The 63,779-nt window shown below is 43.5% G+C and overlaps 2 protein-coding genes, 1 pseudogene and 1 gene segment (V, D, J or C); 2 read left to right on the top strand and 2 right to left on the bottom strand.

Moving 5' to 3' along the window:
- Window positions 1-15,604: 15,604 nt before the first annotated feature.
- On the top strand, window positions 15,605-17,725 carry LOC112263869. The segment is given in 3 exon segments: window positions 15,605-15,945; window positions 16,104-16,454; window positions 16,763-17,725. Coding segments are annotated over 3 exon segments (495 nt in total).
- A 5,196-nt stretch (window positions 17,726-22,921) lies between these two features.
- Window positions 22,922-30,171, bottom strand: LOC112263870. Of its 5 annotated transcripts, none has more exons than XM_024440507.2 (6): window positions 29,634-29,861; window positions 29,097-29,149; window positions 26,440-26,742; window positions 26,192-26,251; window positions 25,819-25,875; window positions 22,926-23,235 (listed from the first exon to the last, which is right to left on the bottom strand). In XM_024440507.2, the coding sequence occupies exons 1-6, from the start codon at window positions 29,645-29,647 to the stop codon at window positions 23,072-23,074; spliced, it is 651 nt and encodes a 216-aa protein (XP_024296275.1). In that variant the 5' UTR covers window positions 29,648-29,861; the 3' UTR covers window positions 22,926-23,071. The 5 variants fall into 5 exon arrangements, 3 of the variants coding, with proteins under 3 accessions (XP_024296277.1, XP_024296276.1, XP_024296275.1); XR_006082451.1 differs by lacking the exon at window positions 29,634-29,861 and adding an exon at window positions 30,117-30,171 and having other exon boundaries at window positions 23,153-23,235; XM_024440509.2 differs by lacking the exon at window positions 26,440-26,742 and having other exon boundaries at window positions 22,922-23,235; window positions 29,634-29,859.
- LOC112264277 lies at window positions 25,070-25,271 on the bottom strand (annotated as a pseudogene).
- Window positions 30,172-33,428: 3,257 nt separating the features above from the next.
- LOC112263871 (inositol hexakisphosphate and diphosphoinositol-pentakisphosphate kinase 2-like) lies at window positions 33,429-61,755 on the top strand (the record flags this gene model as incomplete). Of its 2 annotated transcripts, none has more annotated exon segments than XM_042316103.1 (25): window positions 33,429-33,572; window positions 39,552-40,159; window positions 42,054-42,249; window positions 42,716-42,806; window positions 43,299-43,384; window positions 45,701-45,855; window positions 50,438-50,539; window positions 50,670-50,831; window positions 51,414-51,535; window positions 52,493-52,594; window positions 52,867-52,953; window positions 54,561-54,636; window positions 55,562-55,674; window positions 56,204-56,289; window positions 56,928-57,053; window positions 57,131-57,252; window positions 57,339-57,521; window positions 58,472-58,613; window positions 59,129-59,352; window positions 59,761-59,888; window positions 60,140-60,254; window positions 60,360-60,467; window positions 60,550-60,666; window positions 61,174-61,314; window positions 61,662-61,755. In XM_042316103.1, coding segments are annotated over 24 exon segments (3,034 nt in total), but the record flags the coding sequence as incomplete, so codon positions are not given.
- Between the last annotated feature and the right edge of the window lie 2,024 nt (window positions 61,756-63,779).

Raw genomic sequence — 63,779 nt, 5'->3', positions numbered from 1 at the left:
AGGACTGTTCACTCAGCTCATTAGCTGTTAGTAGTGTTGTTGTAAGACTCAGGTCCAGGACTCAGACAGAACTATGACAGACTGGAGTTCTGGGGCCGTATTTAAGAAGCGTATAAGGCTGTGTTTACACAGGCAGCCCATCCTTAATCAGCACTCCTACTCATAGGCTGTGTTTACACAGGCAGCCCAATTCTGATATTTTTTTTCAGATCAGCTCTGAAAAATATTGGATTTGAAAAGATTTGATTTGATTGATCAAAAGACCAATTATTGGAAAAAATATCAGCATTGGGCTGCCTGTGTAAACACAGCCTATGAGTAGGAGTGCTGATTAAGGATGGGCTGTCTGTGTAAACACAGCCTATGAGTAGGAGTGCTGATTAAGGATGGGCTGCCTGTGTAAACACAGCCTATGAGTAGGAGTGCTGATTAAGGATGGGCTGCCTGTGTAAACACAGCCTATGAGTAGGAGTGCTGATTAAGGATGGGCTGCCTGTGTAAACACAGCCTATGAGTAGGAGTGCTGATTAAGGATGGGCTGCCTGTGTAAACACAGCCTATGAGTAGGAGTGCTGATTAAGGATGGGCTGTCTGTGTAAACACAGCCTATGAGTAGGAGTGCTGATTAAGGATGGGCTGCCTGTGTAAACACAGCCTATGAGTAGGAGTGCTGATTAAGGATGGGCTGCCTGTGTAAACACAGCCTATGAGTAGGAGTGCTGATTAAGGATGGGCTGCCTGTGTAAACACAGCCTATGAGTAGGAGTGCTGATTAAGGATGGGCTGTCTGTGTAAACACAGCCTATGAGTAGGAGTGCTGATTAAGCTTTGCCTTTTATATCATAATGAAACGTTTACATGGGCAGGTGGGACCTGATTCTAGATCAGCTCTCCAATTCTGAGACACTTGATACATACTGCTCCTGGTCACTTGGTCATGGACTATAGGGCTGCCAACCCACTCTGTTTGGCCGAGTCTCCCGGGAGATTTTTGAATACATGATGAAATTGATAAAGAGCTCATTTAGGATGTTGAAGGATCTTTATTATTTGCCAGAATACGCTTGGCCTGATTGGACACAAAACTCACTTCCACTGCTGTATATGAAAACGTGAGACTCGAAGCAGACTCAATGTTTGCGCCAAATGATCCAACTTAAATAATACTTGAATCAAGTGATACAAAACAAAAACCATAAACAGTGAGAACTAATGAGTTGCAATGTTCCCTAAGTCTCTGGGGCGTTTGTGTTGTGGGGCTCAGACATGGCTATGCCTAAGTCTATACTGTTTAATGTTGGAGAGCAGAGACCTCTGGTTGGAGACTTCTGGGTTAGGGGATACAGAGGTTTCATGAGATCAGGGGAAAGGGAAAAGCAAATAATTGTATGAAGTGCTACTTTCAGGGAGTTGATTTTGGACTGCACTTGTATTTATAGGAGGAACATGCCGGAAGTTTGGGCATGTTTTATAGTAACACCATGCAAACTGGTGATGTAATGATCATTGTTCATGATGGGTCAATCAGTATACCATGACGTGCCAATCAGGTTGGTGTGTGTGTGTGTGTGCATTTTTGTTTAACTATCCTTGTGGGTACCAGAAGTCCTCACAAGGATAGTAAAACAAGGAAAATTTGGACAAGTGGGGACATTTTGCCAGGCCCCACGAGGAAAAATGCTATTTTAGGCTTAAGGTTTAGGGTTACAATTAGGGATAGAGGTTACGGTTAGCTTTAGGGTTAGGAGTTAGGTATAGTTTTAGGGTTAGAGCTTTGGAGTTAAGGTCAGGTTATGGTTAGGTTAGGGTTAGATTTAGGGTTAGGGGTTAGGGAAAATAGGATGTTGGATAGGAATCAATTATTTTGTCCCCACAAGGATAGCAATACAAAACCATGTGTGTGTGTGTGTGTGTGTGTGTGTGTGTGTGTGTGTGTGTGTGTGTGTGTGTGTGTGTGTGTGTGTGTGTGTGTGTGTGTGTGTGTGTGTGTGTGTGTGTGTGTGTGTGTGTGTGTGTGTGTGTGTGTGTGTGTGTGTGTGTGTGATGTGTGCATGTGTATGATGCATGCCATTGAGATAAAATGGCACATGAGTACGTCAGTACATGTGTGCAGGATTACTTGTGTTTGCCTACCTGTGTTCTTTACGAAGTTGCTCAGAGAGGCGTTCGTTGACGGAACACTGTTTCCTTATGCCGGAGCACAGACCTGACTTTCTTCTCTCAGAGCAGCTGATAAAGGCCCATGTCCACCTACCGACCAGACCACCTCCAGCCCACCTTTACAAGACCCCTGGAGTCGTTAACCACAGCATTTCTCACATACTTGCATGGGTGGTGCTGCAATGCACATGTGCACTCCTCCTCTGAAAGAAGCCTTGTGACTGAAAGAAGCCTTGTGACTGAAAGAAGACTTGTGAGTTTATTTTATATGTGCTCCAACACCAAAACACATTCAATCAGGTCCAATGGTGCATGTTCACTCAGTGTTAAACAACTTAAGAACTGAGTTCTCTCCTAAAATACCTTTGCACCTGAGGACACTTCAAGGAGGTGCATATTAATACTCATAAATTCATGAACCCCAGAACCCCTCCCTTCCACTCCATATCTTCCTCTCCTTATGCAGGGTTGCCATGTGACTGCACCTGATGAGCAACAAAGGGATCCATTGAAACAGAAAGGAACTTGTCACACCAAGCCCCGGTATTGGCCGATCGGCCCCCCTAAACTTGACTACGGCCTGGGGATCTGTAATGGTATATTACACTTCCTGCTGCTATGCTTCCAATGGAGATGATTGGCTATGATGGATGGAACCCCATAACCATCGCAGGCCCTTTCCTCCATCTTAAGAGGTCTGTGTTGTAAACTTCAGAAGCTCAGACTGCCTCCACACAGGAACTGCAGTGGTCTCGATGACATGGGACCCCTGATGAAGCCTTCCTTTGGGCTCCAGGGCCAAAGAATCAAAACACAGCCTGTCAGCCCCATCTCTCTGTGTAGCCAGAGAAGATTAGTGAGGATTACCAATGTGCCTCTTTGTTCCTTATCGGATAGGTACCATCTCTCTGTGTAGCCAGAGAAGATTAGTGAGGATTACCAATGTGCCTCTTTGTTCCTTATCGGATAGGTACCATCTCTCTGTGTAGCCAGAGAAGATTAGTGAGGATTACCAATGTGCCTCTTTGTTCCTTATCGGATAGGTACCATTTCTCTGTGTAGCCAGAGAAGATTAGTGAGGATTACCAATGTGCCTCTTTGTTCCTTATCGGATAGGTACCATCTGTCTGTGTAGCCAGAGAAGATTAGTGAGGATTACCAATGTGCCTCTTTGTTCCTTATCGGATAGGTACCATCTCTCTGTGTAGCCAGAGAAGATTAGTGAGGATTACCAATGTGCCTCTTTGTTCCTTATCGGATAGGTACCATCTCTCTGTGTAGCCAGAGAAGATTAGTGAGGATTACCAATGTGCCTCTTTGTTCCTTATCGGATAGGTACCATGCCGAGAAAACTCGTAAAAACTATAACAAGTGGTTGAATTGGGGAATTGTGAGTGGTGGATGTATCCCTTAAAGGTTTCTGGCCTTTGTCATGGCAATGTTAACATAAATCCCCCCCACAACACATTTCCTTCCTAACCCTATGGTGGTGGAACAATAGAACAAATATTCATGAAATAGAACTCAATCTCGTTCTATGGATGTAAAACCCAACTCCCTCCGATCTAACCCCTGACTACGACCATACGGGTTCATCTATTTCTAATCTTCACTTTTTTGACAGAAACAAACATTTGACTGGTCCCATGAAAGTTGAGAGGGAAGAATAAAAAGCAGGTTTGGCTGTCTTGTCTGTTGGTGGTTGTCTGTTACTCTTGAAGTTTGTTCCTGCTTCTCAAGCATTGAACGTCACTTCCACCACCCCTGAGATACCCACTGGATAAGTTAAGGGGGTGTAGTTTACGGTTAGTGTCTGCATTCATCAACTGGACAGCTCAGATGGCATCTGGTGGGAACACACACACTCTTAAGAGCTGTTGTATTCTCCAACTACCACAGTGAGATGTGAACAGTAGATAGCAGAAATACAGCCAGTACCAGTCTTTGAAATCCAATGGTGGGAACCATCTCTTCCAGTTAGTTGACTGATTAATAGAACTCACTGATAGTTTTCCATAGAGAACACAGTGGTACCCAGGGACTATGCAGAGGCTGGAGCAATCAACCAACCAATCAGAGACAGGGAGGGGAGCGTGGCGATGGGAATTGCATCTTTAATGAGCTTCCTTGTCCTGGTCTGACCCACTGTGTCAGAGATTGTAACATCCCTGGCCTGGCCCACTGTGTCAGAGAGTGTAATATCCCTGGCCTGACCCACTGTGTCAGAGAGTGTAACATCCCTGGCCTGACCCACTGTGTCAGAGAGTGTAACATCCCTGGCCTGGTCCACTGTGTCAGAGAGTGTAACATCCCTGGCCTGACCCACTGTGTCAGAGAGTGTAACATCCCTGACCTGGTCCAATGTGTCAGAGAGTGTAACATCCCTGGCCTGACCCACTGTGTCAGAGAGTGTAACACCCCTGACCTGGTCCACTGTGTCAGAGAGTGTAACATCCCTGGCCTGACCCACTGTGTCAGAGAGTGTAACACCCCTGACCTGGTCCACTGTGTCAGAGAGTGTAACACCCCTGACCTGGTCCACTGTGTCAGAGAGTGTAACACCCCTGACCTGGTCCACTGTGTTAGAGAGTGTAACACCCCTGACCTGGTCCACTGTGTCAGAGAGTGTAACATCCCTGACCTGGTCCACTGTGTCAGAGAGTGTAACACCCCTGACCTGGTCCACTGTGTCAGAGAGTGTAACATCCCTGGCCTGGTGTCCACCCTGGCCTGGTCCACTGTGTCAGAGAGTGTAACATCCCTGGCCTGGTCCACTGTGTCAGAGAGTGTAACATCCCTGACCTGGTCCACTGTGTCAGAGAGTGTAACATCCCTGACCTGGTCCACTGTGTCAGAGGTCCACTGTGTCAGAGAGTGTAACATCCCTGACCTGGTCCACTGTGTCAGAGAGTGTAACACCCCTGGCCTGGTCCACTGTGTCAGAGAGTGTAACATCCCTGGCCTGGTCCACTGTGTCAGAGAGTGTAACATCCCTGGCCTGGTCCACTGTGTCAGAGAGTGTAACATCCCTGGCCTGGTCCACTGTGTCAGAGAGTGTAACATCCCTGGCCTGGTCCACTGTGTCAGAGAGTGTAACACCCTGACCTGGTCCACTGTGTCAGAGACTGTGTCAGAGTGTAACACCCTGACCTGGTCCACTGTGTCAGAGAGTGTAACATCCCTGACCTGGTCCACTGTGTCAGAGAGTGTAACATCCCTGGCCTGGTCCACTGTGTCAGAGAGTGTAACATCCCTGGCCTGGCCCACTGTGTCAGAGAGTATAACATCCCTGGCCTGGTCCACTGTGTCAGAGAGTGTAACATCCCTGACCTGGTCCACTGTGTCAGAGAGTGTAACATCCCTGACCTGGTCCACTGTGTCAGAGAGTGTAACACCCCTGACCTGGTCCACTGTGTCAGAGAGTGTAACATCCCTGGCCTGGTCCACTGTGTCAGAGAGTGTAACATCCCTGACCTGGTCCACTGTGTCAGAGAGTGTAACACCCCTGACCTGGTCCACTGTGTCAGAGAGTGTAACACCCCTGACCTGGTCCACTGTGTCAGAGAGTGTAACATCCCTGACCTGGTCCACTGTGTCAGAGAGTGTAACATCCCTGGCCTGGTCCACTGTGTCAGAGAGTGTAACATCCCTGGCCTGGTCCACTGTGTCAGAGAGTGTAACATCCCTGGCCTGGTCCACTGTGTCAGAGAGTGTAACATCCCTGGCCTGACCCACTGGGCCTGGCAACAAATAACCCTCTGCTTCTTCTTTCTGCCATGGAGTCCATCTATCTATAGCACCAGCTTACAAAACATATTTGTGTTTGTCATGTTTTGATCAAGTCCCTGTTGTCCAGATCTAGCATAGTAGTAGGTTATTCGAAAACCTTTTCGGACTTAGTTAAGAGTCCGGAAAAGAGTGAGTGGAGTTTTTCATTGCGTACCACTGGTGTTTGAGCAAGGGGGTGTGCTCTCTCTCTCTCTCTACATCTTCGGCTCGGTCAAAGAGGAACCTTGTTAGCGTAAGTTGTTGACCTTGCTGTTTATAAAATGCCCTTTTCATAAGCAGCATAGAGGTCCACTGTGACCCCACATAGCCCATACTAGCAACAGGCTGTGTGGGCAGCTAGCAGGCCAGTTTGCCATTGAGGGACTGGCATAGCCGTACACACCCAGACAAGTCTGGTCCCACAGGAAAGGCTCAGAGACAGAGTTCCACCTCTGACATCAGCCTAGCCACTGGGCCTTAGATGAGGAGCAGGCCAGAGCAGGCCACAGTCAGTTCAGTGTCCTGACTCTCTTGTCCTGAACAAGGGAGGTCTCACAGATCACACATGCTGAACCAGTGAGGGGCAGGGCTGAAGTTTGAACCAAATGCTGTATCTGTATATGTGTAGACCGTGTTACCTGGTAAACGTACTCTCTGAGAGCATTGATTTGGTGATGTTATGTAAGCCAATCATATCTCTCCCTGGAACAGAGATCAACTCTAAAACCATTAGACCTTTTCAGTGTTTTCAGTCAGACCTGGGTTCAGATAATAGACAGACGGTTCTTTCAAATACTTTGAGTATTTGATTAAGTCTGCCTGGAGTGCCAGGTGGGAGGGGTTTGCACTGTTTGGTCTTTTCTATTGGTTCCATGGCAATAGGAAAGATCAATCAAGCACTGATAAAGTATTTGAAATGATTTCCATTAGTATTTGAAATTGGTTACGTTTTCAGTTGGTGCCATTAATCAAAAAACAAAGCAGATGTTTGATCTGCTAACCCGTGTTAGATGTCTAACTTGTATCCTCAACTTCCAGCTTTCTCACATTTGTTAGAAAAGGGAGGAGAGTACTTTGAACATTTTTATTTCCAAACTGTTTCAACCCCCAATCGACTACTTTGTGAAGGTGAAGTTGATGATAGAGGCAGGTACATTGACTTCCATTGGTTTTGGTTAGAAATTCAAACGCTAAAGTTAGCGGTTGGTGACAGAGAAACAAACCCAAAGTGTGTATTACAGTCTCTCTTTGTGCATAGACTGTTTCAGGGTAAGGAAATAAATGAGTCATTTTGTAATTTGGGTGAACTATCCCTTTTATTCCTAATTACAAATACATGCAGTATTTCTACATATTTAGTCTATTTCTGTCAGATAATATAACCATATTTTGCTATTAACAGTTTTTTATTGAGCAATACAACCATCATTGAATACTTGAATAAGTGTCATTGAATAAGTGTATTGCTTCAGTTGTTGTAATGAAGACAATTACTCATTTTAAATGTTGCTTTCATGTCCACTTTAAATGTGATCATTCATAAAAAAACAAAGCTAATTTCATTACCGGTCAATCATACAACTTTACAAAGCAGTTCAATTGATGATGTCAACCCATTATTACTCATTTTTTTGTAAGAGATATATTACAATTACAATTGTTTTTTTTATGACAGGAGATATGTGCTTACAATGAGAAACAATATGTGGTAGGCCTGCAGAATGTCACAAGAAGCTCCAGCCTCAGTCACCATTATATTTATGTCCACTAGATGGCAGGAGTGTATCAGCTAAAAGTAAGAAAACTGATGCATACAGTATCTAGTGATTCTGGTAAAAAGGGCCTGGCCAATGGACGTGCATTTGGTTGACAGGTAAAGTACATAATAGGGTAAAGGAGAGTAACACATTCCGCCAACCACAGATTTGAATCAGATTCAAATGGGGGTTTTTCCCACTGAAGTTTAAAGAGCAAAAATCATACAGAAGGTAGCTGGGTGGAAAAACAGACAGACAGATGGACGGACAGTTTATCAGCTGCCTTTAAAGCATGTATCGGATACAGAGAAAGGACCCAAACACTGAGATTATGGGGGTGAAGATCAGAGTGATGAGCCATGGTAGATCTACACCAACCACAGTAGAACCCTGATCTGAAAACACAAATGTATGAGACAGAGTCAATTAGTGGACCACAACATCTAGGTCCTTACCAGCTCCCTACTGTGGATCACAACATGTTGGACAAAATAAATCACTAAATCATGGGAACTCTTATCAGCAGATAGTGGACCACAACATCTAGGTCCTTACCAGCTCCCTACTGTGGATCACAACATGTTGGACAAAATAAATCACTAAATCATGGGAACTCTTATCAGCAGATAGTGGACCACAACATCTACAATGCCTTCAGAAAGTATTCACACACCTTGACTCTTCCCACATTTTGTTGTGTTACAGCTACATACAAATACCCCATAATGTAAAAGTGGATTTATGTTTTTCAAAATATTTATCAATTAACTAAAAATGAAAAGCTGAAATGTTTTGAGTCAATAAGTATTCAACCCCTTTGTTATGGAAAGCCTAAATAAGTTCAAGTGTAAACATTTGCAAAATAAGTTACATAATAAGTGTCAGGGACTCACTCTGTGTGCAATAATACACTCTTAGAAAACAAAAGGTGCTATCTAGAACCTAAAATGGTTCTTTGGCTGTCCCAATTGGAGAACCCTTTTGGTTCTAGGTAGAACCCTTTCCACAGAGTGTTCTACATGGAACTCAAAAGAGTTCTACCTGGATCCAAAAAGGGTTCTCCTATGGGGACAGCCAAAGAACCATTTTAGGTTCTAGATAGCACCTTTTGTTTTTTTTCTAAAATGTACTCTTTAACATGATTATTGAATGACTTCATCTCTGTACCCCACACATACAATTATTTGTAAGGTTCCTCAGTCGAGCAGAAAATTTCAAACACAGATTCAACCATAAAGACCAGGGAGGTTTTCTCCCTGGTAGATGGGTCAAAATAAATTTAAAATGCAGACATTGAATATCTCTTTGAGCATGGTCAAGTTATTAATTACTATTTAGTTGGTGTAACGATACACCCAGTCACTATAAAGATACAGGCATTCGTCCTAACTCAGTTGCTGGAGAGGAAGGAAACCACTCAGAGATTTCACCATGAGGCCAATAGTGACTTTAAAACAGTTACAGTGTTTCATGGCTGTGAAAGGAGAAAACTGAGGATGGATCAACAACATTGTAGTTACTTCACAATATTAACCTCATTGACTGAGTGAAAAGAAAAGAACAGAATAAAAATATTCCAAAATACGCATCTTGTTTTCAACAAGTTACTAAAGTAATACTGCAAAAAATGTGGCAAAGCAATTCACTTTTTGTCCTGAATACAAAGTGTTAAGTTTGGGGCAAATCCTTTACAACACATTACTGACTACCACTCTGTCACGCCCTGGCCTTAGTATTCTGTGTTTTCGTTAGTATTTTGGTGAGGCCAGGGTGTGACATGGGGATTTATGTGGTTTGTTTTGTCTGGGGTTGTTTGTAGTAATGGGATTGTGGTTAGAGTAGTACTCTAGGTAAGTCTATGGTTGCCTAGAGTGGTTCTCAATCAGAGGCAGGTGTTTATCGTTGTCTCTGATTGGGAACCATATTTAGGCAGCCATATTCTTTAGGTCTGTTGTGGGTGATTGTTCCTGTCTCTGTGTTTGCACCAGATAGGACTGTTTTGGGTTTTCATGTTTTTGTTGTTTGTTGTTTGTTCATGTGCAGTGCTTTATTAAACATGAATCAAAATAACCACGCTGCGCTTTGGTCCGCCTCTCCTTCAAGTCAAGAAAACCGTTACACACTCTTCATATTTTCAAGCATAATGGTGGCTGCATCATGTCATGAGTATGCTTGTAATCGTTAAGGATTGGAGAGTTATTCAGGATAAAAAGAAACAGAATGGAGCTAAGCACAGGAAAAATCCTAGAGGAAAATTAAATCACCTTTCAGTAGGACAATAACCTAAAAGACAAGGCCACATCTACACGGGAGTTTCTTACCAAGGAGACAGTGCATGTTCTTGAGTGGCAAAGATACAGTTTTGACTTAAATCTACTTGAAAATCTATGGCAAGACCTGAAAAGGTTTGTCTACTAATAAAATAATAATGGGCAAATGTTGCACAATCCAGGTGTGGAAAGCTCTTAGAGATTTACCCAGAAAGACATAGCTGTAATCGCTTCCAAAGGTGATTCTAACATGTATTGACTCGGGGGTGTGAATACTTATGTAAAATAGATATGTCTGTATTTCATTTTTTTAAATCTAAAAACATGTTTTCACTTTGTCATTATGGGGTATTGTTTGTAGATGGGTGAGAAAGAAAATCAATTTAATCCATTTTGAATTCAGGCTGTAACACAACAAAATGTGGAATAAGTCTAGGGGTATGAATACTTTCTGAAGACACTATAGGTCCTTACCAGCTCCCTACTGTGAATCACAACGTTGGACAAAATACATCACATAATCATGGGAACTCTTATCAGATCACACTAAAACAAACACTATTCTAACATTTCATACGTTTTACATGAGAAAGAACCAGATGGTGATGTGGAAACTACTCACCTGTAAAGGTGAGCTGAGTCCCATTCCCAATCTCAAATACATTATCTCTCCACATGCCACAGTAATACAGGCCCAGGTCACTGTCTGTTAGGTTCAATATGGTCAGGTCAACAGTTGGCACTGCTTTGTTATATACAGGCACAAAGCGGCTTCCAAATTGGGCCGTGGATCTTAGATTCTTATCCTGTTTTACAAAGGTAAAGGTGGCCTGCGACAGTGTGGTATTGGGACGCAGAACAAACCATATGATGTCGTATTTCACCGTGATATCACATTCTAGATTGATGGTGCCTCCAAGTGTCACCTGTTGGACAGTCACATCAGCTGTGGCCAGCACCCAGATCAAAGCACCTGGAAAAGGAAGAGCGTGTGTTAGCATGGGACATGTCTGCTTTATAGGGAATGTTATTACATAATTGACCAAACACTGAAAACATTTTTATGTGGCTCTTTACTTTTTCTTTATTTTATACTATTTTATACATTGTAGAATAACAGTAAAGACATCAAAACTATGAAATAACAAATATGGAATCGTGTAGTAATCAAAAAAGTGTTAAACAAATGAAAATATATTCTTCAAAGTAGTGACTCTTTGCCTTGACAGCTTTGCACACTCTTGGCATTCTCTCAAACAGCTTCACGAGGAATAGTTTTCCAACAGTCTTGAAGGAGTTCCCACATATGCTGAGCACTTGTTGGCTGCTTTTCCTTCACTCTGCGGTCCAAATCATCCCAAACCATCTCAATTGGGTTGAGGTTGGGGGATTGTGGAGGCCATGTCATCTGATGCAGCACTCGATTGCTCTCCTTCTTGGACAAATAGTCCTTACACAGACTGGAGGTGTATATTGGGTCATTGTCCTGTTGAAGAACAAATGATAGTTCCACTAAGCGCAAACCAGATGGGATGGCATATCGCTGCAGAATGCTGTGGTAGCCATGCTGGTTAAGTTTGCATTGAATTCTAAATAAATCACAGACAGTGTCACCAGCAAAGCACCCCCACACCATCACACCTCCTCCTCGATGCTTCATGGTGGGAACCACACACGCTGAGCTCATCCGTTCACCTACTCTGCTTTTCACAAAGACACAGCGATTGGAACCAAAAACCTAAACTTTGGACTCATCAGACCAAAGAACAGATTTCCACTGGCCTAATGTCCATTACCTGTGTTTCTTGGCCCAAGCAAGCCTCTTCTTGGTGTCCTTTAGTAGTGGTTTATTTGTAGCAATTTGACCATGAAGTCCTGATCCCGTGCTTCTACACCTGCATTGCTTGCTGTTTGGGGTTTTAGGCTGGGTTTCTGTACAGCACTTTGAGATATCAGCTGATGTACGAAGGGCTATATAAATAAATTTGATTTGATTTGATTTGATTCACGCAGTCTCCTCTGAACAGTTGATGTTGAGATGTGTCTGTTAGTTGAACTCTGTGAAGCATTTATTTGGGCTGCAATCTAAGGTGCAGTTAACTCTAATGAACTTATCCTCTGCAGCAGAGGTAACTCTGGGTCTTCCTTTCCTGTGGCAGTCCTCTTGAGAGCCAGTTTCATCGTAGCGCTTGATGGTTTTTGCGATGGTACTTTCAAAGTTCTTGTATTGACTGACTTTCATGTCTTAAAGTAATGATGGACTGTCGTTTCTCTTTGCTTATTTGAGCTGTTCTTGCCATAATATGGACTTGTCTTTTACCAAATAGGGTTATCTTCTATATACCACCCCTACCTTGTCACAACACAACTGATTGGCTCAAATGCTCTATAAGAAGGAAAGAAATTCCACAAATGAACTTTTAACAAGGCACACCTGTTAAATGAAATGCATTCCAGGTGACTACCTCATCAAACTGGTTGAGAGAATGCCAAGAGTGGAGCTGTCATCAAGCAAAGGGTGGCTATTTGAAGAAAATATTCAATATTAAATATTTTTTTATTTGTTTAACACTTTTTTGGTTACGAAATTATTCTCAATGTGTTATTTCATATTTTTCACTATTATATTACAATGTAGAAAATAGTAAAAAATAAAGAAAAAACCCTCGATACACTATGACTTGTAGGCCTCTCTTGGTCTCTCACCCACTGTGAAATTTAGTGGAGGATCGGTGATGATCTGGGGGTGCTTCCGCAAGGCTGGAATCAGACATATTTGTCTTTGTGAAGGACACATGCATCAAGCCACGTACAAGGTTGTCCTGGAAGAAAACTTGCTTCCTTCTGCTCTGACAATGTTCCCCAACTCTGCGGATTGGTTTTTCCAGCAGGACAATGCTCCATGCCACACTGCCAGGTCAATCACGGTGTGGATGGAGGACCACCAGATCAAGACCCTGTCATGGCCAGCCCAATCTCCAAACCTGAACCCCATTGAAAACCTCTGGAATGTGATCAAGAGGGAGATGGATGGTCACATGCCATCAAAAAAAGCCGAGCTGCTTGAACTTTTGCGCCAGGAGTGGCATTAAGTTACCCAACATCAATGTGAAAGACTGGTGGAGGGCATGCCAAGAAGTGTTGTTGTGTTGTTTAAAAATAAATTTGAACTTATTTTCTTTGCATTATTCGAAGTCTGACAACACTGCATATCTTTTGTTATTTTGACAAGTTGTCATTGTCTGCAAATAAATGCACTAAATGACAATATTTAGATTTGGAATTTGGGAGAAATGTTGTAAGTAGTTTATAGAATAAAACAAAAAATGTCATTTTACCCAAACACATACCTATAAATAGTAAAACCAGAGAAACTGATCATTTTGCAGTGGTCTCTTAATTTTTTCCAGACCTGTATATATATATTGTATATATATATAGAGAGAGAGAGCGAGAGAGAGAGCAGGGTTTTCCATTGTATTCCCCATGTTAGGCTAGCTTCCTCTCTGTAGTGTATGTAGGTCTTTGTTAACAAATATTTACGGTGTGATTTTTTGATAACATTACAGTGCTCTTATTACTGTGTAATTAGTCCTGTAAGTACAATTTAAGTATTGCAATCACTCATTACAATCATTACATTGTACCTAGGGTAGGTTACTGCTGTAAGTTAGTGTAAGTACAATGTAACAATGACTAATTACAATACTTGTTCATCTGCACGTACAGGTATAATTACACAGTAATAATGACACTGTAATGTAAAGTGTTACAGATTTTTCCAAATGGTGAAACTAAATAGAGTTAAAGTCAGAATTTACATACACCTTAGCCAAATACATTTAAACTCAGTTTTTCACCATTCCTGACATTTAATCCTAATAAAAAGACCCTGTCTTAGGTCAGTTAGGATCACCACTTTATTTTAAGAATGTGAAATGTCAGAATAATAGTAGAGAGTATGATTTATTTCAGCTTTTATTTCTTTCATCACATTCCCAGTGGGTCAGAAGTGTATATACACTCAATTAGTATTTGGTAGCATTGCCTTTAAAATGTTTAACTTGGGTCAAACGTTTTGGGTAGCCTTCCACAAGCTTCCCACAATAAGTTGGGTGTATTTTGACCCATTCCTCCTGACAGAGCTGGTGTAACTGAGTCACGTTTGTAGGCCTCCTTGCTCGCACACGCTTTTTCAGTTCTGCCCACAATTTTTCTGTAGGATTGATGTCAGGGCTTTGTGATGGCCACTCCAATACCATGACTTTGTTGTCCTTAAGCCATTTTGCCACAACTTTGGAAGCATGCTTGGGGTCATTGTCCATTTGGAAGACCCATTTGCGACCAAGCTTTAACTTCCTGACTGATGTCTTGAGATGTTGCTTCAATATATCCACATAATTCCCCTTCTTCATGATGCCACCTATTTTGTGAAGAGCACCAGTCCCTCCTGCAGCAAGCACCCCCACAACATGATGCTGCCACCCCCGTGCTTCACAGTTGGAATGGTGTTCTTCGGCTTGCAAACCTCCCCCTTTTCCTCCAAACATAACGATGGTCATTATGGCCAAACAGTTCTATTTTTGTTTCATCAAACTAGAGGTAATTTCTCTAAAAAGTACAATCTTTGTCCCCATGTGCAGTTGCAAACCGTAGTCTGGCTTTTTTATGGCAGTTTTGGAGCAGTGGCTTCTTCCTTGCTGAGCAGCCTTTCAGGTTATGTCGATATAAGACTCATTTTACTGTGGATATAGATACTTTTGTACCTGTTTCCTCCAGCATCTTCACAAGGCCCTTTGCTGTTGTTCTAGGATCGATTTGCACTTTTCGCACTAAAGTGCGTTCATCTCTAGGAGACAGAGCGCATCTCCTTCCTGAGCGGTATGACGGCTGTGTGGTCCCATGGTGTTTATACTTGCATACTATTGTTTGTACAGATGAACGTGGTACCTTCAGGCGTTTGGAAATTGCTCCCAAGGATGAACCAGACTTGTAAAGGTCTATCATTTTTTTTCTGAGGTCTTGGCTGATTTCTTGTGATTTTCCCATGATATCAGGCAAAGAGGCACTGAGTTTGAAGGTAGGCCTTGAAAAACATCCACAGGTACACCTCCAATTGACTCAAATGATGTAAATTAGCCTATCACAAGCTTCTAAAGCCATGACATTTTCTGGAATTTTCCGAGCTGTTTAAAGGCACAGTCACTTAGTGTATGTAAACTTCTGACCCACTGGAATTGTAATACAGTCAATTATAAGTGAAGTAATCTGTATGTAAACAATTGTTGGAAAAATTACCTTTGTCATGCACAAAGTAGATGTCCTAACCGACTTGCCAAAACTATAGTTTGTTAACAATAAATTTGTGGAGTGGTTGAAAAATGAGTTTTAATGACTCCAACCTAAGTGTATGTAAACTTCTGTCTTCAACTGTACATAAAGTGCTTTTATTCTAAATGGTCAAACTATTTGTCTAATATATTCATTATTTGATTTTCATAGACAATACTCACTTTTGATGATGAGAATCATCATGGTCCTCATCATGCGTTGTAACAGGAACAGCCTCCCAGTCCCCACTTACAGAAAAGCTTTAACTCTGACTTAAACATGAAATGAAAGTGTGTTGGGGGTGTGGTGGAGCACAATAACCACTTCCGAAAAGGTTCATCCCCTGGCATCCAATCAGAAGAGCACATTTAGAATGTATTTCTCAGAACTGGGCTTAGATGTACTTTTCCTACACATTTTGACTCAAATTGAAAGGATAGTTCAACTTCAACTATCACAGCGTACTTGCAAAAAAAAAATGAATGGAGGAATCTTGCACACTTGAGAGCAGTTAAAAAACCATTCTGATACAGTTTAAACCTTTCCTTGACTGGCTCTCGGTGGCCCTCTTTGTTTCCTGTACCTGTGGCATTCACATCCTTCTTTCAGTAACTGACAGGAAACAATGAACAAGAGAACAGCTCTAACAATTCTATGCTGTAAGTAGAAATGTATTTTATCCACTTGGGAGATACATTGTTTATATTTCATTAGGTTTAAGTACTCTCTGTTAATTTGGTTTAAAAAATGTAAATGTGTTATGAACATTTTATTTAAATAGCCTCAGTTAATAATATGGTCTTTGTTTTTATGAAAGGTTCCATGTTCTGTGAGGCTTTTGGAGCAGGTCAAAATGAGATTCTAGTGGAACCAGGGGACACAGTCACCCTTGGCTGTGACATTACCCTGGAGTACGAGGTCATGTGGTTTGTTCTTCGTCCTGATGCCACTCTTTCAGTAGCCATCACTATAAAGACAAATACACCCCTGAGCCTCAACAAAAAGTTTGATGGTCGTTTCGAGTCAGTGTATGACACAGGCCTGTTCCGAAGCAATCTGAGCATACTGAACATTTCAGAGAGTGACGTGGGTCTGTACTACTGTGTTGAGCAGAGGGCTAACATATTTGAGATCGGAAGTGGGACCAAGCTCTCCCTTATCAGTGGTGGTGAGTAAACTCTGCATTATGACTGCATAACTGAGGTTTTGCATGGGGAGTGTTCTAAAGATATCCACCTGGTCAATGTTTAATCTCAGTCAATTCAGGATATGGATTTAAATTATAAATCTATACCAAAACATAGTAGGAAGAAACAAATATAATATTTATGTACTCACGTGCACTTGATACATTTCTTGATTGTTTTCAATACAGTATGTTTAGAATTGTTTTTCAATTGTGATAAATATAATAAAATCTGATTAAATCTTTATATTCCCACACCAAGAAGGCATTCTGTCATTCTGTCATTTCAGATCAGCTCTCTACTACTGTTGTTGGGATGAAGTTGTCATGGTTTATCACCTTGATCATAGCCCCCATGTTCTCTGTGCTGGGGTCTGCTCTCTGTGTCTTCTGCTGTTGACGACCTGCTAAGAAATGATTTGCACCCAATAATTCTAATTTTCACATTGAATCAGCTTTCTGAAATGCATTTTTTTAATACTTATGTGGTGCAACTCACGGTCTGTAAATCGGTTATTGGTGTTTATTGCGCATTTCATGAAGATTAAAAAAATAGCTGTCCTCTTACACTGTAGATCCTGACAAAATGAGGTTTCTGGAAAAATTTGGTTGAAGCCTGTCATCTAGAGGACCAAGAGTGAGTATAGGAGGACAAACAGGAATAAAATGTAAAGATGCTGAGAGTAAAAGTAACATTTCTGGTGTTTTATAAGTCTCCTGTGACACACGGGGTTAAACTTCTGCCACTCCATACATCGAAGTAGGTGGACGATGGGATCTACATGTGTCCAGATTGGTTTCACATCTTTGTATTTATTGTGTTATTCCAGTGTTGATTGCATGACCAGTATGTTCAGGGTGTTAGAGATAGAAATGTATTGAACAAGATCATTTTAGACATCTGATCTTAAATCATTTACGTCATATCTACCATTCCATCCAAGGACCAATTATCAAAACAGTACTGGTTTAACCATAAATCTGCAACTAGAAATATATTTTTTAAATCTGAAACGCAACAACCTGCTGTTATACTGTATGTAGTATATTCGGAATGTATTCAGACCGCTTGACTTTTTCCCGCATTGTTACGTTACAGCTTATTCTAAAATTGATTAAATTATATTTTTCTTCATCAGTCTACACACAATACTATTTAATTACAAAGCAAATTAATTTGTTTACATTTTGGCACGTGTGCACACATATATATATATATATAAAGAAGAAGTAAATATCACATTTACATAAGTATTCAGACCATGCTTCACCGTATGAATGGTGCCAGTTTTCCTCCAGACGGGACAATTGGCATTCAGGCCAGAGTTCAATCTTGGTTTCATCAGACCAGAGAATCTTGTTTCTCATGGTCAGTCCTTTAGCTGCCTTTTGGCAAACTCCAAGTGGGCTGTCATGTGCCTTTTACTGAAGAGTGGCTTCCGTCTGGCCACTCCACCATAAAGACCTGATTGGTGGAGTGCTGCATAGATTGTTGTCCTTCTAGAAGGTTCTCCTATCTCCACAGAGGAACTCTAGAGCTCCATCAGTGACCAACAGGATCTTGGTCATCTCCCTGACCAAGGTTATTCTCCCGATTGCTCAGTTTGACCGGATGGCCAGCTTAGGAAGAGTCTTGGTCATTCCAAACTTCTTCCATTTTAGCATGGGCGGCAGGGTAGCCTAGTGGTTAGAGCGTTGGACTAGTAACCGAAAGGTTGCAAGTTCAAATCCCTGAGCTAACAAGGTACAAATCTGTTGTTCTGCCCCTGAACAGGCAGTTAACCCACTGTTCCTAGGCCATCATTGAAAATAAGAATCTGTTCTTAACTGACTTGCCTAGTAAAATAAAGGTAAAATTTAAATAAAATCATAAAAATGATGGAGGCAACTGTATTCTTGGGGAACTTCAATGCTGCAGAAATGTTTCAATACCTTTCCCCAGGTCTGTGCCTCGCCACAATCCTGTCTCGGAGCTCTACGGACAATTCCTTCGATCTCATGGCTTGGTTTTTTACCTCTGACATGCACTGTCAACTGTGGGACCTTGTTTAGCTTTCCAAATCATGTGGAATCCAATCAAGATTTAGAAACAATCAAGGAGGATCAATGGAAACAGGATGCAGGAGCTTAATTTCGAGTCTGAATACTTAAATCAAATCAAATCAAATTTTATTTGTCACATACACATGGTTAGCAGATGTTAATGCGAGTGTAGCGAAATGCTTGTGCTTCTAGTTCCGACAATGCAGTAATAACCAACAAGTAATCTAACAATTCCAAAACTACTGTCTTATACACAGTGTAAAGGGATAAAGAATATGTACATAAAGATATATGAATGAGTGATGGTACAGAGCAGCATAGGCAAGATACAGTAGATGGTATCGAGTACAGTATATACATATGAGATGAGTATGTAAACAAAGTGGCATAGTTAAAGTGGCTAGTGATACATGTATTACATAAGGATGCAGTAGATGATATAGAGTACAGTATATACGTATGCATATGAGATGAATAATGTAGGGTATGTAACATTATATTAGGTAGCATTGTTTAAAGTGGCTAGTGATATATTTTACATCATTCCCATCAATTCCCATTATTAAAGTGGCTGGAGTTGAGTCAGTGTCAGTGTGTTGGCAGCAGCCACTCAATGTTAGTGGTGGCTGTTTAACAGTCTGATGGCCTTGAGATAGAAGCTGTTTTTCAGTCTCTCGGTCCCAGCTTTGATGCACCTGTACTGACCTCGCCTTCTGGATGATAGCGGGGTGAACAGGCAGTGGCTCGGGTGGTTGTTGTCCTTGATGATCTTTATGGCCTTCCTGTAACATCGGGTGGTGTAGGTGTCCTGGAGGGAAGGTAGTTTGCCCCCGGTGATGCGTTGTGCAGACCTCACTACCCTCTGGAGAGCCTTACGGTTGTGGGTGGAGCAGTTGCCGTACCAGGCGGTGATACAGCCCGCCAGGATGCTCTCGATTGTGCATCTGTAGAAGTTTGTGTGCTTTTGGTGACAAGCCGAATTTCTTCAGCCTCCTGAGGTTGAAGAGGCGCTGCTGCGCCTTCTTCACGATGCTGTCTGTGTGAGTGGACCAATTCAGTTTGTCTGTGATGTGTATGCCGAGGAACTTAAAACTTGCTACCCTCTCCACTACTGTTCCATCGATGTGGATAGGGGGGTGTTCCCTGTTTCCTGAAGTCCACAATCATCTCCTTAGTTTTGTTGACGTTGAGTGTGAGGTTATTTTCCTGACACCACACTCCGAGGGCCCCCGAGGGCCCTTGATGACGAGCTTGGAGGGTACTATGGTGTTGAATGCCGAGCTGTAGTCGATGAACAGCATTCTCACGTAGGTATTCCTCTTGTCCAGATGGGTTAGGGCAGTGTGCAGCGTGGTTGAGATAGCATTGTCTGTGGACCTAGTTGGGCGGTAAGCAAATTGGAGTGGGTCTAGGGTGTCAGGTAGGGTGGAGGTGATATGGTCCTTGACTAGTCTCTCAAAGCACTTCATGATGACAGAAGTGAGTGCTACGGGGCGGTAGTCGTTTACTTATGTAAATAAGGTATGTTTTATTAATTAGATACAATTTCTGAAAACATGTTCTCCTTGTTATGGGCTATTGTGTGTAGATTGAGGAAAACAAATATATTCCATTTTAGAATCAAATCAGAAAAGAGCAAGATTTTATTCAAAAGGTTAGAAACATTTGTGTCACTCAACAACTGGTTGACAATACAAAATATATATTTAACACATTAAGGACCACAGTTGACACTAAAAGCAGTCAGTTAAACATTGCACAGAATTTCTTGGAGTCCTCTAAAATAGATTCAATCATCTAAACATTATTGCCATCTATACATAAACAAAGTAGAGTAAATAAGAGGACATTCAGGATCTTCTAAAAGGTCTGTGATAGAGGATGAGACAGCAAGCTTTGAAAAGACATTCACATTGTTACCTGATCAAATGTAGCATTTCATTATGGCTGGACAGTTGGCAAAAAAGATCCCTAGTTTAAGGGAACCATCATTAAAAAAAGAACAGTCACGTTTATCTGAAGGGAATGTTTGTGTATCGGCCAGTCTTAATATCGCGAGGGGCCAATTCACATCTACATAAGCAAAAATATTAATTAGATAACTGTACATACATCAGGTTGTCACAAAAGTGCATTTAAAAACAGCAGTGTGCACAATTTGTTACTTTCAAATTACCTTCAGTAAAAAATACAAATAAAATCCAACTATGTTGACCTTAAAGAAAATCTTGGATCATAAATATGTATTTGAACGATCCCATCATCATCAGAGGTGTAATCATACAATAGAACATAATGGTTTTGGTATCAGTATAATGACATTACAGTAAATTGTGCACATCTGTATAAACGTCTCCCCGAATAGGGAACACAGAATGTAATGCTGACAATGAGCAACTGTTATAAAGGTTGAAGAAAATCATAAGTACAGTAAGGCTGAGTGTTTAAAGTGATAGTTTAGGATTTTACACAACTTATTGTTAGGCTCCTCACTCTGTCAAGTCTTTGGGCCAGGAGAAACAGTAATGCATGGTTCAGTTCCCTTTAAACAGCCACTTCAAAACGTCACATAACTTAAGCCACCACTAGCTGACGCCCAATAGAAGTGAATGGGACATTGCATTTAGAAGGCACTTTCAAAAAGATTCCCCCGGCGCAAAGCAGCAATCAACATACCCCTGAGTTTGATTTGATTGATTAGAAATGCTCATGGCAAGCCCAAAGGCAGGGCAATATTTCTATTTTTAATTTCACCTTTATTTAACCAGGTAGGCTAGTTGAGAACAAGTTCTCATTTGCAACTGCGACCTGGCCAAGATAAAGCAAAGCAGTGTGACAAACAGTTACACATGGAGTAAACAATAAACAAGTCAATGACACAGTAGAAAAAAAGAAAGTCTATATACAGTGTGTGCAAAAGGCATGAGGTGGTAGGCAATAAATAGGTCATAGGAGCAAATAATTACAATTTAGCAGATTAACACGAGTGATAAATGAGCAGATGATGTGCAAGTAGAGATACTGGTGTGCAAAAGAGCAGAAAAGTAAATACAATAAAAACAGTATGGGATGAGGTAGGTAGATTGGGTGGGCTATTTACAGATGGACTATGTACAGCTGCAGTGATCAGTTAGCTGCTCAGACAGCTGATGTTTAAAGTCGGTGAGGGAAATAAGTCTCCAACTTCAGCGATTTTTGCAATTCGTTCCAGTCACTGTCAGCAGACCTGGAAGGAAAGGCGGCCAAATGAGGTGTTGGCTTTGGGGATGATCAGTGAGATATACCAGCTGGAACGTGTGCTACGGGTGGGTGTTGTTATCGTGACCAGTGAACTGAGATAAGGCGGAGCTTTACCTAGCATAGACTTATAGATGACCTGGAGCCAGTGGGTCTGGCAACGAATATGTAGCGAGGGCCAGCCGACTAGTGCATACAGGTCACAGTGGTGGGTGGTAGACTGCATCCAGTTTGCTGAGTAGAGTGTTGGAAGCTAAATTTGTAGATGACGTCGCTGAAGTCGAGGATCGGTAGGATAGTCAGTTTAACTAGGGTAAGTTTGGCGGCGTGAAGGAGGCTTTGTTGCGAAATAGAAAGCCGATTCTAGATTTGATTTTGGATTGGAGATGTTTAATATGAGTCTGGAAGGAGAGTTTACAGTCTAGCCAGACACCTAGGTATTTATAGTTGTCCACATATTCTAGGACGGAACCGTCCAGGGTGGTGATGCTAGTCGGGCGGGCTGGTGCGGGCAGTGAACGATTGAAAAGCATGCATTTGGTTTTATTAGAGTTTAAGAGCAGTTGGAGGCCATGGAAGGAGTGTTGTATGGCATTGAAGCTCGTTTAGAGGTTAGTTAGCACAGTGTCCAAGGAAAGGCCAGAAGTATACAGAATGGTGTCGCCTGCGTAGAGGTGGATCAAGGAATCGCCCGCAGCAAGAGCGACATCATTGATATATACAGGGAAAAGAGTCGGCCAGAGAATTGAACCCTGTGGTACCCCCATAGAGACTGCCAGAGGTCCGGACAACATGCCCTCCGATTTGACACACTGAACTCCGTCTGCAAAGTAATCGGTGAACCAGGCGAGGCAGTCATTAGAAAAACCGAGGCTATTGAGTCTGCCGATAAGAATACGGCGATTGACAGAGTCGAAAGCCTTGGCCAGGTCGATGAAGACAGCTGCACAGTACGGTCTTTAAATCGATGACGGTTATGATATTGTTTAGTACCTTGAGCATGGCTGAAGTGCCGGATGGTACAGCGGAGAAGGTACGGTGGGATTCGAAATGGTCAATGATCTGTTTATTAACTTGGCTTTCAAAGACTTTAGAAAGGCAGGGCAGGATGGATATAGGTCTGTAACAGTTTGGGTCTTGGGTGTCACCCCATTTGAAGAGGGGGATGACAACGGCAGCTTTCCAATCTTTAGGGATCTTGGACGATACAAAAGAGAGGTTGAACAGGCTGGTAATAGGGGTTGCAACAATGGCGGAGGATAGTTTTAGAAAGAGAGGGTCCAGATTGTCTGGCCAGCCTTAGTAACAAGATATCATTTTCATTGTTCTGCTGTGTCCATTGATGCGTTTTGAATTAGAACTTGGAGCTCGGCCAAGGGAGGTTCTTCCTTCAAATTTTTGTTTTTACATATCCTGATGCATACCACCACCACCACCAGCCCGCCTACTGGTACCAGCCCAGCAAGATGTTCCACAAGTAGACCTGGAGAGACAGAAAAAAATAACCGTTCTAGTACTAGATTATTTCCTGGTTCTAGTACTAACATATAAATGAATGCAAACTGCCATACAAGTAAACCCATGTTATGTAATGATTTCTCACGACAGGATATTACTTGATAGCACTACTACAAAACTAACATTGACTTTGATATAATACTTGTGGTATTAGATACGCAATATGGTGAAAAAAGTAAATGTACTGTATAAAACATGTGGCTAACATTCCATCTAATGGGTATGCAGGCTTTTGTTACAGCCCTGCTCAAACACCCAATTCTGCTTTTCAAAGTCCTATTGAGCAGTAGAATCTGGTGTGCTAAAGTATTAATATAAAATATTGAAATAATTACAAAAAAAACATGTTTAAAAAGGCCTAATTCCCAGTTCAAATTGAAGCAAGGTAATGGGATTAATATCTTAGAGTAGCGCATGCATTCAGGTTTCAGGGGAGATATATTGACATTAATTTATACATTTCCATGCGTTCTATATTGCTAACGTTCTCTGAATTATTGTAGGAAAGAATGCAATCTCAGCAGCTTTCATGTGGTCCAAAACTTGCGCAAATGACACCAAAATTACACTTCTACAAACGTAATGCCCCCGCAGCGCTGGAAAGGTGTTTAGGACATGTTCTATAGTTGCCATCTCGTCTCCCAGTAGCGGCCTAAGAACAGACCTCCAGTAAATTTGTACAGAGTTGTTTTGAATTATTCATTTTTGATAACATTGTTTTTTTTTGCATATATCTGGGGGTTTGAGCCACGGATTTGCAAATTAACTGACAGGTTAACACTTAGGCTGGCTAGCCAGCTGACTAGTGTTTGTTTGAAAAATGCATCTGGACACAGTACAATCTTTTTTCTTTTGAGATCATTTGAGTTGGTGGCTGAAGTGTGAGAGGAATGAGACAGTGGAACCCAGCAGAGCTAAGGCAGAGGGCTCGTAGAGTGGACGACTGGCTACTATTCTGAGTGTGGTGAGATGTCTGGCATGCAGAGCTGCTGAGGCATCTCCCAAGTGTGTGCTACAGGGTGGAAGAGAAGTCCAGTGGCTACACGACTCAGGCTGGTTCCCAGACTTGCCATCTACAAGATCTTCAGCAGACAGCAGACTCCCTTAACGCTATCTACCATCCTGTCTCACTCCCGTCGCTCAAGCCATTTACTGACCCTCCATCTTTGGAGGATGCAGCTTTGAAAGACTTGACCTTTGCTTGTTTGTTTTGTTGCTCTTTAAGCACTTTGAAATTCTATGGAAAGTGTTAAAGAAATGTAATAAATTATTATTAATTAATACATAGTTAACTAGCGAGCTAACTTTTGATCTAGCTAGGTCTAATGTTTACAATTTGACATCCAACCACTAATGTATAGTCTCAACATTTGAAACCATGCTGCTGCACTGACCCTGCTTCAGCACTTAAGGGTCTATCATAGTATCAAACATGTACGCACAGCAGATTTTTTCTAAAATATTGGAGCATTGGGATCGAATTCAAGCTATTTCTATAACTGTCTAAACATTTAAATTAATAGAGGACGCGTACTGGGAGATGAGTCTCAGAATTGCGTAGCTATGTCACAATGGGACGCAGGACGACGTCTCAGCGTCTGGATTATGATTACGCTTTGCTCTCCCGCTCCGGTCAGCCGCACATATACAGGTTGGACAGGTAGGAGCCTGTCTAACCTGGAGCAGTTGTGTGTGTGTGTGTGGGTGGGGGGGGGTCACTTCCCTCACGACTCGGGATTCAAACTGGCAACCTTCTTGTTGTTGGCTCACCTCTCTAACCACTAGGCTACCTGCAGCCAGAGAGGTGCACCCTTCCTGGAGAGCCTGCATTACTAGGTCGATGCGTGCAGGGGACAGAGCAAGCCCCTATGCCATCTCCCAGTTCCAAAATACAATTTCATATATGGTCCCCAGATAAGGGACGTAGCAGATATTAAACTGACAGGAACAGATTTTTAAGAGCTACTACACTTGATCTTAGCCAAAAGGCAGAGAAGCCAAAAAAGTTGGAAAGTATCTTGACTGTCAAAGTAAATATGGCCAGAGGAGCCAGATGGGGGCAAATACACAACCATACACATTCCAAAACTATTTGGCACATAAACCAGATCTGACCCACTTCTAGCTCCTGATCATGACATCGAGTTAGACAACTTTACCTTCTAGTTCTACATGACAGATCCCAAAACTTGGAATGTATTTGATTTCAAATACAAACAGGGATCCCGTTATCGCTCTGATTCAGAGGGGTTGGGTTAAATGAGGAAGACACATTTCAGTTGTACAACTGACTAGATATCCCCTTTCCCTCATTTAGAATGTTGCTGTGTGTCAGTTCACAACACAGCTGTCTATGTGAGGTGAAAATGTGGCTTTTCAAAAAGACAGATCTGCAGGGTTTTCACTTTTGGCACAGTTCTGTTGGTTCTACTGCAACACACAAGCTCATTAAGTGCTTGGTAGATTTGTTATACTATTTGAACAGAGTTCTGCTATTACTGCACAACTCACAATCTACTTAAACTTAAAGATCAGACGATGATTATACCTGGTGTGGTTGAAGATTGTTGTGGGGCTGCTGTGGTGGTCAGACTCTCAGTGCTACCTGAAAATATATCATAAGCAAAATACACTGTTGTCATGCTTGAATAACAATTATTTCTGCAGTACGAAGATGGTTCTTAATCTCAGCGTTTCCCAAACTTGGTCATGGGGACCCCAAGGGGTGTACTTTTTGGTTTTTGACTTAGCACTACACAGCTTATTTAAATAAGCTTGATGAAAGTTGATTATTTTAAATTAGCTATGTAGTGCTCGGGAAAAAAGAACACCAACATGTGTATTCCCTGGGGTCCCCCGGTTGAAGTTTGGGAAACCCTGCATTATCTTCTTCCAGGTTAAAGATCAGGTGACAATAATACCTCCTCGTGTGGTTGTAGATTGTTGTGGGGCTGCTGTAGTGGTTGAACTCTCAGTAATGTCTGAAAATATACCATAAGAAAAAGCTTAATGAATTTGTGATAGTGCTGCAATGTTTACAATAGCAATAACCGCTTTATAACTGATATTTCATCCCTTCAGTACAGCTAAGCAACAGTGGAGCTTTAGAAACCGCGCCGTCACACTTTTCACTGAAGCTTTTTAATGCAAAAAAGAGGAGGCTTCTTACTTGTCATTTCAAGTACAATTCTCAGTTGACCTGGAAGACCACCGTCTGTATAATAAACTGTCTTTGTATCTTCTTCGGTTACATTGTGAACTACAACAGCACAGCCATTGGAGTCGTTCATCAGCTGGATCCTGCCCAGATAATTTGGCCCCTCGGTGATCACGTTGTTCTCATAAGTGACCACTGGGCCTTTTCTCTCTGTACATAATCCGAAGTCCGACTCAGGACATTGGCCGTCAGTTATTGGTAAAGTTACAGACCCTCCTCTGGTTACACGAAGATAACGTATACCTGAGTGTAGCACTGTAAAAAATGAGAGAAATTATTATTTTTACCGCCACAGCAAAAGTTAACATTCTAATGTTGCTCCCGAGGCTCTTTCAAGATGCTAGTGCTATTTACATACACTTTCTCTCAGCCAACAAGGCGAGTAATTACATAAAGAGAAGTCATGTAAAGCAGTATTGTTATGAATTGTATTAAAAGGTGTCTGACAGGATTATTTTTTAATAATTCATAAATTATGCTGGGATTGTGTACAACAATCCCGACGCTCTGTCTAACCGTTAATAATATATAATATGGTTTTGGAAAGCTCAAACTACCCTTATATCAATTGTACAGAAGATATATGTAGTACTGTGCACCATTTTAACACAGATTCCAACAGAGATGTTTCGCATTGCACATTTTCCCCAAACTACATCACTTTCTGAGCAAATGGAAACATGGGAAGGAACAGAAAATAAACGTCCGCTCGAACTATGTCCCACCAAAAACAAATAGTGAAATATATGGTAAAACACAACAGTAAAAGTGTGTATCTTCTATTTGTAAAGTAATTTAGGATGATAATTATGATGATTACTGGTTTCCAAACCAGTATTGCAATTAAGGATAGAGCATTTCACACCTTCAATTCCACTCAGCTAATTATAATGAAGTTGGTCAGAAAGGCAAACTTTACCAGCCACCAGCAGAAAACAAACATGCTTCGATGTCTCCAACTTACAATAGGAGTGTAACGGTACAGTACTCATACCGAACCGGTCGGGGACCTCGGTCCAGTCTGCACTGTATGAATACATTCAAAAAAGAACACTAGGCCTGTGCCTACTCCGCATTGTACAGTGATCTCCAAAAGTATTATTATTATTATCATCCAAAAGTAAAATTATTTTGTGGCCAACAGAAATGAACAGTAAATAATGTATTGTGTAATTTTTATTGTAAATAAAAATAGAATGTTTCTAATCACTTCTAAATGAATGTGGACACTACCATGATTATGGATAGTCTTGAATTAATCATGAATAATGATGAGAAAGTTAGACACAAAATTGTCTGTAGCGGTGGTGTTCTCCATTCTGCTCTACGACCCCGACAAGCATCTTGGGGGACTCTGCCAACTTCTGTCTGTAGCATCCAAACAGTTTGGGATACCCCTCTGTGGAAAGGTGAGACTCACAAACATGTACATGTGGCTTGTTTTTCTCTAAGACCATGGCCACAGGAAGTAGGAGTGCTGAGGGTGTTGCAGCACTCCCTGAAAAATCGGAATATTAATATCATAATTTCACAAAATTAGTTCACTGGACTTTCAATAGTCCTGTATTAGCAGACAGACACAGCCTTCTCTAGCACAGCCCCCCAAAAATGACAGCGCTGCAATATATATATATCAGTGTGTGTATTGCAGAAATCATGCATGCATTGGATTGCAATGCAGGTGTGGTAAAATAATCCGCAGTGGCGCAGTGTTTAAGACACTGCATCGCAGTGCTAGAGGAGTCAATTCCAGGCTGTATCACAACCAACCGTGATCGGGAGTCCCATAGGGCGGCGCACAATTGGCCCAGCGTCGTCCAGGTTAGGGAAGGGTTTGGCCATCATTGTAAATAAACGGGAATAATTTACAATGAAGGCCTACCCCGGCCAAACTTGGATGACACTGGGCCAATTGTGTGCCGCCCTATGGGACTCCCAATCACAACCGGATGTGATTCAGCCTGGATTTGAAACAGGGACTGTAGTGACACCTGCGCCACTCGGGGGCCCAGAAGAACACAGTGGCCTCCATTCTTAAACGGACAAAGTTTGAGCTGGCCACCCAGACAAACTGAGCAATCGGGGGAGAAGGGCCTTGGTCAGGGAGGTGACCAAGCACCTGATGGTCACCCTGACCGAGCTCCAGAGTTCCTCTGTGGATATGGGAGAACTTTCTAAAAGGACAACCATCTCTGCAGCACTCCACCAATCAGGCCTTTATGGTAGAGTGACCAGAGGGAAGCTACTCCTCAGTAAAAGGCACATGACAGTCCACTTGGTTTGGCAAAAAGGCACCTAAAGGACTCTGACCATGAGAAACAAAATTCTCTGGTCTGATGAAACCAAGATTGATCTCAATCTGAAAGCAAAGCGTCACACCTGGAGGAAACCTCGTACCGTCCCTATGGTACCCCCTGTATATAGCCTCACCACTGTTATTTTAAAGCTGCTCTTTAATGATTTTTTAAATTTTATTTCTTATACATTTTTTACTTCACACTTACGTTTCTAACAACTGTATTGTAAATAAGCATTTCACTGTAAGGTCTGCACACCTGTTGTATTCGGCACATGTGAAAATATTTTGATTTATCTCATTAAAAACCAACCTGAGTTCGACTGGCTGGAAGACAGGAACCAGATGACTGCAACACTCAGACAACTAAAAAGAAATTGACAACTTGTTATCGACAAACTTTCATAACCAAGAGACTATTAAGAGATGTTATTAATATAAACGGTCATCAGACCTGGTTGAAACTTCATAACCAGAGCCATATCACTAAAGTTAACTGTTAATAGATGGCTCTGATCGTTTCTAGCTCATTTGGTCTCTGGCTTCGTATTTTACTTATCTGACGTTAACGTTACTTCATCATGGTCAAATTAGCTGACGTTACATAGAGAATATAACTAGTGACCTATAGTCAGCTTTAACGTTAACCTACATTATCACAGACGCTGGTCAATAAAAAGAACGCGACGTAGCCAAGTTAACTAGCTACAGGCCGAGGAGGTAGCTAGCGTTGACTTTGCTAGCCAACTTGCCTGAGACAGAGCAGAAAATGTATCCTTAACCTTGACTAAACAGTAGATATCGGTCAGAATTGATGCCACATACATCGACGAACAAGCAGAAGACTCACCTGCGGAAATTCATCTTGATTAATTAGTTACAGCTGAAAACGAATTTTAGTCCTGGAAATCTATAACCTAACTCGAACAGCACTAGCGGTATGCTGGAAGCAGTGACTATGGCTACAGTATATTTTAATGAAACAGCAGGGAGCAGGTCTCGAACCTTCGAGCCCGAGGTCCGGGGCGTGTTCGACTGTGCCGCAAAAGCATGCTAGCGTAACGGATGTGAAACGTCTAGCTTAGTTAGCCGTGGTGCGCAATAAATAGCGTTTCAATCGGTGACGTCACTTGCTCTGAGACCTTGAAGTAGTAGTTAACAGGCTTTTAGCCACCGATAAAAGGGGAAACCGTTTAGATTTAGTTATACAAAATGTGTTTATCTACATCAGTGTTAAACTCATGTATATTATTTGTAATCTCACATCTGGCTCAATAAAACGAAGTATCATGATGAAACGAAGCAAACTATTTATTATTGCTTAGTTACGTACCAACGCCGTTGCCAGACCACCACACTTCTTCACTGCATGCTGTTTCTGAACTGCTGTGGCGGGAAACTGGAGGGAGTGATTTAGTGGTAGGCGAGGTCAGAGGGAGCGATCGTTTTGCTAGCACTCGCTAGCTAATTTGTCCTATTTAGCTAGCTTGCTGTTGCTAGCTAATTTGTCCTGGGATTTAAACATTGAGTTGTTATTTTACCTGAAATGCACAGGTCGATACATTTATGCACGATGGCACACGCGCGCAGCCAGTTTGGGTTCTGTGTTAGGCTACTCCTGTCTGGCAGACTATATCGGAACAAGGGGTCCGATACCAACAGGTTTAGACAATTTCTGTCTACAAGCCGTCAGACTGCTGAACACTTGAACTGGATCTGCTCTGATTCTCTGCACCTTAACACTCACACACACAGACATCCACAAACACACACATTAAATCAAATGAAAGTTTATTTGTCACGTGCGCCGAATACAACAGGTGTAGACCTTACAGTGAAATGCTAACTTACAGGCCCTAACCAACAGTGCAATTTAATTTTTTTTTAAAAGGTATTAGGTGAACAATAGATAAGGAAAGAAATAAAAACAACAGTGAAAAATAACAGTAGAGTTACCTGTTCAGGAGTAAAATCTTTTAGTTTCCTAAGGGGGAATATGCTTTGTCATGCCCTCCTCACGACTGTCTTGGTGTGTTTGGACCATTCTAGTTTGTTGGTGATGTGGACACCAAGGAACTTGAAGCTCACAACCTGCACCACTACAGCCTGTCGATGAGATTGGGAGCGTGCTCGGTCCTCCTTTTCCTGTAGTCCACAATCAACTCCTTAGTCTTGGTTACAGTGAGGGACAGGTTGTTATTCTGGCACCACCAGGCTAGGTTTCTGACCTCCTCCCTATAGGCTGTCTCGTCGTTGTCGTGATCAGGCCTGTCGTCTGGCCACCCAGTCGTGGGTGAACAGGGAGTACAGGAGGGGACTGAGCACGCACCCTGAGGGGCTCCGGTGTTGAGGATCAGCATGGCAGATGTGTTGCTACCTACTCTCACCACCTGGGGGCAGCCTGTCAGTAAATCCAGGATCCAGTTGCAGAGGGAGGTGCTTAATCCCAGGATCCTTAGCTTAATGCTACACACACATCACAGCTGCTGCTACCAGACTCTTATTATGATTGCTAAGTAGCCTAGGCTGCTGCACAATTTAAACACTTGACACCAAAAATACCCCACCCCCTTCCCAAAAATTGTGCCTTCCTGTGTTATATTGATGCTAACATGTTTATTCTATTCTACTGAGCCATTTACTTTGTTTGTATACACTACGTGACCAAAAGTAGGCGGACACCTGCTCATCGAACATCTCATTCCAAAATCATGGGCTTTAATATGGAGTTGGTCCCCCCTTTGCTGCTATAACAGCCTCTACTCTAGATGTTGGAACTTTGCTACAGGGATTTGTTTCCATTTAGCCACAAGAGCATTAGTGAAGTCGGGCACTGATGTTGGGCGATTAGGCCTGGATTGCAGTCGGTGTTCCAATTCATCCCAAAGGTGTTCAATGGGGTTGAGGTCAGGGAGCTGTGCAGGCCAGTCAAGTTCTTCCACAGCGATCTCGACAAACCATTTATGTATGGACCTCGCTTTGTGCATGGGGGCATTATCATTCTGAAACAGGAAAGTGCCTTACATAGTCAGGAAGGTACAGGAAGCAAAAGATGAGGTAGATCGGTGGCCATTAATGTGGGGATTCAGGTTCTCTAGAGAAAACTCAGACAGTGTTCTTTACCAGGAAGAAGGTGGGGTATGCTTGAGGTTGTATGGGAGAAACTTGGAGAGGGTGGGGGCCTTCAGGTTTCTTGGGGTATACTTTGACACTAGACTGACCTGGGCAGAACACATTGAGAGAGTGGTGGGAAAGTGTAAGAAGGTGCTGAATGTCTCATCCTACAGGCATGTTGGGAACATGAGCAAAGACAGAACACAAGCTTTGGGTGGGTAATACCCAGGCAAAGGAGATGGGACTGTATGGAAGGGAGTTTAGTCCAACGATAGCTTTTCATGTAAAACCACCATGGCTACTCCCACCTCCAGTAGTTGATCTTGAAGTTTTGAGGAAACATAGAGTGTTGAGCCATTGGATTTTTTTAACAGACATCTGTTTTTTTTCCCTTAACTAGGTAAGTTAGTTAAGAACAAATTCTTATTGTCAATGACAGCCTAGGAACAGTGGGTTAACTGCCTTGTTCAGGGGCAGAACGACAGATTTTTACCTTGTCAGCTCAGGGATTTGATCTTGCAACCTTTCGGTTACTATTCCAACACTCTAACCACTAGGCTACCTGCTACCTCCTGTCCTTGGGTATTGTGTATCAAGATTTTGTGGCCATTTACACAGATGGTTCAAAAGATGGCCAGCATTTGTAGTGCAGGAATGTGGGGTGGAAGTCAGGAAACGTATTACAGATCCTATGGCTGTATATACGGCAACATTGATGGCCATACTGTTGGTCTTGCAGTGGGTGGAGGAAGTCAAGCCAGAAAGAGTAGTTATTTGCTCTGATTCCTGTGCAGTGTTAATGAGTCTCCAGTCCTTTAGATCACATACCAGACAATACCTGCTTTATGAGGTGCTACAAACCCATTGCAGGATTACACAGATGGGTATACAGATAAGATTTACTTGGGTCCCAGCCCATGTGGGGTGGAAGGGAACGAGGCAGTTGATGTACTGGCTAAACAAGCACTAAGAAATGGGGATGTTGTAGTTTCAATGAGCAAGGCAGAGGCAAAAAGACTGATATGGACAGTGATGGTGCAGAGATGGCAGGAGCAGTGGAATAGAGATACTAAGGGCAGGCATTTATTTCAAGTACAGAGGAAAGTCGGGGACGGGAGAACGGCAGGAAGGGACAGAAGAGAGGAGTCTATTTTTTACAAGATTAAGGGTGAGACACAGCCGGTTAAATAAGACTTAAATGTGACAGGAAAGCATCCAACAGGAAAGTGTGATTATTGACAGGGAACAGAGACCGTGGAGCATGTATTGCTACAGTGTGGGCAGTATCAGAGGGAAAGAGAGAGGCTGATATCTAGTATGAGGGAGAAGGGGATACAGGAAATTATTTTAAAGAGTGGATTGAGTAGAACGTCATTAGATATAGTCTCAAATATTTTCTTCTTTTTTTTAAGAGCAACGGGGCTGTCAGATAGGATTTGGTTTCTCTCTGTCTCACACTCCAGGACAGTAGGTGGCGGTAATGCACCACAACGTTGGATGCCAACCGCCGATAATCTCCACCAAAGAAGAAGTAGTAGTAGTAGGTGGCGATAATGCAACATTTATTGGATGCCAACCGCTGTTAAACCTCACCGAAGAAGAAGTGAGGTGTCGCTTAAAAGCTGTCAAGGGGGAAAGAGGCGAAAAGACGTCAACAAAACGATATAGCCACTTCGTAAGTAACTTGTTGCTTAATTATCATCGACAGTTATATATCTGGTATAATGACTACAGTACTAGCTCGCTGAGTCACGGGGGGCATTGATTACATACAAAAATGGCACGAATACAGGCTTGATTTACATAGCTAACTAGCGTTACCAGTCTTAGCTAGTACAGCCGGGTTTGCAAACGTAGCTAGCTAACGTTACTGTTATGAGTTCAGCTATCTAGCTATGATGCCAATATTATTTACTATTATTATTGCTCTGTTATTTAAGATAGCCTAGGTAGTTAACTATAGCTAGTATTATTCGAGGTGTTCGGATAAAATAGCTAACGTAGCTAGCTAATCTAACCTTGCTTGCTGATTTGTTCACACAAACGTTAGCTAGTGTTGATCATGGTTTTGAAGCCGAAAACAAATGAAGTCTTCTCTCCCTGCTCTGTGGATAAGAGGGCCGAGGTTCAACCCTCACGTTGACACAACGACATATCAGGGCTTTAAAAGAATAGGACAATCAACATCTCGCAAGATGTAACATTGATTTGATGAAAGACTGCTGCGTGCATCTGTGCATCTGCAACCGTTTACAACTCTCTCGTCAATGCAGGATGTGAGTGTTCACTTAGCCCTATAAATAGTATGCGAAATTCATTATATTAATAACAAATATTTACATTAGGATGTAATTGTTTATTTCTGTTATGCTTTAATATACATTCATTACACACACAAATACAATATGTAAATGTTTATTAGTATCATGAATTTGATCATGAATCTCAGTTCCATTACACAAGTTATTGGACGAAGGTGTCTTATGTATGGGGGAGTACATTTAAAAAAAAAAAAACATATTTATAATAAAACGTTAAAGTAAGACCTTTTTTGTGTGTGTGGGGGGGAGTAGTGTTCCCACACGGACATATCTCCATGTTACACTGCGTGAATATGGAAGACAGAGGGACCACCTGTGCTAATTAGCTATCTAGAATGCTCAGAACACCTGTGTGTAACAAAGGCAGCCAGAAACTTACTGAAAGATACTGTTGGCTGCAACTGATAAAGCTGGTTGAAACAGTGCACAGTAAGTGTTTTTTTGCATTTGTGAAATAATTGATCTGATATTAAAGTAGAGGGCTTTATGTTTCTAGGACTGTATTGCAAGTGACAATTGATTCAAGTTTAGATGGAGTGATGGGCTGTTTTGGCTGTCAGAGCCAGTCTACCTCTGAAAATAACATATACGGTCCTTGGACCTCTAGGGGTAACGATATGGGCTAGAATTTGGCATACTGTTTATAGGACTAGTGTTCTGTGCAGCCATCAAGTCAGCAACATCAGATTGTACCAACTCACTACCTAAATATAAAAACATTCTTTGGTTACCTGACATTGATATGGAACAAGATAAATCTTAATTAGCAAAGATTATTTTGTTTTAAAATTTCAACTCTATTGGACTCTACCTGGATGCACCGCACAGGTACATAAAACCTATTTGTAAGTTTGTCTGAGATGAGTCTTACTGTTAGCCAGTGTAGCCTAATGACTCAAGAGAAAGGAATAGCTCTTCAATCCTCAGGTTGTTTTTAGCCTAAATAATCGATAATATTTCAACCGGACAATAACGTCATCAATATAAAAGATAAACAAGAAAGGCACTCTCTCGGTCGGACGCATGAAAAAGCTCTGACACTTTAGGGCCCACCCATTCAGACTGCTCTTACTTCCTCATTTTTCAGAATACACGCCTGAAACAATTTCTAAATACTGTTGACATCTAGTTGAAGGCAGAGGAACTGCAATTTGAGTCCTAGTCAATGGATACTGTAATGGCATTGAATAGAAAACTACAAAACCAACAAAAATAACTACTTCCCGAATTGACTTTTCTCAGGTTTTTGTCTGTCAAATCAGTTCTGTTATACTCAGACACTATTTTAACAGTTTTGGAAACTTTAGAGTGTTTTCTATCCAAATCTACCAGCATATCATATCTTCTGGGCCAGAGAAGCAGTTCGTTTAATTTGGGCATGCTTTTCATCCAACATTCCGAATGCTGCCCCCTACCCTAGAGAAGTTAACCGGCTTACTTTGGTGTGCAGATTGATAGATTTGTGAAGATGAATCAACTCTCATTATGATTTCAGTTAGATTCTAGCCTATATGATTAGGCTATTTTTGAATGACCTCTGTTGGAGAATGTAGCCTAAACTAAAATATATATATATATGGTGGGTGGTTAGAATTGGATGTGAGATTTATTGTAGTCTATACGTGTCCTGCCGCTGTTTACCTAACTGCCATTACTCACATGGATAGCCTAAATTGTCTTTGAGCTTTTTCACGGCTAATAGTCACTGTAACGGCATCTAGCCTACCATTAGTGATGATGGCCAATGTACCATGGACTTTGCTACTTTCACACAGTCAGCAGAATTTAGCTTTGTATGGGAGTTGGGGGCAGATATCAAACAGCAGTGTTCTGTTTGTGCCTAGCTTTCATTTAGTCAGTGCTGGCAAGTACAGGATTTTGTGTTAACATTTCTGTCTCTCTATGATGTGATTTTAATGCAGCATCGTTCAAGTAGGTAGAGTAATTAGACCTGACTGGTTCTACACACTCACCTGCAGTTCCTCCTCTACCCTACCTAGTTCTTATATTGTAGGTAATCACGTTTTAGGCTTCTCCATTTTCTTCGCTAGGTTTTTTGTTGTTGACATGTCCAGGCATGTAAGATGCTTTTGTGCAGTAATTAGGCAACATATTTTGTAGCCTGACTATGCTATTCTATAATACTCAGCCAGGCACAGAATATTAGTAACATTCTGTGAATAACAGCTCTCCTGATGGGAATCAACTGGCTGGAGGCTTGTCTTCCAAAGTTCTGTATGATGTGGCAGGTTGTAATGAGTGGTAACAGCTAACCGAGAGCTTAGTAATCGGCCATGTAGGCCAGTGCTGCTCTGTCATGGGACACAGACCTGCGACCACAGTTCAGCGCTGATGTCAAATCATCCACACAACACATACAATAGATGTGTTCTTCCTGAGGTTTTCCAACCCCTGATTACAGGGTTTTGCTGATGTCAGGGCAGGCAGTGTAACATTTAGTGTTTGGGGGGGAATCGATGCTCCCTCATGCCACTGCTGTGTGCTCTTAACAGATGAGCTTGGTCACACTCTGGGGCGTCGGACGCAGTGTCCAGTTTTACAGAGCAATTATCAGTATGGAACTGGGCCTCTAGCCCCTCCTCCGTCTTAATATGGATGCTGTTGGGAATCCTATGGGCCAGTGGTTCCCAAACTTTTTATAGTCACTTACCCCTTCAAACATTCAACCTCCAGCTGCGTACCCCCTCTAGCACCAGGGTCAGCGCACTCTCAAATGTTTTTTGCCATCATTGTAAGCGTGCCACACACACACTATACAATACATTTATTAAACATAAGAATGAGTGAGTTTTTGTCACAACCCGGTTCGTGGGAAGTGACAGTGCTCTTATAGGACCAGGGCACAAATAATAATAATACATTCTGGTCTTTATTTAACCATCTTACATATAAAACCTTATTTGTTCATCGACGATTGTGAGTAACTTGTGCTTGAAAGGATGCTCATATCTCTGCAATGTTGGGTTGTATCGGAGAGTCTCAGCCTTAAATAATTTCCCACAGTCTGTGCCTGTATTCCGTTTTCATGTCAGTGCGGGCTGAGAATCCACTCTCACATAGGTACGTGGTTGCAAAGGGCATCGGTGTCTTAACAGCGTGATTTGCCAAGGCAGGATACTCTGAGCGCAGCCCAATCCTGAAATCTGGCAGTGGCTTCTGATTAAATAAAATTTTCACAGAACCGCTTGTTGTAATTTTGGATGAGGCTCTCTTGTTCAGATATCGGTAAGTGGATTGGAGGCAGGGCATGAAAGGGATAACGAATCCAGTTGTTTGTCTCATCCGTTTCAGGAAAGTAATTGCGCACGCAACTCACTCCGGTGCTTCGCTGTATCACATTTGACATTGTCCGTAAGCTTGAGTTAATTTGCAGGCAAAATCATACAATGATGGAAAGACCTGTGTGTTGTCCTTGTTAATGCAGACAGAGAAGATCCTAGATTCAGATCATTCAGGTGAGAAAAAACATCACCCAGACAGGCCAGTCGTGTGAGAAACTCGTCATCATGCAACCAGTCAGACAAGTGAGAATTATGGTCAGTAAAAACTTTAAGCTTGTTTCTCAATTAAAAAAAAAACATGTCAATACTTTGCCCCTTGATAACCAGCGCACTTCTGTATATTGTAAAAGCACTACATGGTCACTGCCCATATCATTGCGTTGTGCAGAAAATACATGAGTTCAGGGGCCTTGCTTTAACAAAGTTAACCCTTTTCACTGTAGTGTCCAAAACGTATTTCCCTTGGCAGCAAGAGCCTCTCAGTGGATGCTGCCATATACCCAAGTGGTGTCGGGAGCAACTGCTTGCACACGCGTTACCACTCCACTATGTCTCCCTGTCATGGCCTTTCCGCCATCAGCACAGATACCAACACATCTTGACCACCAAAGTCCATTTAATGTCACAAAGCTGTGCAGTACTTCAAAAATATCCTCTCCTGGTTTGCAGAAGAGGATGTCTTCCTTAATTGACCCCCCATAAACGTAACGTACACATACCAGGAGCTGTGCCAGGCCCGCCACGTCTGACTCATCCAGCTGTAACAGACATGTGGCGGGCCTGGCACAGCTCCTGGTACGTCTGACTCATCCAGCTGTAACAGACATATACCAGGAGCTGTGCCAGGCCCGCCACGTCTGACTCATCCAGCTGTAACAGACATGTACCAGGAGCTGTGCCAGGCCCGCCACGTCTGACTCATCCAGCTGTAACAGACATGTACCAGGAGCTGTGCCAGGCCCGCCACGTCTGACTCCTCCAGCTGTAACAGACATGTACCAGGAGCTGTGCCAGGCCCGCCACGTCTGACTCATCCAGCTGTAACAGACATATACCAGGAGCTGTGCCAGGCCCGCCACGTCTGACTCATCCAGCTGTAACAGACATATACCAGGAGCTGTGCCAGGCCCGCCACGGGTGACTCATCCAGCTGTAACAGACATATACCAGGAGCTGTGCCAGGCCCGCCACGTCTGACTCATCCAGCTGTAACGCATAGAATTTACTGGCTTGTATGCCAAGCAATAATTGTTTCAAAACATCTCCTGCCATGTCACGGATGCGTCGTGAAACAGTGTGTTGTTTGATGAAGGAATAGTTAAGTCCTCCACAATAGTATGGGGCTTGCCTGTCCTAGCCACGTGTTAGCTCACCATATAAGACGCTTCTAGCACCTTCTTATTAATGGTATCTGTTGCTTTTATACATGTCTTACTACTTGAAAGTCATCTTAATTCTCGCCCAAAGAACACCTGTGGCTTATTTTTCAAATTGGGATGTTTTGTTTCTAAATGTCTGCGCAGAGTGACGGTTTCATCGAGTTATGAGATGTAAAACACTGTCTGAGGAAAGGCACTACTCTCAATATAAGTGAATCCCAAATCAATGTAGTTCTCATCTTATTTGTGCATCTTCGATCGTCTAACGCCATTGTCTGTTCGGTGCTTTCCCTGGTAAGGGGGCAGTAGCTCTTCGGCTGCATCAGATTCACAACTGTCAGTGTCCATGCTAGCTGGTCCTTCACATGTAGAATTACTGATGCTAGCATTGGATGTGCTCGTGGAAGCAGAACAACTTGTCATCGACAGGTGCAGGTGTAGTGCTGCTGGTAGTAGCAGTACTACCAGTAGAGCTGGTATGTGTCTATGGATGCAGGCCTTACTAAATGGACTGCTTGAAAATGTGAATTATTATTAGTTTTTTTATTTCAACATTTTTTATAGATTTTTGTATTTCCATGTGAATCATTGCGTGTACCCCTGGGGTACCTGCTATTGAATATCCTCTATAATCTCTCTGTTTCATTTCTAGACTCTGTTGATCTTGGACAAGCATAGAGGAATGGGCTGTGGTCCCATTATAGTTGGATCTACCCCTACTAGTCCTGAGACCACACAAGAAGCCCAGCCCCAGGCCTGAAACATGAGATCTTTAACCGCTAAGTAAAGAATGAGGCCTCAGCAACCCCACCCCAGAAACACCATCACCACTACTACTAACATAGTCTGTCACACACCTATTACAACTTAACCCTCAACACATTCCCCCTGCCCCAGGACCAGCTCTTGTATCCCCTTCCCTTCCTCACCCTACCACCCCCATACCAATACACTCCACAGAGCAGTTTAGCCCACCTCGAGACTTGAGTCACCAGCCAATCGGCTCCTAGTAGGCTTTGTGCGCCTCCATCGGCGGCCCTCCCCGGCGGTGTGTTGGTGTGCGATGGCGCGGCGGGACGCTGAAGGCTGCCGCCGGGGATTGTGATGTCAGAGCCCGCCAGCCCGGGCGAGAGCCAGCGCGGCGCTCCCAGATTCTTCGTGGGCTGCGAGGACGATGAGAGCGAGGGCCTGGAGGACTACGACAGCTGCAGCATGAGGACCGACATGGAGCTGTACGAGGACGACGAGGACACAGACTCGGTGAGACCGCATGAGACGAGACTACACAAGATTACATCAGGCCTCATGATGTCACATATGAATCACCCGCATGAAAGTACATTAGACAACTGGCCCTGATATGGTAACCTCCATTACAGTTGAAGTCAGAAGTTTACATACACTTTGGTTGGAGTCATTAAAACTCGTTTTTCAACCACTCCACAAATTTCTTGTTTACAAACTATAGTTTTGGCAAGTTGGTCAGGACATCTACTTTGTGCATGACACAAGTAATTTTTCCAACAATTGTTTACAGACAGATTATTTCACTTACTGTATCACAATTCCAGTGGGTCAGAAGTTTACATAAACTAAGTTGACTGTGCCTTTAAACAGCTTGGAAATTCCAGAAAATGATGTCATGGCTTTATAAGCTTCTGATAGGCTAATTGACATCATTTGAGTCAATTGGAGGTGTACGAAGGTCTACCTTCAAACTCAGTGCCTCTTTGCTTGACATCATGGGAAAACCACAAGAAATCAGCCAAGACCTCAGGGGGAAAAAAGTCTGGTTCATGCTTGGGAGCAATTTCTTCCTGAAGGTACCATGTTCATCTGTACAAACAATACTACGCAAGTATAAACACCATGGGACCACGCAGCCGTTATACCGCTCAGGAAGGAGATGCGTTCTGTCTCTTAGAGATGAATGTACTTTGGTGCGAAAAGTGCAAATCAATCCCAGAACAACAGCAAACGACCTTGTGAAGATGCTGGAGGAAACCGGTACAAAAGTATTTCTATCCACAGTAAAACAAGTTCTATATCGACAACCACTCAGCAAGGAAGACGCCACTGCTCCAAAACAGTCATTAAAAATGCCAGACTACGGTTTGCAACTGCACATGGGGACAAAGATTGTAATTTTTGTAGAAATGTCCTCTGGTCTGATGAAACAAAAATAGAACTGTTTGGCCATAATTACCATTGTTATGTTTGGAGGAGAAGGGGGAGGCTTGTAAGTTAAAGAACACCATCCCAACCATGAAGCACAGGGGTGGCAGCATCATGTTGTGGGGGTGTTTTGCTGCAGGAGGGACTGGTGCTCTTCACAAAATAGATTGCATCATGAGGAAGGGAAATTATGTGGATATATTGAAGCAACATCTCAAGACATCAGGCAGGAAGTTAAAGCTTGGTCACAAATGGATCTTTCAAATGGACAATGACCCCAAGCATACTTCCAAAGTTGTAGCAAAATAGCTTAAGGACAACAAAGTAAATGTATTGGAGAGGCCATCACAAAGTCCTGACCTCAATCCTATAGTAAATTTGTGGTCAGAACTGAGAAAGCGTGTGCGAGCAAGGAGGCCTACAAACCTGACTCAGTTACACCAGCTCTGTCAGGAGGAATGGGCCAAAATACACCCAACTTATTGTGGGAAGCTTGTTTTGAGGCTACCTGAAACGTTTGACCCAAGTTAAACAATTTAAAGGCAATTCTACCAAATACTAATTGATCGTATGTCAACTTCTGACCCACTGGGAATTTGATGAAAGAAATAAAAGCTGAAATAAATCATTCTCTCTTATTATTCTGGCATATCACATTATTAAAATAAAGTGGTGATCCTAGCTGACCAGGGAATAATTTACTAGGATTAAATGTCAGGAATTGTGAAACTGAGTTTAAATATATTTGGCTAAGGCGTATGTAAACTTCTGACTTCAACTGTAGATACCATCACAATGGAGGCTACAGATATTAGGACTAATTCCACAGCACAAGATCATGTAAGACTGCATGAGACTACTCAACTGTAAAGCACTTTTGTGACAACTGTTGATCCATTTCATTGACTAGTTGGTTGACTGGTTGTAAATCTACTCAAGACTGTTGTCAAAGTACTCAATAAAGTGATCTCCCTCTCAGCCCCCGGAGAGACAGATCGTGGTGGGGATCTGTTCCATGATGAAGAAGTCCAAGTCAAAGCCCATGACCCAGATCCTGGAGCGTCTGTGCAGGTTTGAGTACATCACTGTAGTCATCTTCCCTGAGGACGTCATTCTCAACGAGCCCGTGGACAAATGGCCCCTGTGTGACTGCCTCGTCTCCTTCCACTCCAAAGGTGGAATACACACACACACACCAACTCTGTTCGCTGATGAAATAACTGTATTCAACTGAATTACCCCACCCATTATTCTATAGTCCAAGAAGTGATTACACATATTTAAACACAGTCACATGCACACTACATCATATACACACACACACACACACACACACACACACACAGACAGCCCGTTCTCGTACCACGCTGTGTCAGCCTTACTCGTCTTCAACCCATCTTGAGTAATTCTGTCTGACACCACAAACAGCCTGTTTTGACTAATGTGACTAAATTTGCTACCATTGATTTGAGCAAAGTGTTGGAGAAACCCAGTTGAACAATGTTTGCCCACTCATTTCAATTACTTTCACTTGTCTGTCTTCATTAATGTGTCCCATTCTTGCCCCTGGCGAGGTTTGCACATACTGTGTAGCCTGCGTATAGGATTTGCTAACAGTTGGTGTTGCATTTGAATTTGTAGGATTCCCGCTGGACAAGGCAGTGAGCTACGCCAATCTCCGAAACCCACTGCTCATCAATGACCTGAACACACAGTACCACATACAGGACAGGTACAACCAAAACTAGAGATGCATACGGTAGGGTTGTCATGACAACAGTATCACAATACTCTGATTTAGAAGTATCATGGCAAGCTAATAAAACAAGAAGCAGACTTAATTTCTTGAGGAAAACAGTCCTGATGTTGGGAAACAAACAGCCTTATTCTGTTACCCAGAGTCACGTGTTTATTATCCAAGTAATAAGACACAATATTTACCATATTTGCCATGTATCGGGACAACCCTAGCGTTCTGTATAGAGGGGTGTAGCTATCACAGAGCATCATGGTGAATACTGTGCTGTTCTGGAGGTCTTATGCGGAATAAGGACCGTATGTTATATTATGGTGATTACTGGTGGTGATGTGACCAGCATTGTTTGGACTGATGTCACGTGGTGTGGTGAGGTGTGCTGCCTTCGATATACAGCGTTCATGTTAAGTGCGATGGTTGACTATCTCTCACTTGAATGCTGAATGTTATATTTTGTCTGTTTTGTAGGAGGGAGGTGTATCGTATCCTGCAGCAGGAAGGCATCGATCTGCCACGCTACGCTGTGCTGAACCGCGACCCAGATAAACCAGACGGTCAGTGTGTGTTCCCCATAGGTCAAGCGTTGACTGTCTCATCAGGAATGGTCAATATTCTGTCCTTGTCACCTCTACTGGTGCTATAGCTTTCTCATCACTCTTAACTTTGTACTGTTTTCACAATACTGAGCCAAGCTGTACTGTACTGTGTTGGGCTGGCCTGGTTATCCATCCACCACAGTTGCTGGAACTCTGCTAGAAAGGACAATGTGAAAATAAAATAACTGAGCCAGTACAGTTCTTGTTCTCGGCCCTGTAGTGTAAATCAGTCATTAGAGTTCGAAGATAACTGGGCGTGTTCAGCAGGGCACTATGTTGTAGAACGTTTTGATAGAAATACATACACTTCCATTCAAAAGTTTGGGGTCACTTAGAAATGTCCTTGTTTTTTTTGAAAGGAAAGCAATTTTTTTTGTTCATTCTAAAATAACATAAAATTGATCAGAAATACAGTGTAGACATTGTTAATGTTGTAAATGACTATTGTAGCTGGAAATGTTTTTTAATCAAATAAAAAAAATAGAATGTCTACATAGGTGTACAGAGGCCCATTATCAGCAACCATCACTCCTGTGTTCCAATGGCACGTTGTGTTAGCTAATCCCTTTTGCAATTGTTAGCACAGCTGAACACTGTTGTGCAGAGAATTGGCCTTTAGACTAGTTGAGTATCTAGAGCATCTTTCTTCTGAAACTCGTCAGTCTCTTTTTGTTCTGAGAAATTAAGGCTATTCCATGCGAGAAACTGAAGATCTCGTACAACGCTGTGTACTACTCCCTTCACAGAACACTGCAAACGGGCTCTAACCAGAATAGAAAGAGGATTGGGAGGCCCCGGTGCACAACTTGAGCAAGAGGACAAGTACATTAGTGTCTAGTTTGAGAAACCGACGCCTCACAAGTCCTCAACTGGCAGCTTCATTAATTAGTACCTGCAAAACACCAGTCTCAATGGCAACAGTGAAGAGGCGACTCTGGGATGCTGGCCTTCTAGGCAGCGTTGCAAAGAAAAAGCCATGTCTCAGACTGGCCAATAAAAATAAAAGATTAAGACGGGCAAAAGAACACATCAGCTGATATCTCAAAGTGCTGTACAGAAACCCAGCCTAAAACCCCAAACAGCAAGCAATGCAGGTGTTGAAGCACGTTGTCTAGGAAAAACTCCCTAGAAAGGCCAAAACCTAGGAAGAAACCTAGAGAGGAACCAGGCTATGAGGGTTGGCCAGTCCTCTTCTGGCTGTGCCGGGTGGAGATTATAACAGAACACGACCAAGATGTTCATAAATTACCAGCATGGTCAAATAATAGGTCTGGGACAGGTAGCACGTCCGGTGAACAGGTCAGGATTCCATAGCCGCAGGCAGAACAGTTGAAACTGGAGCAGCAGCACGGCCAGGTGGACTGGGGACAGCAAGGAGTCATCATGCCAGGTAGTTCTGAGGCATGGTCCTAGGGCTCAGGTCCTCCTCCTCCGAGAGAGAATTAGAGAGCATACTTAAATTCATACAGGACACCGGATAAGACAGGAGAAGTACTCCAGATATAACAAACTAACCCTTGGCCCTGACACATAATCTACTGCAGCATAAATACTGGAGGCTGACACGGGAGGGGTCAGGAGACACTGTGGCTCCATCCGATGATACCCCGAACAGACACTGGACAGAGGAACTCTTGCCCCCCCCTTAATGCTTCTAAAATGTTACAACCCTTTCTCAGTAAAGGTAGAGCTGTCAGTTAGTGATATCATGATACTTCAATGTCAAAAAAAAGAACATGAAGCAGACTCCACTCAATGGTCCTTTTAAGAACCTGCTTTATGTCAAATACTGTGTGCTGTAGCTTGAAGAGTAAACATGTGACCAGCTGTTAGTTTCTAACATTAGGACTCTGATTTCCTCAGGGAATTCAGTCTGCTTTATGTTTTGTTTGCTTGCCATGATACTTTGAGAATTTTGATTAAACAACACTTCAGTGTATGAGGGCATGGTTGTACGGACTGTCAATGGTATACTAAGACATGTAATTGTCTGTTTTTGAAACGGGGACTATAATGTACAGGTTCAACTGGTTGAATCCTACTATTTACAGTTGAAAGGGCTGACCATCGTCTGAATATGACGATGAACTGACAATATGCACCTGGTTCGTATTCACTACAAACTGAATGGAAGAAGTGGACCGAAACTAGGAGGGGCTACCTGAACTTGTCCAAAAAAAAACACATTTTCTTTGTATAATGTTTTCTGTTGCAAAACATTTAGCTGCGGTGTGCACTAATAAATACAACTTTGTATTGGTGTGTCTTCCCCAGAGTGTAACCTGGTCGAGGGAGAAGACCATGTGGAGGTGAATGGGGAGGTGTTCCCTAAACCCTTTGTGGAGAAACCCGTCTGTGCTGAAGACCACAACGTCTACATCTACTACCCCACCTCAGCTGGAGGGGGAAGCCAGCGCCTATTCAGAAAGGTCACATTCTGATCCCTAAGCCGTTAAACCCTTAAAAAATGACCCCAATACGTTCCTCTGTCTAACCCACATGGGAAAGCCCCTGGGGTAGCTTTTTGACCAGGCTTCTTTCTCCCTCACACTTCCTCTCCTCCCTCAGCCCCAACCGAAGAATTCCTCATAGCCATAATAGCACTTATTCTAAAGCACATTAAGGGTACTTAAATAGGTGAAGCCACACCAGGCACTCACTCTGGCTGGGCTCATCAACCAGGCAGGAACACGATGACATTAGAGCTGTGTCGACACTTGACATGCAACCTCTGCTATCAGATTACGAAGATCGCATTGAAAAGGCAGGTGGTCGTGTGGTCAGATTGCGTTCAAGTCTGGTTGACCACTTCAGGAGTTGGTCAGGGATGTATTGTGTGTGGATTTCTCCTCAGTCTGGATGCAATCAGGCTACTGAAAGCGCATACAGTGGGCAACGTCATCAGCAGTCTGCCCATCGGTCTCCAGAAATGGTGTGTTTTTGGAGCGAGAGGCACCTTTTTCCATTAAACATGGGAGGAAATGCATTCTTAGCATGTGAGGAACGTGTTTGTTGGCTTCAAATGCTAGCCAGCTAGCTTATTTAGAAAACATATTTTTGGTTTGGCTAGAGTTATGTTAACCTCCTTGCAATCCCTTTAATGTTGCTTTCTGGCTAGTTAGAGGTGTTGAAGGAATTCTAAATTCCTCTTTATTTCCCAATCAAAATTAAACACTGTCAGTGCATTAAAAGGGTTTGTAAAGACCCTATATTTTATAAGAATGGACAGAGCCCCGGTCTTAAAAGTCAGGTAACAGCGTTTAATTCAAGAGAGTACTAAGTTCATACACATTTTGCCACAGGTTATAAACTGAAAATGACGGAACGTTTAGAAAACATTGACGTCTCTTCTTGACACTGGTAGAAAGGCTCTATAGATCTCAAGCCTTCCCTCCTTGCCTAGAGCCAAGGTCAGTCAGTGTAGATTTAGCATTCTAGACAGTCTGAAGATAGTCCGTCCCTGCCATCTGGAGATGGTCTGTTCCTTTGTACAAATGAATGAACTGTCATTGTACTAAACTCCTGACTACATTATATTCAATACTGAGAGCAACAGAGAAAATTCAAACATGTACAGTAATTGAAATGTATACATAATTAGTCATTATAGATAAAAATTCCCTTAACAAGAGGTTAGCTACAGTAGTTGGCTACTGCCATCCAGTTGTTATCAGATTTAGCCGGTTCCACCGTTTGCAGAATGCATACATGCATTTGAATATTACGTGGCAAAAGGGAATCCAGACACAATGTGGACACGGTAGACACATTGAAATGTAGGTCTAGAATTCCATGGTCAGAACTCTAATCAGAATACAAAAGCTGCATGAACTGTCAAGTGTAGACACGGCCTAGGTTTTATCTAGTCTGCGTCCCAAATGGCACCCTATTCCCAATATAGTGCAACACTTATGACCAGAGTCCAATGGGCCCCTGTAGTGCACTACATAGGGAAGCAGGGTGCCATTTGTGATGCAGACCTCCTATTCTGACAGTGGGAGGAGAACAACCATCACTTTACTACAACAGTATTTTCAAACGAAGAAAAGGAACCTGTTATTTTCTGATCTGACGGATGGTCCGGATTCAGATATCACCTGTTATGCTACTGCCAGTAGGGTATAACACACACCGTGCATTCGGGAAGTATTCAGACCCCTTGACTTTTACCACATTTTGTTATCTTGCAACCATATTCTAAAATGGATTAAATACTTTTTTCCCCCATCAATCTACACACTGCCCCATAATGACAGTGAAAACAGGTTTTTAGACATTTTTGCAAATGTATAAAAAAATATGCTTTATTTACAAGTATGCAGACCCTTTGCTATAAGACTCGAAATTGAGCTCTGGTGCATCCTGTTTCCGATGATCATCCATGAGATATCTCTAAAACTTGATTGGAATCCACCTGTCGTAAATTCCATTTATTGGACATGATTTGGAAAGGCACACGCCTGTCTATACAAGGTCCTACAGTTGACAGTACATGTCAGAGCAAAAGCTTAGCCATTAGGTTGAAGGAATTGTTCGTAGAGCTCCGAGGTAGGATTATTTCAAGGCACAGATCTGGGGAAGGGTACCAAAACATTTCTGGATGAAGTTTGGAACCACCAAGACTCTTCCTAGAGCTGGCTGCCCGGCCAAACTTAGCAATCGGGGGAGAAGGGTCTTGGTCAGGGAGGTGACCAAGAACCTGATGGTCACTCTGACAGAGCTCCAGAGTTCCTCTGTGTAGATGTGAGAACCTTCCAGGAGGACAACCATTTCTGCAGCACTCCACCGATAAGGCCTTTATGGTAGAGTGGCCAGATGGAAGCCACTCCTCCAGTAAAAGGCACATGACAGCCCGCATGGAGTTTGCCAAAAGGCACCTAAATGACTCTGACCATGAGAAACAAGATTGAACTCTTTGGCCTGAGTGGCAAGCGTCACGTCTGTAGGAAACCTGGCACCATCCCTACGGTAATGTATGGTGGTAGCAGCATCATGCTGTGGGGATGTTTTTCAGTGGCAAGGACTGGGAGTCTAGTCAGGATTGAGGGAAAGATGAACGGAGCAAAGTACAGAGACCCTTGATGAAAACCTTCTCCAGAGTGCTTAGGACCTCAGACTGGGGCAAAGGTTCACCTTCCAACAGGACAAAGACCCTAAGCACACAGCCTGGAGAGACCTGAAAATTGCTGTGTAGCAACGCTCCCCATCCAACCTGACAGAGCTTGAAAAGATCTGCAGAGAAACTGGAGAAACTCTCCAAATACTGGTGTGCCAAGCTTGTAGCATCATACCCAATAAGACTCTAGGCTGTAATCGCTGACAAAGGAACTTCAACAAAGTACTGAGTAAAGGGTCTGAATACTTATGCAATTGTGATATTTCATTTTTTTATTATTAAACTGTTTTCTTTGTCATTATGGGGTATTGTGTGTAGATTGAGGGGAATTAAAAAAATCTATTTTAGAATGAAGCCGTTACCTAAGAGAACGTGGAAAAAGTCAAGGGGTCTGAATAGTTTCCGAATGCACTGTAGATGATAGAACTAAAGGTCATGTAAAGATGGTTTTGTTTTTTTGTGTCTTTAGTCATAACATTCTTAAAGGGGTACTTCAAGATTTTGGCAATGAAGACCTTTTTCAGATGAACTCGTGGATGAAAAGAACATTCTCTGCATGCATTTTGAAGGAACTTGCTAACATTATCAAAATAGTTTTAGCCCAATGACTGGAAGTCTATGGTAACTGATAGCATTCTAGGTTATACCATAGTCTTTTAGTCATTGTGCTAATGCTAGTCTCTTGAATTTCCTTCATACTTGATGTAGAGACTTTTAAAAATGGTATCCATGAGTTCATCTGGCTCTGGGGAATTAGATAAAGGGTTTCATTACCAAAATCCGAAGTATCCCGTCCCTCAGTTGTTTTAAATACTGCCTGAACTCTGATACTTTCAGTCAACTATTATGTTTTCTATATCTAGCTATATTCTATTGGGCTGTTTCCCAGACACAGATTAAGCCTAGTCCTGGACTAAAAAGCAAGCACTTTTTAATCCAAGGATGTATTCACTAGGAATGAAACGGAACCAAGCCGACTGGAATGGAACAAAACTGGGATGGACCAACCTTTAGTTTCAAAACATCGTCCGACACTTTGCTACGGTGTGCAACTAATGAATTCACCCCAGGACTAGGTTTCGTCTGGGAAATTTCCCGATAGAATATAGCTATCGTGATTGGCTCTATATATTCTATTTGTATGTGTTTAACTGTACACACCAGTTGTTTATGACAACTGCCAGGCCTACCTCATGCTCTATTAACAGGCTCTGAGGTGAAACGTCATCTAGGTACAGATCTTGGATCAACTCCCCAATCATAACCTTAACCATTAGTGGGGAAAATGCAAAACTGACCCAAGATCAGCGTCTTCACCTTAAAATATTAATAGTAATACATAGTCCTCCGAATATACAACAGCACATTGAAATTATTTTTGACTCAGCCTGTTTTATTCAGTGTGATCTCACCTCACATTCTCAGAGGGTGTTCGGGACTTTCATAAAACGGACCAATGTTTTTTGTCAGGATTTATAACCATTCGATCCCAATAGCTGATTTTATCACACACATTATTAGCATCCCAGTCGACTGTAGTAAGCTGCTCTGTGTTCTTCCTCTGAAATGGAATAGATCATAAGCGATGTGCAACACTGTACTGATGAATGAACCCTATTCTCTTTCTTATGACTCTGGTTACAGTTGAGTAGTATGGTGGACGTTCATTCAGTCCTAATGTAATCCTATCGTGTGAAAAGCAGCGTTTCCCAACTGTTTAGTCCACTGGGTGCCTGTTGGTGGGTGGTTTTATTCTGCATTGTAGAATGGTCTGTTTAGTTGGTGGTTCACACCAACAGCTTTCAGTTGATCACAGAGCTAAAGGAGTTTGGGAACCACTGCTGTAGACAGTACGTAGTTCTCCCAGTTCTGACGCTGTTGCCTCTGTCCTGTAGATCGGGAGCCGGAGCAGTGTGTACTCACCAGAGAGCAACGTGAGGAAGACTGGCTCCTACATCTACGAAGAGTTCATGCCAACGGACGGGACTGACGTTAAGGTGTGTGTTATGCGATTGTCAATCTGTATTTCTGTTTATCTGTCTATTTATGCATGTTTGTTTATTTGTTTTATGCGAGTGCACTGTGTGTGTGTTTGTGTACTAATTCTCCATGTGTATGTGTCCTCAGGTGTATACGGTGGGGCCTGACTATGCCCACGCTGAGGCCAGGAAGTCTCCTGCCCTGGATGGGAAGGTGGAGAGAGACAGTGAGGGGAAGGAGATCCGCTACCCCGTCATGCTCACCGCCATGGAGAAACTAGTGGCCCGCAAGGTCTGCCTGGCATTCAAGGTCAGTTTTGGCTCAGTTGGTTGTGGGTTCGATTCCCACGTGGTGCTGAATAGATTGCCACATTATACTGAATAGCCGATAGGTGTGAACTATTTGCTGCTCTGGATAAAATCTACATCAAGTGCCTCTGGCTAGGGGCTATGGGTCGATGTGGAAATGGTCATTGATTTGCCCCTCTTCTATTTAATGAGCTGGTACACAGTTCAGACCTGGGTTCAAATGCTATTTTAGATACCCTATCTGTGCTTGCCTGTTGCAATGGAACCAATAGAAAAGTGCAAACCCCACCCACCTAGCACCCCAGGCAGGCTAAAGAAAGCACTTAAACTGTTTGAACCCAGGTCTGACGTACTGTAGCTCCAGGCAGCCTGTTGAGTGCACTCTCAACTTGATCGATCACTTTGATAAGGGAAGTGACAAGAGAAAACAGAACGGAGGCTGAGGTCATATAAATGAGAATCAACAAATACAGACCCTCAATAAGTACATTTTCCCCCTCTTACCCTGATTTGATATTCTTGATAATGCCACCCCCAATTACACTACATGTCATTCCTATCTGACTGTCTTTTCCCCCTGCAGCAAACAGTGTGTGGCTTTGACCTTCTCCGAGCCAACGGTCACTCCTACGTCTGCGACGTCAACGGCTTCAGCTTCGTCAAGAACTCCATGAAGTACTACGACGACTGTGCCAAGATCCTGGGGTACGATGTGCCAGAGGGCTATTTGGGTCATATTGTGTTTTCATAGGGTTACATTATGCCAGGGCTATGCTGGTTCTGCCTCCTGGTCCAACAGGGGCATAGTGCTCTGACTCCTGGTCCAACGGGGGCATAGTGTTCTGACTCCTGGTCCAACGGGGGCATAGTGTTCTGACTCCTGGTCCAACGGGGGCATAGTGTTCTGACTCCTGGTCCAACGGGGGGGGCATAGTGTTCTGACTCCTGGTCCAACGGGGCATAGTGTTCTGACTCCTGGTCCAACGGGGGCATAGTGTTCTGACTCCTGGTCCAACGGGGGCATAGTGTTCTGACTCCTGGTCCAACGGGGGCATAGTGTTCTGACTCCTGGTCCAACGGGGGCATAGTGTTCTGACTCCTGGTCCAACGGGAGCATAGTGTTCTGCCTCCTGGTCCAACGGGAGCATAGTGCTCTGACTCCTGGTCCAACAGGGGCAAACTTCAGATCCACCCCTGCTGTAGCACAACTGATTAGACTAATTGTGGTCTTTGTTGAAGACTGGTAATTAACCTGGCACCCTCCAGGATCAAGGTTGCCCCCCCCTTCTGTAAGCCAATAACAACTAGTCCAGTTCAGCACAAACTGATTAAAGGTATCCTAGGGTGTTGTTTGAGACAACTGATCCTGAATCATTTCAAGTTTATTTGTCCAGAGCGACATGTAGTTAGTGAATTCATCTTAAGATCGCTAGGTGGAACAACCACATTTCAGTCATAGTAAGAACATGTTACCTCAATAAAGTAGCATTCAGCAATGTCAGTGGGGAAACAAATGGTACTACAGATGACTTGCTATTATTATCTCACTAGTTACATAGAAGTCAATAATTTGTCAGAAGATCCAGATGTTGGTAAATGTTGACTGTATGTTAACCATAATGTATTTCTATGATGTGAACTGTGTTTCCTTGTCCTCTGCAGTAATATAGTGATGAGGGAGCTAGCTCCTCAGTTCCACATCCCCTGGTCCATCCCTACTGAGGCTGAGGACATCCCCATCGTCCCAACCACATCTGGCACCATGTGAGTCTTACACACACAGACTAGTATGTTAGTGCATATGATCGGTAAAATGTTGCCAAGACAAACTTGTAGGCGCAAAAACTTTGAGGTAGACAAATGTACAGTTTTACTGTAGCCACAACATCAAAACCACTGCTGTCTCAAAGATAACTGGCTTCCCTGTGAAGTTTCTGCTTATTTAGACATGCCAGTGATGGGGTAAAAGTCATTTCCCCGACCTACCATCATTGTTCACTCATATTCCTTTTTACTGTCACATTCCCTCCAATCAGGATGGAGTTACGCTGTGTCATCGCAATAATCCGCCACGGAGACCGAACTCCTAAGCAAAAGATGAAGATGGAAGTGCGGAATCCCATGTGAGTTCTTTGGTAACCCTGTATGTAAAGTCTAGGTGTAATGCCTTAGATGTCATGATCGTCAAGGACCCCTTAATTGTGTTTAACATTTTTAATTGAACCTTTATTTAACTCTTAAATCTTTAAACCGTGTCATATTAATCTTGACAAATTACCAGTCATTAAGTTTCATGACATCCACTGTTCCATGACAACTCGGCAGGTAGCCTATTGGCAATTAACCGAAACGTTGCTGGTTCGAATCCCAAACAAACTAGATTTTAACAAATCTGCCGACGTGCCCTTGAGCAAGGCACCTAACCCTAATTGCTCATGTAAGTCGCTCTGGATAAGAGCATCTGCTAAATAACTAGTGTCCAGAGCATGGAGGTGCTACCAGGAGACAGGCCAGTACATCAGGAGATGTGGAGGAGGCCGTAGGAGGGCAACAACCCAGCAGCAGGACCGCTACCTCCGCCTTTGTGCAAGGAGGAGCAGGAGGAGCACTGCCAGAGCCCTGCAAAATGACCTCCAGCAGGCCACAAATGTGCATGTGTCTGCTCAAACGGTCAGAAACAGACTCCATGAGGGTGGTATGAGGGCCCGACGTCCACAGGTGGGGTTGTGCGTACAGCCCAACACCGTGCAGGACATTTGGCATTTGCCAGAGAACACGAAGATTGGCAAATTCGCCACTGGTGCCCTGTGCTCTTCACAGATGAAAGCAGGTTCACACTGAGCACATGTGACAGACGTGACAGAGTCTGGAGACGCCGTGGAGAACGTTCTGCCTGCAACATCCTCTAGCATGACCGGTTTGGCGGTGGGTCAGTCATGGTGTGGGGGGGTATTTCTTTGGGGGGGCCGCACAGCCCTCCATGTGCTCGCCAGAGGTAGCCTGACTGCCATTAGGTACCGAGATGAGATCCTCAGACCTCTTGTGAGACCATATGCTGGTGCGTTTGGCCCTGGGTTCCTCCTAATGCAAGACAATGCTAGACCTCATGTGGCTGGAGTGTGTCAGCAGTTCCTGCAAGAGGAAAGCATTGATGCTATGGACTGGCCCGCCCGTTCCCCAGACCTGAATCCAATTGAGCACATCCGGGACATCATGTCTCGCTCCATCCACCAACGCCACGTTGCACCACAGACTGTCCAGGAGTTGGCAGATGCTTTAGTCCAGGTCTGGGAGGAAATCCCTCAGGAGACCATCCGCCACCTCATCAGGAGCATGCTCAGGCGTTGTAGGGAGGTCATACAGGCACGTGGAGGCCACACACACTACTGAGCCTCATTTTGACTTGTTTTAAGGACATTACATCAAAGTTGGATCAGCCTGTAGTGTGGTTTTCCACTTTAATTTTGAGTGTGACTCCAAATCCAGACCTCCATGGGTTGATAAATTTGATTTCCATTGATAATTTTTGGGGCATTTTGTTGTCAGCACATTCAACTATTTAAGGAAAAAAGTATTTAATAAGAATATTTCATTCATTTCAGATCTAGGATGTGTTATTTTAGTGTTCCCATTTATTTTTTTGAGCTGTGTGTGTGTGTTTATTCATTTATTTATTTATTGTTTTTTACTACATTTGGTATAAAATACAATGTCTTTCTCTCTTCAATAGGTTTTTTGAATTGTTTGACAAATACGGGGGTTACAAGACAGGGAAATTGAAGCTGAAGAAGCCAAAACAACTGCAGGTAACTAAATAGAATGAGCGACCAACAAGCCACACGAGAAGAGGGCATTATAGTTTCAACGTTTCAGTACAAAGGCCTTACTGGTCTTGAGAAAGGCTTTTGTACTGGAAGGTTGATATGATACAAACTATATCCTCTTTCCTTGTTTCTTCTATAGTATGTAGCCCTTTAGGGGATATACTTCACTGTTGATCTTTGTTATTTTACTCACTTTAGCCAAGTAATAAATCAATTCCTGTCATTTTACATGGCTGACTTAACTTTTTAACTGTACTTGTGTTTGTGTTAACCACGAGACTGTGGAAATAATTTCCTCCTTGGAGGAGGACAATACGCATGGAAAGTGGATTAGTGTACGTCACATTTTGGTCAAATGTAAACACAACTGTGGCCACTTCGTCATTTTTGGAAACGTGTTACGGTAGCTAGCGCATGAGTGTAGGAGGGATTGTTAGCCAGATGTATTATTTACAGTTAACTTACTTACAGATGCGGTCAAATATATTGGCACTCTTGTGTGATTCACTTTCTTCTAAAATCTGTTAATTTAATTTTTGTTTACATGTGTGTGTTTGATTAACAACTGCATAGGATCAAGAAGAAGAAAACAATTGTAAATTGAGATTTTTCTCTTCATTTGACTACATCTGTACTTAGTAAGATATAACTAACTTGGCTAAATGTGGGTTGAAAGAATTCACTTACCTATTTAGCCATCGCACCGCTCTTTGATCACAAATGTATCAATTCCTGTGTTTCGATGGTCAAAGCTGTATGTAGGAATCCCATTTGAGACAACTCATTTCAACTGTCCATTTTGTTTGTGTAAACCACAAGACTGTTAAAATAATTTCCTCAAAGTAATACATTCTATTCCATCTCTCTGATGGCTTTGTCATTTTGTCCATTTCCTTTGTGTGGTTAGGAGGTACTGGACATAGCTCGGCAACTGTTGCTAGAACTGGGTGATGGAAGAGAAGACTGCGAGATCGAAGAGAAGAAATCCAAACTGGAGCAGCTGAAGACCGTTCTGGAGATGTGAGTGACATGTCTAACTAGGCCAACGTGTTATTAGGCACACAATCTCACCTGGGGCTTCTTGACTTTCTGGGCCATCGTAGTTCTATCGAAATGTCATCAAAACTAGATTGTGGAAAAATATGAACTGGACAACGCACAGTTTTGTCTGCAATCATAACGCTGTAAAGTAGTGTATGGAACCTGTAGGTTAGTCCAATCAGATGTAATTCTTAGACATTTGAAAGATGGAGGAAGAGTGAATCAGTTCTCTTTGAACTGGTAACTAGTTTATGATAATGACAAATGATCTACGAGCAGCCAGAACAAAGTTGAGGCTGTTAAAAAAAAAATGTCAGTGACTAACTGGTTCTGCGTTCAACAACACTATCATTGCGTAGTCCCTGATTTCCAGGCACGTTTTAGCTAGCTAGACAATGGCAAGTTGGCTGAAACAGACTGACACCCAGGCTATTCAATGCATGATTGACTGAACATGGACAGTCATAACACATGGTTCTCCCTTTTTTTCTATTCCTGTCTTTTCCAGGTATGGCCACTTTTCTGGGATCAACAGAAAAGTGCAGATCACCTACCTGCCCCACGGGCAGCCCAAAACATCCAGCGAGGAGGAAGGTAGGAAGCAGAAAACAGAGGAAGCATTTCACCTCTACTGCTTAGATCACAAGGGGGCAGCTTTCCACCAGCACCATGTACTATATGTCTGAGTTGCATTTGTAGAAAAAGTGTTCCATCGTAAAACGTCCCTTACTCGCCAAGCCTCCTGCAAGCATCAGTGTCTTATGGTAGCCAGATATCACTTGACATACCAGCAAATAAACACTGGTCTCTAGTAAGAGCTGGGTATCAGTTTCTCCTCACATGAACACGTCAAATTGCGACTCTGCTCCAGTTCATAGTCATTGTTTCTCTATCTAGCGCTAGATGTTTGAGCCCTGCATGACAAAAACAATGTCGGTATTGCCAATTAGTGAGTTTTATCACAGAGTGGTAGGTAGGTTCTGTAGTTACTTTTGTGTAATCTTTATTTTTTTCATTTTTGTAACAAATGCTTTGTGTGCTAATTTGTAACAAAAGTATTTTCAATTTCAAACTGTGATAGGAATTGTATTAAATGCCTGTGTACAATACGTACTGGTCTCCAACCTAACTCAACTTCACACACAGTTAAAGCCAGCCTGGGCATTCAATTGAGGTTTTACGATACGTAGGATTGAATTGATTGCTAGTTAAGCTGATGTGTTGTTCCACAGACACACGCAAGGAGTGCCCTTCTCTGCTGCTGGTGTTGAAGTGGGGAGGGGAGCTGACACCAGCAGGCAGGGTACAGGCTGAAGAGCTGGGCAGGGCCTTCCGCTGCATGTACCCCGGAGGACAAGGTGAGACACACACACCAAAACACTGTTGCCAACTATGTTCACTGAAAAAAACACCTGATCATTGTCTGTCGTTGTAGGAGACTATGCTGGGTTCCCTGGCTGCGGGTTGCTACGGTTACACAGCACGTACCGACACGACCTCAAGATCTATGCGTCTGACGAGGGCAGAGTGCAGATGACTGCCGCAGCTTTCGCCAAGGTAACCATTAAGCGTCACAGGGGTCAGGGGTTAGAGGTCAAAGCTCTTTGTGTGTAAATGTGTTTACCTGAGTGTTTTCCTGGCAGGGTCTGCTGGCGTTAGAGGGAGAGTTGACGCCCATCCTTGTGCAGATGGTGAAGAGTGCCAACATGAACGGCCTGCTGGACAACGACAGCGACTCGCTTAGCGGCTGCCAGCACCGCGTCAAGGCCCGTCTCCACGAGATCATGCAGAAAGACCAGGAGTTCACAGAGGAAGACTACGATAGGGTAATTGATTTTATTGAATTCCTGCTCAGCCAATCACCAAGTGCAACCGTAACAAACCGTAGCAAAACTTGTGCGATGCAAAACAAAAACAGGCTTGTAGATAGTACCTGCCCATTCACTCTGCTTCGGGAAGTTTTCATTGGTTTTGTGGCTCAGGTATCAAACTCGGGTCGTCTGTGTGCCCTAGCCTAGGCATTAGCTTGGGGAGCTAACATGAGTCTTATCAGGCCTAGGCATTAACTTGGGGTGCTGACATGAGTCTTATCAGGAAAGCATAGGTAGATCACCATACTTACATCCATTAAAGACACAAGCTGTGAAAAAGAAATAGGCATTGTTACAAAGTCTAAAGTAAATCTAGCCTCCGGAAGGGCTTAATCCTAATGAGGTTTGCAAGGGGAAACAAACTCCCTTTTCCACAAATCCTTTCTGAAGCTTTTAGTTTCCTTTTTAATGCGTCTTACTGAATGGGAAGGGACAGAAGCTAGGCTAAATCAAGCCGGGGCTAGGCTAAATCAAGCTGGAGCTAGGCTAAATCAAGCCGGGGCTAGGCTAAATCAAGCCGGGGCTAGGCTAAATCAAGCCGGGGCTAGGATAAATCAAGCCGGGGCTAGGATAAATCAAGCCGGGGCTAGGCTAAATCAAGCTGGAGCTAGGCTAAATCAAGCCGGGGCTAGGCTAAATCAAGCCGGGGCTAGGCTAAATCAAGCCGGGGCTAGGCTAAATCAAGCCGGGGCTAGGCTAAATCATACGTGAGTGAGATGATGTATAGAAACTAGTAATTGCTACAGGAGGGTGGAAATTGTTCTGCTATGTTATTGCTCTGCTCTTTGATCATTCTGGGCTTTGTAATTGGTTGTAATGAAAGCAAAGCGGATTTAGATGTTTTAAGCTGTTCATTATTGCATAATGTTCTTTAGCGAGTTGTGTGTGTGTGTGTATCTATCCAGCTGGCCCCTACAGGTGCATCCTCTGTGGTTAATTCTATGAGAATTGTGGAGAACCCTGTGATGACATGTGACCAGGTCTACACACTCATCCAGAGTCTCACCTCCCAGATACGCAAGAGACTAGAGGACCCCAAATCTGCAGGTACACCCTTATGTTAACATAGTATAGCACTGTGATGGTGTTATTTCAGCTCGGTACAATGTTGAACGCTAACCATACATTGGCAATCAATACAGCACAAGGCGAGGTGGATCTGCTGCTACTCTCTGTTATCTATGCATAGTCACTTTTAATAACTCTACCTACATGTACATGTACATGTTACCTTGACTAACCAGTGTCCCCGCACCTTGCCTCTGTACCAGTACCCCCCTGTATATAGTTTCGCTATTGTTATTTTACTGCTGCTCTTTAATTACTTGTTACTTTTTTATTTATTATTTTTTTTTAAATTTTTAACTGCGTTGTTGGTTCGGGGGTTGTAAGTAAGCATTTCACTGTAAGGTCTACCTACATCTGTTGTATTCAATGCATGTGACTAATACAATTTGATTTGATCTGTACCAATCCCAGACTACTGTGTTTCTCCTACCTGCCCTCTACTTCCTCTTCTCATCCATCTCATCTCCTTTTCTTCCTCTCCTCCTGACCGTCAGACCTGCAGCTGTACCACAGTGAGACTCTGGAGCTGATGCTGCAGCGCTGGTCCAAGCTGGAGCGGGACTTCCGGATGAAGAGCGGCCGCTACGACATCAGCAAGATCCCGGATATCTACGACTGCGTGAAGTACGACGTGCAGCACAACGCCACGCTGGGCCTGGAGGACACACTGGAGCTGTTCAGGCTGTCCCGAGCCCTCGCCGACATCATCATACCACAGGTGAGGGAGGGAGGAAAGGAGGGGTGGAGTGGATGGAGGGGTGGATAGATGGAGTGGAGAGAACTGGGTGGGTGGGTGCCTGGATGTTTGGAAAGATGGGTGGGTGGGTGCCTGGATGTTTGGAAAGATGGATGGATGGATACTCTGCAGCTGTTCAGATTCTCACACGCCCTCGCTGATATTATCATACCACAGATGAGAGCGGGAGAGTTGGGTGGGTCAGTTGTAAGCGGTAGATGGATACTCTGGAACTCCACAGGCTGTCAGAGGCTCTGGCTGACATCCTCATACCTACTGTTGATGGATACCAGTCACTGTTTATATGCTCCCAGACTTTGTATATAGCAACGCTCTGACCACTGTGTCTTAGGCAGGGAGTAATTCTCACGACTTGTGTATTCGCCTCAGGAATACGGCATTAACAAAGTGGAGAAGCTGGACATAGCGTACGCCTACTGCCTACCTCTGGTCAAGAAGATCCAGCTGGACCTCCAGAGGACCCACGAGGATGAGTCCGTCAACAAACTCCATCCACTGTGAGTCTTGACTATTGCTGCCCTGCGAGTCAAGTTGCACCTAGACGCTGATTTAAGGTCAGTTGCGTTTCCTCTCTCTGAATGGTTAAGATTTGGAAAGGGTGAGCTGATCCTAGATCTGAATCTAAAGGCAACTGCAACATGAAGTTGTAGCTCAGTCAATTATGTCCCACATATGTCTTTGTTCACACGGTCCATGTTTGACGGCAACTTAAATAAAACATTGATGTTCTGTTTCTCTGGCGACTCAGGTACTCTCGAGGAGTGATGTCACCAGGTCGCCACGTGCGGACACGTCTGTACTTCACCAGCGAGAGTCACGTCCATTCTCTACTCAGCACCTTCCGCTATGGAGGCCTGCTCGACGTAAGCACACAACTACCACAGAGGAACTACGGTTACCTAGAACTACATTTCCCTGAACAACAGCAACAGAACTACATTTGATCCAATAATTGGTGTGTGTGACAGGAGGAGAAGGATCAGCAGTGGAAGCGGGCGATGGACTACCTTGGTGCCGTTTCTGAACTCAACTACATGACCCAGATAGTTATCATGCTGTATGAGGACAACAACAAGGTAGTGGTGTGTGTGTGTTTCTGTAGTAGGTGTGTGTCTGTTTCCCTTTCTTTCACTAAGCCCTCTCTGTGCCGTCCCTCAGGACCCGTCGTCAGAGGAGCGTTTCCATGTGGAGCTTCACTTCAGCCCTGGGGTCAAAGGTTGCGAGGAGGAGGAGAAAGCACCAATGGGCTTCGGCTTCCGTCCCGCTTCCGCAGAGGTAAGTGTTTAATGTCTGGTCCTAATGTTAATCTAATAGGATGTTTTCACATATGAAAGTCACTACCCTGGTTTGGTTTTGAGGCATTTCTGAGAATTCAACAAAATATGTTATGGTTTAACAAGAACTGAAAATAACCGTTTCACGGTGCAATTTGCAAGATGTACATTCTACATGACTTAGCAAGCTAGCTGGTTTACAACGGGCAGAAGTTTAATGCTACTTGGGCTGCTGTGTCACAAAGCCTGGTACTCTGGTCCTGGATCTTGAACCCACCACTCTGGTAGGTCCAGGATTAATTCAACCAAGGTTTGTTTGAGTTTCACACATGCTTTATAGCACGGATCAGGGTACCAAACAATCTAGCTTCCGGATCATACAGGGAAATGTGAAAGTGCCCATAGTGGTACATCAATGCCCTGTGAAGTGTGGGTATGGTATATTGTGTTTTTTAAATGTGTTGTGTGCACGCGCCCCATGTCTGTGGCACTCTTCTTCCTGGTTCAGAATGATCAGAAACAGACCGACCCTGGCAGCTTGGAGGATCTATCACGTGACGAGCCAGACCGGGCCCTACCACTCTCTGAGCCAATGGGCATCCACCGGAGATCCCCTCTGATTCGCAACCGCAAGACTGGGTCTATGGAGGTAAAATCTCACACACACAACCTTCTATTGTAAATAAAGCCAGAGGTAGGAGTAGTTGTAGGAGTAGTTGTAGGAGTAGTAGTAGTAGTAGTAGCAGCAGTGAAAGATGAGACAAGGATTGCAAGCATCTTTTAACTATAGAGATATACTGTAAGACTTTTGTGTTCTGTGAGTTAGGATGCAGCCATAAGCCAGGGCTTTCCTGCTGTGTTGTTGCTCTGAGTTGCGCCTCTGTCTGGCAGAGGTCACATGTGGTCCTTCAGTCTGGCAGCCAGTGCTGGAGATCTGTGTATGGTGTCAAATGCTCTGAATTTTCTCCTTACCATATAATGTGCGTGTCACCCCAGGTCCTGTCGGAGACATCTTCATCCAAAGCAGGCAGCTACCGTCTCTTCCCCTCCTGCTCTCGCCAGTCCCCTGAGATGAAGCAGAGTGGTCTAGGTGGGTGTCTCCTTCCTCTCTGCTCCCTAACACGCTCAGATCTAGGATTAGTTTCCCCTCCCCCAATCCTAGCCTTAACCGTTAGTGGGGGGAATGCAAAATGAACCTAAGAATAGCGTCTAAGGGCAACTTTACCCAATCCTTCCCTTACACTGTAGCTATGGCAACTGTGTTTACCTATATCACCCCAACTGTCATTAAAACCTATGGTGGTAGAGGGAGGGGTGGCAGTGGTGCTCTCACTGTCTTTCTGATAGAAATCAACCTAGAGTTAGATACTGTGCTAGAGGCCTAGCTAGGTACTAGTCCCGTGTATCTCAGTTGGTAGAGCATGGCGCTTGCAACGCTAGTGTTGTGGGTTTGATTCCCACGGGGGACCGGTATGAAAATGTATGCACTCACTACTGCTCTGGATAAGAGCGTCTGCTAAATTGCTAAAATGTCAAATGTACTATGGACAATAGTACAGGCCTAGCTAGGCACATACAGACCATGCTAGAGGCCTAGCTAGGCACATACGGACCATGCTAGAGGCCTAGCTAGGCACATACGGACCATGCTAGAGGCCTAGCTAGGCACATACGGACCATGCTAGAGGCCTAGCTAGGCACATACGGACCATGCTAGAGGCCTAGCTAGGCACATACGGACCATGCTAGAGGCCTAGCTAGGCACATACGGACCATGCTAGAGGCCTAGCTAGGCACATACGGACCATGCTAGAGGCCTAGCTAGGCACATACGGACCATGCTAGAGGCCTAGCTAGGCACATACGGACCATGCTAGAGGCCTAGCTAGGCACATACGGACCATGCTAGAGGCCTAGCTAGGCACATACGGACCATGCTAGAGGCCTAGCTAGGCACATACGGACCATGCTAGAGGCCTAGCTAGGCACATACGGACCATGCTAGAGGCCTAGCTAGGCACATACCATGCGGACCATGCTCATACGGACCATGCTAGAGGCCTAGCTAGGCACATACGGACCATGCTAGAGGCCTAGCTAGGCTACGGACCATGCTAGAGGCCTAGCTAGGCACATACGGACCATGCTAGAGGCCTAGCTAGGCACATACGGACCATGCTAGAGGCCTAGCTAGGCACATACGGACCATGCTAGAGGCCTAGCTAGGCACATACGCCATGCTAGAGGCCTAGCTAGGCACATACGGACCATGCTAGAGGCCTAGCTAGGCTAGGCACATACGGACCATGCTCCTAGCTAGGCCTAGCCATGCTAGAGGCCTAGCTAGGCACATACGGACCATGCTAGAGGCCTAGCTAGGCACATACGGACCATGCTAGAGGCCTAGCTAGGCACATACGGACCATGCTCGAGGCCTAGCTAGGCTAGGCACATACGGACCATGCTCGAGGCCTAGCTAGGCTAGGCACATACGGACCATGCTCGAGGCCTAGCTAGGCTAGGCACATACGGACCATGCTCGAGGCCTAGCTAGGCTAGGCACATACGGACCATGCTCGAGGCCTAGCTAGGCTAGGCACATACGGACCATGCTCGAGGCCTAGCTACGCTAGGCACATACGGACCATGCTCGAGGCCTAGCTACGCTAGGCACATACGGACCATGCTCGAGGCCTAGCTACTGTAGGCACATACGGACCATGCTCGAGGCCTAGCTACTGTAGGCACATACGGACCATGCTCGAGGCCTAGCTACTGTAGGCACATACGGACCATGCTCGAGGCCTAGCTACTGTGGGCACATACGGACCATGCTCGAGGCCTAGCTACTGTGGGCACATACGGACCATGCTCGAGGCCTAGCTACTGTGGGCACATACGGACCATGCTCGAGGCCTAGCTACTGTGGGCACATACGGACCATGCTCGAGGCCTAGCTACTGTGGGCACATACGGACCATGCTCGAGGCCTAGCTACTGTGGGCACATACGGACCATGCTAGAGGCCTTGCTACTGTGGGCACATACGGACCATGCTAGAGGCCTTGCTACTGTAGGTACATACGGACCATGCTAGAGGCCTAGCTACTGTAG

The sequence above is a fragment of the Oncorhynchus tshawytscha genome, unplaced genomic scaffold (assembly GCF_018296145.1).
Source record: "Oncorhynchus tshawytscha isolate Ot180627B unplaced genomic scaffold, Otsh_v2.0 Un_contig_6717_pilon_pilon, whole genome shotgun sequence".
NCBI lineage: Eukaryota > Metazoa > Chordata > Actinopteri > Salmoniformes > Salmonidae > Oncorhynchus > Oncorhynchus tshawytscha.
The sequence above is the reverse complement of the archived record's forward strand: the minus strand, read 5'-3'. Positions and strand labels throughout refer to the sequence as shown.

Bases quoted from the DNA above. Each gene is read 5' to 3' on its own strand.
- LOC112263870 (XM_024440507.2), bottom strand. The intron at 26,252-26,439 runs GTAAGAAGCCTC...GTATATTTTCAG, and splicing joins AATTGTACTTGAAATGACAA to ACATTACTGAGAGTTCAACC. The intron at 25,876-26,191 runs GTATTATTGTCA...ATATATTTTCAG, and splicing joins ATCTACAACCACACGAGGAG to GTAGCACTGAGAGTCTGACC.